The sequence below is a fragment of the Ceratotherium simum genome, chromosome Y, assembly GCF_057802395.1.
Source record: "Ceratotherium simum simum isolate JZ-2026a chromosome Y, ASM5780239v1, whole genome shotgun sequence".
NCBI classification, from domain to species: domain Eukaryota; kingdom Metazoa; phylum Chordata; class Mammalia; order Perissodactyla; family Rhinocerotidae; genus Ceratotherium; species Ceratotherium simum.
In genome coordinates, this window is record NC_141941.1 from 6,072,213 (window position 1) to 6,144,301 (window position 72,089).

A 72,089-nucleotide genomic window follows, 5' to 3' on the forward strand; every position below is an offset into this window, starting at 1 on the left:
CGCACATGCCCTGTAAATTCTCCTCATCTTGAATTGAGGCATGGCTTGTGAAAATGATGGGATGACACCCTTCCGATGCCCAAACTCCTGACCCATGGAAACTGGGAGATAATAAATGTATGTTCTTATAAGCCACTAAGTGGTCATTACTGCCCGTGAGCCTCAGTGCCCCAGTCTCTTAACTGGTGCCTACCTCCAGGGATTGCTGTGAGCATTAAATGAGATGGTGCATATTTAAAAGCTCAGCATAGAATCGGCACTCAGCAAATGCTAGATCCTCGCCCCGCCCCCCAATTCCCTTGAATTCTGTGTCCCTCAGAAGGAGGAGGAGAGATACCAGTAACAATAAAGCAGTGAAATTTCATTCCAAAGTTTTAAATTGCAACACTGTGCATTCGGGTATAATAAAATTGTTCCTGCATGCTAAAGTACATTATCGCCCAGATGGATCACTCATGTATATTTTATTCATATGTTTATTAAATTTATTGATTGATTACTTCCCTGGGCTATATTTATAGTGAGGTCTAAAAATTGAATAGTAATCAAGTGACTAGTATGCTCTCATGGAGCTTAGAATTGGGCGGGGAATGGATTAGTGAGCAGGCGGTGGAGGTGGGTGGAATGGGGTGGGTACCAGACACCTGGTGCACAGGAAAGCCTTTCACTAGGTCTACGGGGGTTGGGACAGATTCCTAGATGAGCTGAGGTTTGGAGGAAGAGAAAGTTGAGCAGGAGAAAGGAGTGGAGAGATAGGATGACAGGAAGGGCATTCAGGCAGAAGGAACAGCCAGTGCAGAGCCTCAGAGGGGACACAGAATGGCTCTTTCTTGCAACAGTAAGTAAATCAATGGCAAGGCGATGAGATGTTAGGAAAGGGGTGGGGATGATGTAAACAATTAGGGACCAGAATTGAGCAGGCGCCATGTCTTAGGGTGCCTTGCACACCATGCTATGGAGTTTGCACTTTATCCCAAGAACATTGAAATGTATTGAGGGCCGGCCCCGTGGCTTAGTGGTTAAGTGCGCACGCTCCGCTGCTGGCGGCCCGGGTTCGGATCCCGGGCGCGCACCGACGCACCGCTTGTCCGGCCATGCTGAGGCCGTGTCCCACATACAGCAACTAGAAGGATGTGCAGCTGTGACATACAACTATCTACTGGGGCTTTGGGGGACAAATAAATAAATAAATAAAATTTAAAAAAAAAAAAAAAAAAGAAATGTATTGAGATATGAAGGTATTTGCAAGGCGGGGACAGGCTTGAACTTTAACTTGATCAGTCTGGTTGCATTTGGACCAATGAATGTTTAAAACAAATGGTTGAAATCAGGATATACTTTGGGAAGCTCTGATGCTCAATGGAGGAGAGACAATGGAGATTAAGGGAAAGGTAGAGGCGGTAGGGAAAGAGAGAAGAGGCTGCATATTAATGAAGGAGAATCTAGCAGACCTGGTGCTAGATTGGATGTATGGTAAGAGAGGCCCTGAGGTTCTGGCTTAGGGAGTTGAATGGATGGTGGTGCCATCTGCTGAGGTTGGGAATCTCAGAGAAGCCCCAACAGACAAGACAGGGATTCAGTGTGGGAAATGTTGAACCTACATTTCTGTGTTTTGGGGATATCCAAGTGGAAGAATCTGGTGCTCAGGAGAAAGGTCTAGGTTGAAAATATAAATGTGAAAATGTTTAGTTATGGATTATAACAGATACTAACTTAAGGGATGGAGAGTGTGTGAAATGATGGAGCTCAGCCAGGGGTGATTTTAGTCCCAGGGGACACTTGGCAATGTCTGGAGACATCTTAAGTCTTACAGTCAGAGGAAGGGGTGCTACCAGCATCTGGCGGGTAGAGGCCAGGGATGCTGCTAAACATCGTACACTGCACAGGACGGCCCCCTGACCTCCACGACAGAGAATGACCCAGCCCCAAAAGGTCAATCAATGGTACCGAGGCTGAGAAACCCTAATGCAGAGCCACAGGCGTGGAGGGCCCATGTTTGAGCACAGCATCCTGCTATGCTCTAATGTTGAAAGGAAAAGTAGTAGGAAATGATCCCACAAAAGGGATGGTAAAGAAACATCCAGACGCGCAGAAAATCAAGACATTGTGATGTCATAGAAACTAAAGGGAGAGGCCTAGACAACATGGTCAAGTGCTACAAGGGATCAAGTACAAAAAGACCAAGAAGTGTTCAGTGGGTCACACAATTGGAAGGTCAGTGCGGACCTGAATGGGAAGAATTGTACTGGCATAATGGTGGCATGCCCATGTGGCAGTAGGTTTAGAGTTGAATATATTGTGAAGAAAGAGAGATGGAAAATGGAGACAAGTCTTTTGAGAAACTTGACCCTAAAAGGGAGAAGAGACATTGTTTGGTGGATCTAAGAGAAGGCAGGGTTGAGGGAAGATTTTTTTTATGGAAAATACTTTATGTGTGGATACTCATGGAAAAGGATCAGAGAGAGGGAGAGATTGAAGATACAGGAGAAAGAAGCAACTGAGTGCCTAAGCGAGGTTAGGCAGGATAGGATCCCGAGCCGTGGTGGAAGAATTAGTCTTAGATTAGAAATGAAACATCTTCTCCATTGAGGCAAGAGGGAAGTTAGGAAGAGAATGTGCTAACAACATTAGTTACTTAGAGGAGAAGGAGTTCAGGAAGTTCTGAGTGTTTCAATTCCCAACTCCACTCCTTCATAGTTCATCCTTCGTATCTATTCATCTGTTAACCTCTCTCTATCTCCCTTTCTTTAGCCAGAAAATGGAATAATAAGAGTAACAAACTCATATGGTTATTCATAATATATGAATATATTAAAAGTGCTTAGAATGGATCTTGGTATTTAGTAAGAACTCAATACGTGTTTGCTAATTCTTTTCATCAGGTGAGCCTGAGACAGACATAGTGATGGAAAGTTTAAAGAGAGTAGAACAGTTTTAAAATAGCCTCTAGAGTAAATGGAGCAGGTAATTACACAACGAACAGCAAAGTAAGTAATAGGGTGGCTCCGGGTCCAGCTTCGTCTGTGTCCCACACGGACTGCCAGCCAGACGCTAGACCCTTTGCACTGGTTCCATTAGTCGAGTGCTCTGCCTTGCTCCCTCTTTTCAAGTTCCTTCCTGGTATTCATCTTCCTCTGCTTCTGGAGTCAAGCAGATGGATCCTAGGTCCTAATCATTCACTTTAAAAAAAAAAAAAGACATGATGGGAAGTTCCAGACTTAGCTTTGCCATGTTGTGTAAATGACTTACTGAAGGGGCGCATTCCTTCTTTTAATAAGTAGGTTTGTAGCACTGAGTATGTTCCTGGCAAAGGCAGAAGAGCAGTGATCAATACAATTTTCCTGATATCACACATTTACCACTGAGTGGGGGTGAGACAGAGATGGAGAGTGGACACAAGGAGAAAGGAAGCTACGGTTTGTAACGATGGGTGATTTGTATCGAGTCTCAGGGAAGTGGTTCCAGCTCTACCCACTATGCAAAGATTTGATGAGAATCCAATCAGATGATGGATGTGTGAATGCTTTGCAAAGGCTAAAGCTTTATAAGAATGCCAGTTTTCACGATTCCTGGGAAATGGAATGACTTCCAGCTGTCCTCCCCATCATTTCATGCTCAGGCCCCCTTTGGATGACGTCGCTTTGGTGGCCACAGCAGGACCTCCCAGACATTACTGTCTCAAGGGCTCATCCTGATTTTTGCTCTCTGACTGCGCCCAATACTGCTTCCCCCAGCACCCCCACATACACTTCCTTGCCTCTCAAACACGCTCAAGTTCACTGATCCTGCCCGTTGGCTAATCTCCAACTCTTGGCCGATCACAGTAGTATCCAACTCCTCTAGATGTTTATTTAGACTCAGGTAAAGACGGATCGTGGAGGGTCTGAATTTGGATTTGGAGCTTCAGGCTGGAGGAACCAGGGGTATAAAATGTGAATTCATAGGGCCATTTGAGAAACAGGACAACACTGATGCTTTTTAGAACTTAGACTCTGGCCCAATTTATTTCCTAACCTTGGTTCAGGGAATCAGGTCATCGCTCTCTGATTTTATGCTATTTGAATACATTCATTCATTTATATTTACCACTTACTGACAGATTTAAAATACAGAAATTTGTGCCTGCTAGAAAGAAAAATACTAGAGATGTGAGGTCACATTCAAAAAGAAATAAAGGAAGGTCATGAAATTGCCTATTGTTTTGTCTCCAACATGAGCAGATAGATAACTATTGAATTTTTCTATCCAGTGACCCAATGGACAGTCAGTAAATACTGTTTTCCTGCCAGCTGTCAGATTTTTTACCATTGAAATAACAAGTACAGATCTGCACCATGAGCTCTGCTTTCACTATGAACATATTTTCTCTTTAGCAACAAATGACGGTATTTTGTTGGCAAATTGGGATGATATATTGACCCTGACGTCATGGGCTGGAAGTTGAATCCAGACACAATATATAAAGTAATAGTATACACTCATGGGTGGAGGGAGAGGATTTTTAACAATTATTTATTATTATTATGTTTATGACTGTTAGAATAGTCCAAGCCTCCAGATTTTGCTGACAATAATCACAAAAAAAATCAAGTTTCATACTGTCTCAGCTGTTTATTTAGCTTGTATATTAGCTCTCAATTATATTCAAAGTCTTTCCCTTCTGCCAGTTGATCTCCACAGATGTTGGGTTCACTGCTACGGAGGAAGCGTTCTTTCAGCCGTCCGTGCTTTCTGTGGGAGGGAACAATTAAATTTCTCCAGGGTCCAATTTAATGAAAGCTTGCTCATAGCAATTTATGGAAGGTGGGACAGACATACACTGAACTCCACTTAATCTGGATGTGGTGAGCTGCAACATTTGCCACCATGCTCTGTGGCCCTTCACATCAAGAGAGGGCACCTGTTTCCCCAGCTCTTCAAAAAAGGCAACGTAGATTTATATATATATTTTGTTGTTGTTGAGAACTCCCCCTTTTTTTTATCTTGAGCATACATGTTGAGCCACATGTTGAGAGATATAAAAGTTCTGTAAAATTTTCCTTGTCTCTTCAGCGTTTAGTATTTAGTGATGAGATAAGAATTAATCAGTACAGAGGGAATAAAGGAAAAGGAACAAATGAGCATAGCAGGATTTTTCATTAATTATTTTAAAACATAGTTTACTTGTACCTAGAAGCATAATTTTCCTCACTGCACAGCCTCTCCAGGGTTTGTGTAGAATCTTTTGCTTGTTAATTAATTGTCTTTCAAAGTAAACATTTTTCACCACTAGAAATTTTTTTCTCAAAAAAAGTTATCACGTAAGAGATGTCCTCAATCCACCCACTCCAGCTGACACCATGTGGAGCAGAGACAATTCTTCTGCATCTAGCCCTGCCTAAATTGCACTGTCAAGGAAACTAAAGCCACTCTAGGTTTTAGGGTAGACAGAGTTCTCATGCAGGGATTAGAGAGGCATTCACAATGCTGGGGGCCTTGGGGAACCTAAGTCAGGCAGGCAGCTTTGTGGAAGAACAGAGATCACAGAGAAGCCACCATTGATGTTCGCAGCCTCCTGCAGCACTCTGTTCAAGCTTGGAGGGATTCTCAGAAGGTCACCTAAAAGCCATGGGAAAAAAATCACATCTATTGTCAGCCAACACCAGAAGCCGCTGCAGAGAGAGCCAGAGAGTAACATGTCTTCTTTCTCTTCTACCTTTCAAATTTTGTACAAGTACCCCTCATTATCAGAATCTAAACAGAACCCTCGTGGTAAGAAAGGCTAAAGAAAGTAATTTTCAGACTTTATGCCTTGCAGTACAGAAGAGAGGTTTTAAGGGCAGTGTGATGCTGAATATTAACAAACAGCAAGTGGTATAGCTAGACTAGTAAGTTGTCCTTCCGTTCTGAGGAAACAGAATAACAAGAGTAGCATGAGTTCTGCTCTGTACTTGTTAATGTTAAATTGCATATTGATTGCTACTGCAGAAGATTGTACTTTCCCAAAGTGCCCCAACTATATGTCTAATCCCAGATATTCTTCCAGAACTTTCATCTTTCCCCACCAAGAGGGGGAACCCATGTCTATTTTGGCTATTAAAGGACAATGGAAGCGACACTGTGTGACCTCTGAGTCTAAGGCATAAAAAATGATACAGCTCCGGCCTGGTTCTCTCTCAGGGCACTCAACCTGGGAACCAAGCCACCATATTGTGAGGAAGTGCAGGTCACATGGAGACGTGTGTGAAGAGGAATAGAGGCTCCCCAGCGACTAGATGTTCACTAGCATCATCTTTCCAGCCATGGAAATGAGAATAAAATCACCATGGGTTGATGGGGGATGCTCCAGCCCTCAGTCAAGCTATTCTGGTTGACGCAACAACAAGCAGAGCCAAGCCTTCCACAGTGAGCCATACTTGATTTGCACATATGTGAGCAAAACAAATGTCTGTTGTTTTAAGTCACTAAGTTTTAACATGAGTTAGTGCCGTAATGAAACCGAAAATATGGCTTTAGGATTGGGGGTGGGTGAAGTTAGAAGGTCGTTGAAGAGATTACTAGTGAAACCTGATAATCCTTGAAGAAGCTATTGGCAAGAGCTCAAAGGAAATTGAGAAAAAATGTTGTTTTAAACTCAAAGAAAGGGATCCATTGTTATGTAGAGACAGATAATTTAGCAACACTGTCACCTCAAGTAAATGGTAAACAGAAAGTATCCCTAATGAGCTGGATAATCTAGCTAAAGAGATTTCCAGTCAGAGTGTGGAAGGTGCATTCTTCTATCTGTCTATAATAAAATTAAAGAGGAGAGACAGACGAGTTAAGGAATGAACCACTGAATATAAAAAGAGCCAGGCATTGCTGGATTAAAGATGCAACCCTCATTCCCAGGATTTCCAGACGGCAAATGATTCTCAAGTTAAGCAACATCTTCTGGGCAAAGGTAAAATATGGTGTACTGTCAGGAAAACGTAGTCTAAAGATGGAAGCAAGGGTGAGGGTAAAACCTTTTGTGAAGATCTCAGAAAGATTTATATGGTTCTTCATAGAATTTATAAAATCTTTCTGACAATCCTAAGGGCATGCCCTGCAGATCTTCACCATTAGAAATACAGCTGCTAAGAATCTTTAGGATGTTGATCCGTGATAATTCCACAGGGAACCCAAGAAAGAAAAGGGCTTGTATCAATGAGATTTGGGAGTGAGGCTTTGGTTTAAAAGAGTGAACTCCAATCAGATTCATCGAAATCCTGTGAAGTTTTAAAGGACTTGTATTGATGGAAGTGTCACCAGCTCAGAATAAAAAAGAGACAGTACGGAATGAAAAGTATTTGGATCCTGGGCAACCAGGCTGAGAAAAAATATTCAGTTTGGAACCTGGGCTACGTTTATGAAGAGAAGGACTGACAGAGGAAAAAACAAAAGCCCAGAAGGCAGAGCCCTGATCCATAGTGAACCATTCCCAGACCTTAAGCCTTAGTCAACTGGCAACATGTGCCCAGTTGGATTTCAGAAATGCTGTGGACCAGTGAGAGTTATGTGCTTCCAATTTCCCTCTGTTTTGAATGGAATTGTCTGTAGTGGTTATCCTATGACTATCCCCACTGTATGTTGGGTGTGTGTATTTGGGGAGGAGGTAGCTAATTTGTCTATAGGTCTTCAGATCAGAAGGAGCTGTCTCTGCACCTGAAGCATATTTAGATGCCAGGAGCCCGGAGGTTGAGCTAAAACTTGACACCATTGGGGCATTTTGAGAAGGGTTAAGTCTATATAGAATAGTGTATAGTATGTGAGAAGAATGTAAATAATTTATCACCAAAGAGTAGAGGACAGTGGTTTTAAAATTCTTGACACTCCTCCCATCCAGAAGGTGGGGTGGGGGTGTGTGTCTCTCCTATGGAGACTTGGTGGGCCTTTGTTACATCCTCAATCAATAGAATGCAGCAGAATTTTCGCTGCTTTGCTTCTGAGACCAAGTTAGAAGAATCCATGAAGTTGCTGCTGCTTTCTCCTGGGAAAATGGTGCTTGGAGCTCTGAGTCATCCTGTAAAAAGTTTGGCTACCCTAAAGCCACTGTGTAGAGAAACCACATGGAGAGATCACAGAGAGAGAGAGAGAGAGATGGTAGAGGAGTCCCAGCTGTTCTAGGCTCCCGCTATTCGAGCCATCCCAGACCAGATACCAGACACATGAGTGGAGAGACGGTGGAGATGATCCTTGTCCCAGCCACCGTCTGACTGCAGCTGTAGGACAGAGCCAGTGGGACAGCTGTCTAGCTGAGTCCGGCTAACTGCATCAGCTTGGTCAACCTATGTTCATGGGCAAAGTAAATGTTATTGTTCTAAGCCACTGTTTGGGGGACGCTATCTGTTGTTATGCAACAAGGGATAACTAGACAGCTATGTTCTTTGGTGTGAAATTTTGGCAAAATGCCATATTTTCTACTGAAGTTCCCCTCCACTTAAATTAGTAGACCAGTTAGTATTTTTTAGTGTCTGCAACGTATCATTCAGGTTAGAGTAATTTGGAAGCCTTCATATAGACAACTTTATAGTTCATTTTTTATTTAAACTCACTTTGCTTTAGTTCACCCATAAGAATGGAATATTTATTTAAAAATCACCCCGTATGACTTCTTAGAAACACCATACTGGGAATGATCCTCTTGAAGGGCTCCCATACAAATGCACTCATTTTCATACGACTTTCTGTGAAGGTGTCCCTGGTCCCAGTGAATTACGTTTATGAGGTCCCGCTGAAGCTGGTTGCAAATAAAAGGATGCCTCTGATAGCATAACTATTGGTTCAAGTACAGCAAACCTGCTGTGAGAATGTCTGGCTTCCACCCTGATCGTGTGTGGAGGCTGGCGTGTCTGCCTGGGAGAACAGAACGGCCTTCAACTCTGCCTTTTCCTCTCTTCCATTGTGAAAAGACCTCACTGGGGGTGAAGCAAGCGATTCCCAAGGGCCAGCTTCCAGCACAGTTGCGGGCGGCAGTGGTTTCCCAGCTGTCTGCCTTGCCGCAGGCTCCCGCCACAGGACTTGCAGGAGCTGCAAATCGGCCTCTGAGCTTCCTTCAGTGCCTGGGGCAGGGGAAATGGCTTGACTGGGCTGATGACAGCGTTTCTCCCAGGTTCAGCTCAACGCTGTCCTTTCTCCTTGCTGGTTACAACACAGGCTGACACTTTTTTTTTTAATGTTCCTACCTCCACCAAATTTTTGTGATCTGAGCCTGAATACCAGTCATTGAAAAACATGATCCGGGCTCACTATGGACAGCAAGAGTTAATCTCTTTGTTGATCCCTAAAATAGAGCTTTGCCCTAACATGGTCATGTCCAATTAAATGTCATTTCTGTTATTTCTGGTGCAGTGAAGATTAAGGGCCATCAGGATGACTTTACAGAGAGGCCAAAATTGCCCTTACTTAATTTTGTCAGAATAGAGAGCATGGGTCAGGGGGGAAAACAAATAATAAAACTATCATAAAGTTATGGAAAATACACAAGGAAAAAATTAAAGGATTATATCTTAGAGCCTCAGGACATAGTCTATTATTCCTTATAAAACACATTCCATGGTATTATTTCCTGGAATGCTCAGAAGATTTTTTTAAACTATCTAATGACTAAACCACAAACATGCAGATAATATAAGCTTCAGAGTCAAGACGGTATTTTTCCTTAATCGGGTTTGCTTGTAGCCTCTCGAATTATTAGCGTGAACTGTTGCATTTGAACAATTAGTTCTGAAATAAAGGTGTCATTCACGATTTGTAAAATACTGTGTCATCCCCACAGCACTTACACTCCTCGCTGCAACCCTGTGAAATGGGTCCATAACAAGCCCACCACTTGAAATGCAAGTAACACTCAAATATCAAACCAAGGAGGTTCCTACAGGAACCAGAAGTGGGTTCCAAAGTATCTTCTCATGTAATTTCCCTCCTAAAGATGCTCTTTCAAAACTAAAACTTCAATGGTGCTTCCATGCCACTGAAGATATAAGGAAAATTTAAGTTCTCAAGCTGTTACTGACCTTCCAATAATGCAGACTTGTCATATCCATGACCAGGCTTGGCTAGGGGCTGTCGTTACCAGGGTATCTGACTTTTATCTCTGATCTACACCACATGATGGACAGACAGCCAGGCCGCTGGGTTTTGTGGTGTGCAGTACATTTCCCTGGGCCAGGCATTGCATCATCTCTCAGCATCTCCTTTGTAAAGAGTTTGGACTACCTGCAGCAGCAATGATGCTCTAAATTCCAGAGTGAGCCAAAGAGATGGGGGATGGAGTGGACAGAACTGACATCCTGTCCTTCATAAAAAGGGGCCAAGTGAGTGATACGATTCTGACTCTAGGGGAAAAGAAAAACTTTTCTTGAAAACATCAAGCCTTCGACATGCAGTGTGATGTGTAGGGATAGTCGGCCCCCAAACAAGAAAAGTGTTCTTTTATTTTAAATTTGCCTCAGGCCATTTAGTAGTGAGTCCCTCTACAACCTGAGAAGCAAATGCAGTTACGTAATTACAAGTTGCATGTTTAGTTTCTATTTACTATGGTGGAGAAGAAGCAAATGCACGCTAGGAAGGGAACTGGCATTCTGGGACCTCTCCGCTGGACACTCATAGGGCAAAAGGCAGAGGCTGTGTTCCCCTTCACTGCTTGAAATGCATTGACCTGTCTCATCTTTGATTTTCTTTCATTGAAAGAGCTTGTTTATTTGTTTGCTTTGGAAGTTTGATTCCTTCCTTAAGAAAAGGCAGCTTTCTCAAACCATTCTATGTTCCTTAGTGTAACAGAATGTTAGACTTGCTCTTTTACATTTACACACAATTCCGGAATATATGATGCTATAGAACTGGAAGAAGAGTTGTAGATATAGGTGTAGATGTAAGTGTAGGTGCCGGTATAGACATAGTTATGTCAAAACATTCACATTTGATTGCTTAACTTTTAAGAAAGGAAGAAAATGTCCACATATTTACCTTAACTCTCAAAATTTCCTTACCTGTTTTAGCCCTCAAACAACTCTGTCCTGGGTTTAAGGACATAGGTGCACCTGTTGGGAGCACAAACTATGGGACAAGATTGTATTTGCATTTTATTTGCTGTGTAACCTCAGGCAAGTTTCTTAACCTCTCTCTGCCTCAGTTTTCTCATTTGCAAAATGGAGATAATGACAGTACACCTACATATGGGATTATTGTGAGAATTCAACACATACAATGAAGGGTGAAGGAAATTGTTCATGGCGTGGAGTAAGTGCCATAGGCGTGTTAGCTACTGCTAGTGTTACAGGTGTAGAAAACAATATTCTCAGATGTTAATTAGTGTTCCCCACTCCACAACAGCAGATTCATGGTTTACATGCAGGTCTAGTTCCAGGTTCCTCTCCTAAGGACAGCTTTGCATGTTGGAGTCTGATGCTATGGATTCTCATCCTAACTTTTTTGAGCTCGAAATCCATGAAGTAGGGTGTGTTCCTCTTAGGTCTAATTCCCTCGTTTGTGGATAATAGGGGCCTCAATGGAATTCCCATGCTCCTCTTAATGGAATTCCTACACCATAATGGAGTTAGGGCAAGAATCAAATATTTTATAAGCAGTTAAAAATTATAGAGGGCTGAAAAGGGTTCAAAAATTATAGAGGGCTGAAAAGGGTTCAGTGGTATTATGATTTCCCAGTTTTAAGTCAAAATTCTTCATCACGTAGATGCAAATATGTGATGGAAATATTGTGCACCTTTATAGGTCTGTAAGACAAGGAAATTAGACACCCGTGGAGATCCCTCAGAGTGGGTCTAAAAGATACTGAATATGTTTTGGTGTTTTTATTCCTTACATTTTCTTTTTACAGGAATTTATGTTTCTGGATTGATTTGGGTATGCTGCTTGTGTTTTTATTTTGCTTGTGTTTTTCACTTAAGTTATAGATAACAAGAACAGACATCTAGATATCTGGAAAGGGTTTTTGAAGAGAAGCAGAATTGGTAAAGACATAATGTAGGGCCAACGTCAAATTTTCCAGGCAGGTAGAAAATATAAACCAAACCAAAAATTCTGGGTGTATAATTTGATATATTCCTGGTGAACTTGCCCTTTTGTCATAATAAATCAGACATGAACAATTTTTGGACATGAAGTAGCTTATAAAGGAAAATATCTGATGAGTTGAGTAAAGGAATGAACAACAGCCATACTATTTAAATTTCCTGAAAATTCTCTAGAGTTTAAAGTAAAAAGAATTTTGACTTTGGCACAATACATCTCAGACTTGAAAATTCTCTAGAGTTTAAAGTAAAAAGAATTTTGACTTTGGCACAATACATCTCAGACTTGGCTGAACCAAATGTGTTTCAAAGACAATCTAAACTCTCAGTTGAGCCTAAAATATGATTTTTTCCATAAGTCTTAAAGCAATGTCTTAGTTTATCCAGAAATTTTAGTTCTTTACACCACAAGGGAAGATGTAAATTTGGGCACATAACAAAATAAATGGGAGTTTTTAAGCTCAGATGAATGGTCTGCAAACTGGGGCAGCCAGTCTTCAAGATGGCCCCGAGGAATCTTGTCTCCGGGTGTTCCCACTCTCGTGTGGGTCTGTCCCTCATCACACCATGGTTGGTCTGGGTGCCTGAGAGAAGTTACAGTAAGTCTCTTTTTCCATGGGTCCATGTTTTGTATTAGAGAGGAGCCTCTTTCCATACAATGGGGACACGTTTGCAGATCCGTGGTCAAATTCTGAAAATTGGGTTCCTACTCTACATTTTAAACATCAGTGACTGCATGTGGACAAGCAAGGCAAAGAGAAACCAGATTTTTGACCAAAAAAATATATTAGTTTGGCAACCTTGTCCTTGCATAGATTCAACACGTGAAATTTCAATATTTAAAAAATTCAGTCTACCTATACCTTTGGCTTCTGCTTTGCAAATATTAGAGAACATTGTCTCTCAAAATGGGTATTCCATTTTGTATCTTTGATGTTTATTAAGCCGGGAAAGATGTAAAAGACACATATGTAGCAAAATAATGTTTCATCAGGAGAAACAATCAGGAGAAAAGCCCTAGATTTCCGCCTATAAATATTGCCCAAATATCTCATAATTCCCCAGTTTGAAACAACCTCCTACAGAAATCTTTCATTCACTAGAACTTGCATAAACAAAGCATAAAAGTCCTAATCCACTTCTATATAATCAGGATCATATTTTTTTGCTATGACCTTGAACATTTTGAAGTTCCAGGATGGCAGCAAGATGAAAAAGTAGCATTTTTCCTTAAATGACTACTTTGTAGAAATGAATATACCCATTCTCTTCTGGACTTCAAACACACGGCAGAGTTCTTACGTACCTTTGAAGTCAGACTAATCTTGGGCACCGTCTACAATGTAGCCACTGGAAAAGTTTTCGTGGTCCTGTAGACACTACTATAATATTTGCCATCGTGGTTTTCAGCAGACCTGGTTTCCTGGGTAATATGCACGTCCCTACCACTTCAAGGAAGGATTGTGAATACCTGTGTCTTTCTTTCCTACCCAATATTTTCTCCATGTGTCTTAGCTTCTGCTTCCTCTCTGGCAAGGATGTGCTGTTGCTGTCTTTCACTTCATCTGATAGACCATTTTGTTGATGCTGTTCATTAATGAAACCGGTGCTTTTCTCTTTTGCTGTGGCTAATTACATTCAGACAACTTGGTCATCATAAAACCTACGTTAAAGAAAATCTCATTTGTTTAAGACTGTAAAAGATTATATACCTTTTAGGGGGGTGGCGGGAAGAAGTAAACACAGAACTCAGTCTCAGAATTACAAGGATACTAAATTTTAATTGCCTGCTTTATTTGCTTTTTAGGTGAATAATTGAAACTCTCTCACTCAATTTGATTCTCTTTAGGATAGAGGAAGTCTTCTGGGCTCCACATGATATCAAATTTCCAATACTAGTAATATCCTTCTCAGCAGGTGAAAGCTACTCAACTTTACATGTTCGGATACTTTATTTTCATCATCAAGCAGATAGCTTAGATCCCATCAGTATAAAATATGTATATGAGGTAATTTAACTAATATGTTTTGGCATCATTTTTACGTAAAGATCCCAGTGAAGATTTTAAAACTTACCCTGCTGAAAATGAAACCTACCAACGCGATAATATGGAAATAAATTATGTTGCTCTTTAGACAACATTATCCTAATTTGTCAACTTTATAATGACACTATTCTTAACATCTGTTGGTTTCCAGGCAGAGAAATTACTCCTGAAAACACAGAAAAGGCCTGGCAAGGTAGATATTGAAGTTTCTTTCAATGGTTATTTCCAAATTGGTATATTGGAGAAATATTTTTAAAGGTTTTTTTTTTTCCCCCAGATGCACAATGTACATTGTGAATATATATTTGCTCTCAGAAATCAGTCTTTTTTACGTCATTGGAAATACTTCTCTACTACCTTCTTGCTGCCTGGCTTATTCACAGATACGTGGAAGGTTCTGTTTGTTCCTCTGTTGACTATACCCAGCTTCTCCAGCTCCAGAATAGAGCAGAACAAAGTATCATAGAATCTATTTCACTCTGGTGAAATGGTACGTTGCCAATTAGACATATCTGGCTAAGAGTGTTTGACTCTTGCATTTGGGGGCATGACTGTTTATGACATTCTAATCAGAGCTAGACGGATATTTACACCTTTTCATCAAGAAAGCATTCTGCTGTACAACTGCCCCCATTCATTAGACTGCTTACTGGAGCATCTCCTACATGCACTGTAATTCTGGCTTCGTGCACTTAGTATAAATCCACACGCTTGGTCATTTCATCATAAAGGTTTAGGTCTTGTATTTCAGGAAGTAGGAACGGCAGTAATTTGAATGTGTTGCTTCACCTAGCACATGCTTTGCCTCAGTGTATGATCAATGGAATTATGTGTAACAAATGAATCATTTTGATGCTTGTAGCATCTTTTAGAAAGCCATTGATTGTGCTCTTCAAAGCACTCTTTTGGCACAAAACTTTGTCAGTAAATTTAATTACGTTAAACTAATGTTTCATATCACCCATATAAAGTGTTGGATGACACGTCCAGGCACCGATGTTCCTGTTGAAAACCTGTTTTGAGTATGACCCATGTACTATTTCACTTGTGACCAGGATTCACCACCCAACACTACGTTACCTCAGTTTCCGTGGCAAAACCAGTTTTAGAAAATAAAAGGTCAGTTGATAAAGAGAAATAGATTCTTTAAACTGGTCTTGTGAAAAAGATTGCTCCTTCAGAACCTCGCATTCTATTTTGCACAAAGCATGAATCTGGACCAACCGAAAACTCTGAAGTTTATACAGATGTATTGCACTTTTTAATTTTCATTTGTCTTTGTCCTCTTTGTGGCAGAACCAGAAAGGCCAAGGAAGAATGGAAGTGCCAAAATACACACAGCGTTTGGCCTGCCAAAGTTGGAATGACTAGAAACATTGTGATGGGGTAGTTGTGGGGAGATTCGCAGCATGGTTTTATAGATGCCAATGAGCTGTGTATCCACCATTTCAGGAAACCTCTCTGAAATCATGTTATATTTTAGAGCTTTCCAGATTAAAAGTATAAGATTGAAGTATGATGGGAAACTTGTAATTAAAAAGCTAGTAAATAGAAGAAAGGACTAGCAAAAATTAAATGAGATAAATATCAAGGTTATCTTTTTCCTTTCTCTTTCTAAAGTGCTGCATTACTTTTATAGTAAAGAAAAAACATGAATCCCATTTAGGAGACCAGTTCATATTTTTTTTAACTCATGGAGTTTGGACTGATTTAAGATTTTTTTAAAAATAGTAAATATCTTGTTGATCTTTTTTTTAAATTGAGATATACTACGCATACCATAAAATTCACCCTGTTAAAGTCTACAAAGTCTTTTAAATTCACCTTTTAAAGTCTACATGTTTTTTAGTCTATTCACAAAGTTGGGCAACCATCACTACTATATAATTCCAGAACATTTTCATTATCCTAAAAAGGACACATGTGCCTTTTCTCTGTTATCCCCATGGCTCCTGCCCACCACCACTAGGCAGTCACTAATCTCCTTTCTGTCTCTATGGGTTTGTCTATTCCAGACATTTCGTATAAATGGGATCATACAACATGTGGCCTTCTGTGTCTAGCTTTTAGAGAAAAGGGAGTCTGTATCTAAAATGAGGTCAAAAGGTCATTTGGAAAACTTTAAGCCAAGGCAAGAAATAAAATTTCTGCCATCGATTTTGAAAGCCATCTTCCTCTTGGCTTCCAGTGAGGTGAATATTCAGTGTGACTTTAATCACGGACACTCACTGTCATTCTCCCCCAGGATCTCATTATTTCCATTATGAGTAAAAGAGTTAATGAAGCATCAATGAGTATACCTGCTTATTGCTAATATTGCGCTGAAAGAAAAGTTGTTAGACTCACTAGATTCTTATGTCAGGTTGGCCATGTACAAATACAGTCACAGAACACAGCAAGCTGAGAGGAAATGGCAAGATGGTGGTTGACATTTACTGAGGGCATGTGATGTGGCTGATAATCCATATGCTCACTCAGGTGTCACCCAGAGAGAGACAGACCCAAGGAACAGAATGGAGAGTCAAGAAATGGTACCACGCAAATAGAGTCAATTGATCTTTGATAAGGAAGCAGAGGCAATTCAATGAAGAATGTACAATCTCTTGGTGCTGGAACAATTAGACAACATTATTAAAAAAAAAAAACTTAGACACAGACTTTCAAAAAAGTGACTCCTTTCAAAAACCACCTCAAAATGGGGCATAGACCTAAATGTAAAGTGCAAAACTGTAAAACTTCTAGAAAATAACATAGGAGAAAATCTTGGTGACGTCGGGTTTGGCAATGACTTTTTAGATGTAACACTAAAAGCATGATCCATTAAAGAAAAACACTGATAAAAGTTGGACTTGGTTAAAATTAAAAACTGCTCTGTAGGGCCGGCCCCGTGGCTTAGCGGTTAAGTGCGCGGGCTCTGCTGCTGGCAGCCGGGGTTCGGATCCCAGGCGCGCATGGACGCACCGCTTCTCTGGCCATGCTGAGGCCACGTCCCACATACAGCAACTAGAAGGATGTGCAACTATGACATACAACTATCTACTGGGGCTCCGGGGGAAAAGAAAAAAAGGAGGAGTATTGGCAATAGATGTTAGCTCAGAGCCGGTCTTCCTCAGCAAAAAGAGGAGGATTCCCCATGGATTTTAGCTCAGGGCTGATCTTCCTCACAAAAAAAAAAAACAAACTGCTCTGTAGAGACACTGTTAAAAGAATGAAAATCTAAGACACAGACTGGAAGAAAATATTTGCAAAACACATATCTGATGAAGGACTTGTGTCCCAAATATACAAAGAACTTTTCAAACTCAACAATAACAATATAAACAACTCAATTATAAATTGGGAAAACAAATCTGAACAGACGCCTCACTGAAAAGATATCCAGATGGCAAATTAGCATAAAAAGAATGTTCAACATCATTATTCAGTAAATTAAAAATTAAAGCAACAGTAAGGTGTTTTACACAACTATAAAAATAGATTAATAATAATAAAAAAAAAAACTGACAATACCCATTGCTGCAGAGGATGTGGATAGCAGTGCTGGTGGGAATGCAAAATGGTACACTTTGGAAGACATTTGGCATTGTATAACAAATCTAAACACAGGCTTACTGTACAATCCAGCAATTGTGCTCCTGAATATTCACCCAACTGATTTGAAAACTTATGTCTGCATAAAAACTGCACATATATGTTTATAACAGCTTTGCTCATAATCACCAAAAACTGAAAACAATCAAGATGTCCTTCAACAGGTGAATGGTAAACAGACAGTGGTACATACATACAACGGAATGTTATTCAGCGATTGAAAAAACAAAGTGAGCTGTCAAGCCAAAAAAGATATGGATGAATCTTAAATGAATATTGCTAAGTGAAGAAGTCAGTCTTCCAAGGATGTATTCTTTATTATTCCATTTATATAGCATTCTGTAAAAGGCAAAATTATAGAGATGGTAAAATGTCAGTGCTTTCCAGGGGTTGGGGCGGGGGAGGTAGATGGAACAGGTGAAGCACAGGGACTTTTTAGTGTCGTGAGAGTATTCTGTATGATAGTGTAAATAATGGCAGATACATGACGTTTTGCATTTGACAAAACCCATAGAAGTTTACAGCACAACGAGTGAACTTTAATATCCACGAGATTTTCCAAAATCACATAAGAAGTTGGAAGACACAGGAGAGAATGCAGACTGTGACAAAATAATCTAAGTGGGTTACAAATATCTGACACAGCCTGTCTGAGGGGAGTGGAGGAAATGTGCTGACCTAAGTAACTTTGGAAATGAGTGGGGGCTCTAAGACTAAAGGAAAAAGAAAATGTATGAGCACTATACTCTAGTTGATAAAGTTGTATCTCACAAAGACGTGGGTTAACCGTTGTGATAGCGCCATATATGTATACTGGAACAATTAAGTAAGTGGATAGTGGATGTGATGGTGGGAGTCAGGTTTCTCCCAGTTGGAGTGGAAGGTTGCAGACCACCAAGGGAGGATGCTGTAAGGATCCCTGTGGTAGAAGATTAGAGTTGGAGACATCAGCATAAGTTCATGGAAAGCTTAATATAGATATAGATGTTGCATATAGGAATATTTCTAGATATCCATCGATATACATGGGTTACTATATTTTGGAAACATTTATATGAAATTTAAAATCAGTCTAAACTAATCCATGATGGAAGAAGTCAGAATAGAGGCTATCTTTGGTGCAGTAAGTGTAGAGAAGAAGGGAATTTGTTGAAGTGAAGAAAAGGTACTGTATTGTAACCTAGGTAGTGTTTGCACAGGTGTATACATAGCTAAAGATCATTGAGCTGTACACTTAAGAGTTGTGCAATTTACTGTAAGTTAAATTATGCCTAAATTTTTAAAAAAATGAATACATCATTTCAAATTGCAGTAAGAGTATTTGATTTCATAGCATCTGGAACATTCACCCTACAAAGAGCACAAGTTACTGAGAGAAAGCGTAGAGTTCTTAACAGATCTTAAAAGTCAGGCTCATTGCATCCTTGATTGTTGATGATACGAGGCAAGGATTGAGACAAATCCTCAATCTTCTCCCGGGCCCTCCTGACACTACGTAGAATATTTGTAATTTTGAGAATATTTTCCATTACTGTGTGGTATTTTAGTTAACCATCAACGTGTCTAGGCATATACAAATGTAAAAAATTGCACTTTTCCCATTCCCTGGTGGGCGTTTGGGCTCCGTTTGCTTCTAATCATGTGCTAGGGTTGGATTATACATTTCCTGCCATGCTTCCATTCAGCATTAGCAACTGGTGAAGAAGAAATCCAAATGGAACTGTGCCTTCCCGTTGTGTTCACAAAGCTACAATCAGTAAAAGTTCTTCTCTATTCATTGAGATAGTTTGTTATTGAATTGGCTGCATTCAAATTCAAAATAAGCTTTATAACTAGTAACCCTGAGTGTAAACTGCCTGTACTTAGGAGGACAGGAAGTTGAATGCATTTCAAGTTGCACACCTGTCTTTTCCTCACTAATAGCATACAGGTCAGTCTGCCGTCACTTCAACCTCAGCTTATGCATGGATGATGGTGTTCTCTGAATGTTCACTCTCTGGGCTCAATGCCTTGGTTTGAAACTGAAATGTCCTTGTAAAAAACAAAACAAAACAGTCAGGTCCTCACTTATGAAGTTAAAAAGTACTAACTTCCTTTAAAAAGTTTCAGATTTCATCCCAAAATTCTTCAAACATAGATCATAAGCCAAGGCCAGAGAGAAGGGACTAAAGATTGGGGGACCTGAATGTTGGGTTTGAAAGACTCTCTTGAACATCTGGAAGAGACGATTGGAGTGTGGATCTCAGTACAGGACAGCCTTGCACGGTGACCCAAAAGTGCAAGCTTCTAAAACCTCGGGGTGGGAATGCCTGGTGGTGTTATTGAAGGTGGGGGAAAACTGAAAAGGATATGGCAGGGTGTGGGCTCTGTCATTTTTCTTTACTTGTACTAATTTGGCCCTTATTTTAAAACCGCTTTGTTAACCAATGAAAGTCCAGACAATACATTTTTATAACTAGATGGACTTTTATGATATGCAGAATTCAGATTTAAATATTGTTCTTCTACCGTTGAGCCAAGTGTTGTGGTCTCTACAGAGAAAGTTTTGAATTGATTATTTTTGAGTGATAGAAGTCTCTGATCATTCACATTCCTTCAGAGAAGAATGCAAAAGAAGCCAAAATACTAACTGGCACTTGGTTATTATTTCTGCCTTTTAGCTGTCAAACCTGTGCTGTAAATCTCATACCAATAGAAGACAGAAATGACTGTTATGAATTCATAGAATAACCTAGCAAGTTAGCCAGTAGATTCTAACAAAAGTCAAGCACTATATAGAAGCTTGATAGAGGAAGATGAGGTGTGCCATACGAGAGGTATTTTTAAATTATATCCTAGCATCAGCAAATCCTGTGAATTTTAACTCTAGAATATCTTTCAAATCCTTCCCCTTCTATCCAACTTCATCTCTACCACCCACCCCAAGGGCACACTGCAGTAGACACCTGAATCATTTCTCTGATTCCACTCCACTCAACCACTATTTAGCAGCCCTAGTGATTTTTTAAAAAACATTTAATATTTTCAGAGTGGTTTTATGTTTACAATAAAATTGAGAGGAAGATACAGAGATTTCCCATATACTCCCTGCCCCACTCATGCACAGCCTCCCCCATTATCAAAATCAGGCACCAAGTGGTACATTTTTTGCCAAGGATGAACCTCCATTGACACATCATAATCACCCAAAGTCCATAGTTTGCCTTAGTGTTCACTCTTGGTGTGGTACATTCTATAGGTTTGGACAAATGTATAATGATGTATGTCCATCATTATAATATCATACTAAGTCATTTCACTGCCCTAAAAATCCTCTGTGCTCCACCTATTCATCTCTCTCGCCCTCTGGCCACCACTGATCTTTTTACTGTCTCCATCGTTTTGCCTTTTCCAGAATGTCATAGAGTTGGAATCATACAGTAGGTAGCCTTTTTGGATTGACTTCTTTCACTTAGTAATATGCATTTAAGGTTACTCTATGTCCCTGGTGATCTTATCAAAACATAAATTAGATTATATAAGCCCTTTCAGCCTTAAATTATTCATTGACTCCCACTGACAACTTAGTATGTCCTCAGAAACCTGCCGCTTGTCTCTGGACAATCTTGTCCTGTCAGACCAGACCCTGACATTATTGGCCACCACAACGTATCCCACACTACAAAGATGTGCGATTTAAATAAGTTACTTGGAACTCGACCACTTGTAAGATTCTAACCCAAACACTTGAGAGCTTGTTTTTGTAAGTAGAATTTGTTATGTAATGTTTTATGTATTCAAACAACATCTGTGTTGTATATGTATAAATTATGAAACACAAGAATAAAATTAACACCTCTGTACCCTCCAAATGCCTATGAAGTTAAATTTATCTCTGTATTCCTTTTTTATCACATCATATTTTCCCTTCCCAGCAATAGACACTATGTTGAATTTTTGGGCTTTCTATTATCTTGGTTTTCTTTAAATAGAATTTTATTGCATGTGTATTTGTCCTTAAATAGATTTCGTTTTGTGGGGTTTTCAAATCAATTTCACATATTTGTATTGGTTTTATTGAGGTTATTTCATGTACAATGAAATGCATCTATATTAGGTTTAATGGGTATACACTCATGTAGCAACCACCATAATGAGATGGAGTAGATTTCCATTACCCCAAAATGTTATTTCATCCCTCTTTGGATTTAGTAGCTGCCATTCTCCCCCTCATCTCCAGAAAACTGTTGATTGATAATTCTCATTATCATTAGTCATTGGAAAATGCAAATTAAAACCATAGCGAGGTATAAGTACACACTGACCAAAATGATCAAAATTAAAAAGACTGATCATAGCAAGTGTTAGTGAAGCTGTGACACAACTAGGCCACTCACACGTGGCTGATGGGGGTGTAAAATCTCACACTGCAGAAAATTTTGTCATTTTCTTAAAAAGTTACACGTATCACCGACTGTACAGTCCAACATTCCACTCGTAGGATTTACCAGAAGAAATGATAATGTCTGTGTCCATACAAAGATGGATGCACAAAGGTCATAGCAGCTTCATTCGTAATAGACCCAATCTGGAAGCAACAACAATGTCTGTCAACAGGAGAAAAGACAAACGAATTGTGTTACATTGATAGATACTCAACAATGAAAATGAAGAAACGATTGTCACATGCAACAATGTGGATGAATCTCAAAATTAGTATGCAGAGGGAAAGAAACCGGATAAAAAAAGAGCACCTACTGCATGATTCCATTTGTGTTAAATTCTGCAACAGTGACACTAATGTATAGTAACACCAAAGCAGATCAGTTTTATTTGCTTCTGTGCTTTCTAAAAAACGATGCTCAGTATTCAGTGTTTAATGACTTGACTTTTTAATTTAGTATCAGGTTTCTAAGATATTGTTACATGTTGCTATAGTTCGCTACATTTATTTCACTCATTGTGGAACATTTCACTGGATAAACTGGTGAGATTTGGCTGGCCCACCGGCCATAGTTTGTCAACCCCTGCTTTAAGGTGTTATCCCAATGCTCAGGACCCTAGACTCAACATACCTGGACAACATCAGCTTCTGGGGCAGGGTCAACAATCTACAGTCTGTGGGCCAAATCTGGCCCACCACTTGTTTTACTAAATAAAGTTTTATTGCGACACAGTCACATTCATTTGTGTACTATTTATGGCTGTTTGCATGCTACAATGGCAGAATCCAGTAGTTGCAACAGAGATCTGTTGCAAAGCCTAAGCTGTTACTAGCTAGCACTTTACAGAAAAATTCTGCAGAAAAACCCCTGACCAGGGTATAAACAAAGACGTTACACTAAAATTGTGAGCTAAACAGGGCTGGCCCTGTGGCTTAGCGGTTAAGTGCGAGCACTCCGCTGCTGGCGGCCCGGGTTCGGATCCCGGGCGCGCACCGACGCACCACTTCTCCAGCCACGCTGAGGCCGCGTCCTACATACAGCAACTAGAAGGATGTGCAACTATGACATACAACTATCTACTGGGGCTTTGGGGGGAAAATAAATAAATTAAATATAAATAAATAAATTAAAATAAATAATTAAATTAATTAAATAATTAAATAATTAAATAAATAAATTAAAATAAATAAATTAAATTAAAAAATAAATTAAAAATAAATAAATAAATAAAATAAAATTGTGAGCTAAACAAACGCAAGCAAAGACATCCTTCAGGATGTTAGCTGGGAAAAGCAAAGGAAAAATAAATTACTTTAAAATATCCAAAATTGAAGTTATTGAAAATATCCAAATCTGGGGCTACTGGCCACACTGAAAAACGTTCCACTGCATTTAAAATAATTAGATCTTTTTAGCCTGTACAGCGCTTGTGTTGGTGGCTTTGTGACAGTCACAGCTTTTATGGGCCAGGCAGTAGTGTTGGCGTCAGCTAAAACTTGTGATGGTTTTGCTTGTCAGCTCAGGGTTGCCCAAGGCTTGGATGAAGTTAGAAGACCCCAAATCGACCCTTGTCAGTCTTGAGATTGGCATCCCAGGGTAGAAGAAGAGACTGTGTCCTGGGTAGAAAGATACATCCCCTAGTCATGATGTGGTTCTGTTCCAACAGTTAAGTTCATTTGCAGAAGAGTAACCTGTCCAGACCATGTTTTTTTCTTCCTTTTCCCCTTAACTTTAATTTTACACAAACAAACTCTTATTCATACCAGTGAGTATTTCTATATTCTGGGGCATCTTCTTGGAATGGGAAACTGTATTTGTTAAAGTGTAAGAGTGATTTACTTTCAGCTCAGCAAACAGACCTCTTTTATTTCCTTAAACCTTTTAAAGAAGCTATTAGCTAAAGTTATCCTTAACACATCCTTTTTTTCCGACTTAATAACGACTGCCTTCTACCCACTCTCTTTCCGGGGCCCCAAGAGAGGCCCTTTTCTCTAAGAAAGTAGGTGGCTGGTATTTTGCCAGAAAAGTTCCAAAATGAGAAGCAATACTCCCCAAGATATTTTCAAAATCCCAAATCCATGGTCCAGTCTCTCCTGGGAAATTTTAAGAGGAGCATCCCTCCATTCAGAAATCCTTTCCTTAAATATAACCTAAAAAGGTAGCATCTGAAATAAATTATTTTCTGAGAAAAAATAAAAGGACCAAGCGTCTTGTTTTAAAACTCTCTCCTGCTCACTCTGCCAAGCCCACAGCGACAATAGTGTGTATCTTGATTTAACTTTATCTCTACCCTGTGATTCACGTCTGCCCAGCGTGACCTGCAAAGTCTTAGAATCAGGCAAAATCCCTATTGAAGGAGCTGACTGTGTTTGCTGAACTGAAAGGGAATCCAGACTAAGAGGCAAAACTATTCCAGGCCCCCACGCCAAGAAGACATCAAAGAATGTGTCCGAGTTTCTTGAGTCTCCTGATAATGTGGGGCAGAGGCTGGCACCGCCATGCTGTAAACTGAGAATGTAAGCACCGACACAGGAGGAAACCGGTTCATTGTTCCTCGATGCCACTTGGAGCACTAGAACAAAAATGCTGGCGGTTGTTGACATTCTCAAATTACGAGCCACAGCTTCATGAGCTTTTATTAACCGTTACCTTCTACAAGTTCCAAGGATCGTGCCAATGAAAAGAAGAATCATCCTTTTCCGTTTGGATGGAGCTTTCCAGGTTGGCATTCTGGCACTTCGGTCCCCGTTATGTGATTCAAAACTCACAGTTCAGCTGTGAGGTAGGTAGGAGATTTATCTCTGCTCACAGCGGGGAGAAACCAGACATGAAGAAAAGGGGAGCTTTGCTCTGTGTCAAGAGCTTCAGAAGAAAGATTATCTACCTCCCAGCTCAGAATGCAACTGGCCAAGCGAATCCAGGCCTTGTCTTTGGTGGGAAGTTTTTGCTTCTTGTGTGTGCAAAGAAAAGCTTCTGACATGCTAGTTTGGCTGCTGGAAGAAAGGGAAATCCAGAAAGATCTTTCCCTTCCTTAAAGCTGAGATACAGGATGTCTGAACTGTTATTTCTCCAAAGAGCCTCAGGGAGGGAGGCTGTAATCTTGATGGAACAAGGAAGATATATTTACACGGTGGATTCAGGAGTCAAGGGGACATATAATTAAAAGACCATTTGAGTCCTATATATGTTATACGCCTAGAGACTATTATTGATTCTGTCAACCTCTTTTTTGTCCATTAGAGGAATTGTTCCCAGAAATTTGGACTGCTTGATCCATACAGTTCCATTTCAATCATTAAAGCATAACCCTGTATAGCTGCTATTCTTGATGTAATAATTATTTTATGACTGTGGAAAGTTTTCCTATACATAGAGTATTTTCTCTTCCTAAACTCCACCTATGCCCAACAGACAAACACACACACCTGGGCAGACACAATGGCTTGGTTTCCCTGTACCTTAAGACAGCACACTGATTTCGGAGTGCTGGGTCAGGTGGGCAGTAACAGACTTGCCAAAATTGTTTGGCTCCCCACTTGGCTCCATTGGAACGCAATCTGAGCTGTTTCACCAGGAAGTGGTTAAAATGACTCATCTGGAACAAGAAACAATCAGAGAAGTGGTATTAATGTGGATCATTATGTACAACTTCCTCCTAGCATTCTACTCCTGTGAGGATGTGGTTCTCTTTCCAGGCTCCCACGTCTGTGGTTGGGATTTTGCCTCTCACCTCTCCTGAGCAAAGGAAATTATTAGAGTCACTCTCTGTCCGTAGGAGGACTCTAATCTCTCAACTTTGGCTAAAGCCATCACTTACTCCCCACAGATGTCTCCCCACCTTTTACACACAATTTATTACAACTTAAGACTGCCTTAACTTGGGAGGTGTTTCTCACATACTACATTTTATCCCTCTGGCATGTTCAGGAAATTTCCTGCTGGGCTGGCAAAGAAAGTCCTACATATATGTTCAGATATTGTCTCTTTAAAATGTTTTGTTTTTTTTTTTTTTAAGATTTTATTTATTTTTTTATTTTTTCCCCCCAAAGCCCCAGTAGATAGTTGCATGCCATAGCTGCACATCCCTCTAGTTGCTGTATGTGGGACTCGGCCTCAGGATGGACAGAGAAGTGGTGCCTCGGTGCGCGCCCGGGATCTGAACCCGGGCCACCAGCATCGGAGCACGCTCACTTAACCACCAAGCCACGGGGCCGGCCCATAAAATGTTTTTTATTATAGAGCCTGTCCCTTTTATAATTTGGGGCTTTGACATAGAATGAAATCAAATGGTGAGGAATCTCCTCCACCACTTCCTAAATGTTTGTCCTCAGTTATCAACAGATTTATTTACATTTATATTTTTGTTATTTCAAAGCCCAAAATCAGACTGTGGCATAATTCAAAAATAGGATAATGTGGATCACAGTGAAAGATGGTTGGGAAATTTATGTGTGAGGGTTCACTATTAAGATATTTGACTCCAAATTCCAGTAACTCTCTGCACCTTCTCAGAATCCTTCTCAAGAAAGTGCTGACTACTGGTTCATTGAAAGGATTTCAGAACCCCAAAATATTCACATCTATCCAAAAAACTGAATGGAAACAGGAATTAGGCTCCCTGAGAGTCTGGGCAAATTTTGACACATTGATTGAACTTACAGAGACTTACAGTGGTAAGTGAACTAAAGTCAAAATTTGATTGATGAATGACTATACAAGTGATTAAATTGCATTGATCTATACACAAACACTCAAATGAGTGCGTGTAGAACTGGGGAAATATGATGGTGGATGTCAGTTTCCTGGTGGTGCCATTGGACTGCAGTTCTGCAAGATGTGACCCTGGGGGGAAATGGGTGAAGGAGACTTGGGATCTCCCTGCATTATTTCTTACACTTGCATTGCATCTATGAATACCTCAAAATAAAAAAATGTAATTAAAGGAACTGTATGGAGGAAGGCAGAAAGATAGCAGGAAGATGCATGGCCCGAAAAGCAGTCGTAATTTTCCGTAAAGGGCAGGCAGGCGGAGAAGGTGGGTGTCATCTTTAGGGTCCAAGGAACAAATACTAGAGGGCTGAAGAAAGGTTGAAAAATTCTATGTATTACTGGAGAGAGAGATCAAATAAGAAGGACGTGATTATGACAACTGAAAGGAATGTCTCCAGGGTTTCCGCCCTTGACACAAATACACACAGTGTTGGCGCCTGCATTGAATAGAAACCACCAGCAGTTGTCCTGGCTGTTAGCACAGCACCAAAGTGGAATCATAAACCTCCCATGTTGCTTTCTTTTACCACTGTGAAAGCTGAAATCTGGCTTGTGAACTGATCAAAAGTAAAGTTGAAGGTTGCGGTTTGTCGTCTCTTTGGAAAAACCAACCCATGGGTCGAAATGCTAATCAGGCTTTATTTTAAATCATGAAAAGCAGGAGGGGAAAAAAAAGACAGTCACCATCGACAAGCTGACTTGTTTATGTTCAGCAACATTTCACAGCCTGGCTGCACTGTTTTGCTCTCGCCTTGGGGAGTCTGGCATCTTTGATCTCCTTTTCCTGAAGAGCTTTCCTTTGTGGATGACACCTGAGTGCCGGAGAACTTCCATCTGCCCTCTGCATTGACTCGCTACCTGTTGTCTTCCAGCAGATGGGCTGCAAGAACAGGCTCTCTTTCGCAACCGGTCGCTTTCAAGATTCAGTTGTGGTATTGCTTATATCCATCGTTCATCCTTGTTGTCGCCAACATTCACGCGCTCATTGGATGAGCACACCACGTCTTCTCTAGCCATTTTCCTTTGGATGGATATTTACATTGCAATTCAACCACTAGCTATATACACCCAAGAGAAATGAGAGCATGGGTACACAAAAGACTTGTATAAGAATGTCCACAGAAGCTTTATTCATATGTATAATAAGATAAATAAGAGGCTGCACTACAGTTAGTAAAGGAAGCATCTTTGGGGAAGAAAGAGGTAAGAAGTGTGGGAGGACGAGGCAGACATTTTGGAGCAGAGGTCCAAGAGGCGACCTCAATGTCAGGAAGCATTCTATGCCATGCAGTCTCCGTTCTGATGCTATATCATTTCATTTCCCCCTCCCTTAGTTCACACAGCTAAGATAACTCATAAAACACCAATATTCCTTGTATTAAGAGTGCCTAGTTTTGTCAATGCAAGAGGCTGGGTTAAGGAGGATTAAAATACGTTGACTCTGGTTTCTATAGTTAAATTGCAGCCCATTCTAAAGTATTTGGCTTTAAAGAACAAGTTCTCCGCCTCCACTTCCAAAGTACTGATACCATGAATACCAAATAATAGACAAATTACTAGAAGCAATGCAGTTTAATAGAGATGGTGTTGGGTGGACATCATAATACCTAAATTTTTTACTGCGGTACAGCTACCAGAGCCAGCTCTGGTGAGCTAGTGGTCAAGATCCCGCACTCTCACTCCCACAGCCCAGGTTCCTTTTCCTGTCAAGGAACCACACCACCCATTTGTCGGTTGTCATACTGTGGTGGCTGTGTGTTGCTGTGATGCTCAAAGCTCTGCCGCCAGGATTTCAAACACTAGCAGGTCACCCACGGTGGACAAGTTTCAGCGGAGCTTCCAGACTCAGACAGACTAGGAAGAAGGACCTGTCCACCCACTTCCGAAAACAGTGGCCATGAAAACCCTATGAACAGCAGCAGAGCATTGTCTGATAGAGCGCCAGAAGGTGAGAGGATGGCGCAAAAAGACCGGGCAGGGTTCTGCTCTGCTGTCCACGGGCGCGCTGGGAGTCAGAAGCCACTCAACGGTGCTAACAACAAAAACTGCTGTTAGCCAGGTGCATCAACTTGAAAAAATCCCTTGACCTTGTTACAGCCCTTTGACTATAAAATAATTGCATTTTATTATATGTCACTAAGATTCTCTCAGCTCCAAAAACCTACAAAGTATTTGAAGCTCTCTTATTTCATAAATCAGTAGTTTCGTATCTTTTTATTTCACTGTTTGTCCTGATGTCTCTGGAAGACCGTCCTCAAGGCTAATTTATTCTCCTTTTCAGGAGGACACACCACGCTGAGCCAAGTGGTTGGTTTCACCACACATGAACCAACTTTTCTCTATGTCAGTTTCTAAGGAAACACCCCAAGAAGGCAGTCATATGCAATTTCCATGAATCAAAACAAAAAGGGGACTGCCAACATCTGATCTCATGGGATACCTACCAGCTGCAACGACGGACAAAGAGGAAATTCAGTGAGTCACCTGCTTGGGATGACTTGCTCATTGTTTAGGGTGAATTTTCAATGATTCAGTCATAAAATGGTCATTTCCCCGAACTCATTTTATGCACATTTACAGCTTCTGTATTGCTTAGCTCACCTGGACAATATCATATGTGTATAAATGAGGATTCAAGTAGAGAAGCAGAAATCCTAGGACAGATAGATAGATAGAGAGAGGTATAGATTTATAGATATATATATATATCATACATGTATCTTCTCTATGTAGAGACAGATATCTATAATATCTCATATATCTATAGATTATATTTATATTAATTATAAATTATTTAATATATATCAATATTTATAGATATTAATTATCTACAGATTATAAACCGATTGATAGATGATAGATGTCAACCTATAGATTTATATCTATATATATCAACATATCAATCTATAGGTTGATATCTATCTTTATCTATCATCTATCTATCTATCTATCTATCTGTCTATCTATCTATCTCTGTCTCTCTCTCTCTCTATCTCTCTATCTAGATAGCTAAGATGGTTTGGGCACCAACACTGAGATCAATCTGAAAAGTCTTTGGTCCTCAAGAAAGAAATGACCGTAAAAGTGTTGGCTTCTCTCTCTACACCTAGACAGGCCCAGTAGGAATCACGAAGAGGGCTCTTCTAAGGAGTACCTGTTTATAGAGCTTGCATTTGGATTCCTAAATTTGATCTCAAGAAATCCCTGGCATATTTCTTCTCAGTTTGGGATGTTCCCACAAGGTAGAATGGAATGCCTGGAGTATGCTCCCCGTTCCTGTGGGCCCCATCCCCAGCTTGCCAGCAGCTGCATCTGGGTGCCCCACTGTGTCTCTCTCTACAGTCCAGGCCTGAAGGACAGGCAGCATCTGGGTGCCCCACTGTGTCTCTCTCTACAGTCCAGGCCTCACGGACAGGCAGCATCTGGGTGCCCCACTGTGTCTCTCTCTACAGTCCAGGCCTGACGGACAGGCAGTATCTGCTACGGCAACGAGGGACCACGAGACCTTTCACGTGTTCAAAACCTCGTCACTCCCTCAGTGTCCCCAGAGCTTACCTTTTCCTCTCACTGGAATTGAAATTTACGATCAATTTATACTTCAAAAATGTGTATGTTGGAGAGGAGAGGACCATGACTGCATCTTCAATCTTCTCTGAATGTCTGAACAGCGTATTATCTGAAACACTGCTTTTTTTTGTCTTGTTGTTAGGTTTGATGAAATGATCTCATTGGAAGGTACAAGAGTGAGAAGAAGAGCTGGGAATTTTAAGCAAGAGAATGAAGGTAGACATCACTGAGTTATTCTGAGTTGGGCACAGCACAGCACCAGGGCCACAACGGGGTGCCCTCTAAGGAGCCCTGGTCTTGATGTGGAAGAAAGTCAGTGTGTAACACTTGTTGGGGCAGACAGGTCCCAAGAGCAGGGCTGGGGAGACAGGCTCCCTGAGCAGTGAATGGTGCCAGGGGCCCACACAGACCTGCAGGGATCAGGAACAAGGAGACATTGACCAACATTGTTGAGTGCCTACTGTCTACCAAACACTGTACACACACTTGCAGTAGAGAAAAACAGAAAAAAACAACATCTAGATGATCAGACCCAGACCCTGTTCCCTAATTGCTGATGCAATTAGGAGCAGCAGGGGGAAAAATACTGAGAATTATCACCACAATGCAATGAGAAGCATTCAGCAGCTGGACTGAAATATACGCAAAGGGCTGACCCATTATGGAGGAAGTCACGGTTGATACGGATGTGGAGTAACGGCAGGCTCCGGGGAACTGATGGAGCCCAAAACAGGGAGAAACGCAAACTTCGGATTCAAGATTGAAAGGCTCTGACCTCTGACCTTCGTTTTCCAAGGATCGTTTTCTTTCAGTCTCCTGTAAAAGACCATATAACTAGCTCTTTAGTCTTTCTCAAAAGGCATTTATTTTACCAGTGCAAATCTCCCAAGGTCGGAAAAATTACCTGAAATGTTAAAAATGCTGTCTTTCCTCTCAAATAACTTCCTGCTGACTTTAAAATATCCACGAAAGAACAGACTCATATTAGTTACAAGGTCCCAATGTGCTGAATATCCAAAATAATCAAGAGGGCGCATCTTTCTTTAACTGCATGAAGCAGCAACATATAGGTTCTTCCTGTTGACTGAGGAAGCAAAAATTAGATAGTTTGGTCATGCCAATGAATAATATATGTTCTCTTGACTTTTCTCCTACCACTGTATTTTGCTTCAAAATGTGTATATACATGCAGCAATATTTTCTTCTGCTGCTTGCAAAATTAAAAAAATGACCATTAAAGGTTTTAAATTTTTTCTTTCTAAAGAGACATATGAACATACATTTAGGATTTTAAAATTATTTTTTTCCGTGCTCATTGAAAACCCATGGATGCCTGATTCTTTGTAGATGAGACTTTGCAACCACTGATTCTCAAACCTTCCAAGTTGTTTCTGAACTCAGTTTTACTTCTCATATGTTAGTTTAATAATTCTACTCCTAAAGTTTCCTTTTAGAATGATGTCTTATTTTCCTACTGCTGCTTTAGCAGCTTGCATAAATTTAGTTGTTTAAAACAACACACATTTATTATCATCTTATAGTTCCGTAGGTTAAAAGTCCAAAATCAGTCTCATTAGGCTAAAATCAGGATGCTGGCAAGGTTGTGCTGCCTCTGGAGGCTCGAGGGGAAAATCCAGTTTCTTGTTTTTTCAGCTTGTAGAGGCCACCTGCATTCCCTGGCTTATGGCCCCTTCCTCCCATCACTCAACCTCTATTCCTGCTGTCATGTCTCCTCTGATTCTGACCCTCATGCCTCTCTCTTATCAGGACCCCTGTGAGGATATTGGACCAGCCCAGATCACCCAGAAGAATCTCCCCAGCTCAAGGTTGTTAACTTTCTTTTCTTCTCCCCAAAGCCCCAAGCATGGTTGTATATCGTAGTTATAAGTCTTTCTAGTTCTTCTATGTGAGCTGCTGCCACAGGCACGGCAACTGACAGACAGCTGGTGTGGTTCTGCAACTGGGAATTGAACCCGGGCCGCTGAAATGGAGAGCTTAGAACTTGAACCATTAGGCCATCAGGGCTGGCTGTCAAGTTGGTTGCAAATTCCCTTTTGCCGCATAAGGTGACATTCTCACAAGTTTCAGGGATTAGGATATGGATGTATTTGAGGGCCATTATTCTATCTAGCACAACTGAAAACACTTTCTATATACACTTTACATATATATAAATGTATGACTTTTGTATATGAGATTAAAAAAAGGGTTGACAACTTTTGAAATTGTACTATTGTGTTTGTATTAGTATACTTGGGCTGCTGTAACAAAATCCCACAGACTGCACGACTTAAACAACACAAATTTATTTTCTCACAGTTCTACGGGCTGGAAGGTCCAAGATCAAGATCAGCATGGTTTGGTGTCTGATGCGAGCTCTCTTCCTGGCTTCCAAACAGCTGTCTCCTCACTGCATCCTCACATGGAGAGAGATGCTGGTGACTCTTGTTCTTCTTGTAAGGGCTCCAGTCCTGTCAGATTAGAACCCACCCAAATGACCTCATTTAACCCTTATGACCTCCTCACAGGCCCTATCTCCAAACAGGGACATACTGGGTGTTCGAGCTTCTGCATATGAACTTGGGGGCCATAACTCAGCCCATAGAAGTGTTTATATCTGCTTAGGTTGGTGGGTGCAGGAGTAACTTAACCAAAGCTTGAAAGCGATAGATCTTGAAACTGTAGAACAAAGTAAAGAAATGAATTTGTGATTTGAATACGTAGTATTAGGAAACTTTCCAAATGAGGCATCCAAAGACCAAATCTACCAGATCCTTCACCCCACTGATAGATGTACGGACTTTGGACTTTGCCTAACTGTATAGTCTCTCTGCCCATATTTTATTTTGGAATATAGAGATCATAACACCCGTTCTCTCTTTCGTAAAAGGTCGTTTCAAGGATAAAGTAGGACAACCATTATCAAGAACTCTGAGGTGCTTTATGAGTGTCACTGCTTTTTCCAAATGGTTTCAGTCAATGAAGAGCTGAGAGAGTGCTGGGAAATGCTTTTCCATTTTGGAAAGCCACATCCTATTGAGGATGTGGGCCCAGCATCTTAGAGGTTTGCAAAAACATTGGTGTTTTTCTTGCTCCACTATTCTGCAAAGGAAAGGGAAAGAAAGAAGAGAAAAAATAGCTACTTAGTACAAAGAAATGGCTTTCCCTTACAGAGACATCAAGGACAGCTCTGGGCAGGTGCCACCTCTGGTGTAAGTTAATGGTTAATCAGAAGGAGAAAAGAAACCCAGACTGAAGTTAAGAAATAGTTGATAAAAATTTAGGTTCATTAGGTTAACTATTTACCCAGTACTTAGGTTCTTACAGGCTTTTATTTCTTAACTTTGCTTAAAGCCAGCAAATCTAGTGTTTCAGTAAATTTTATCCTGTTTTTATAATAAAAAAGAAATGCTTGGTCTTTTTTTTAAATAGAGAGTGCATGATTATCTGCATCTGGTGCTAAATGTCCAGCAACCTCATTAAGGATGCAAACAATCCCCATGGCCAGCCCTGCTACCAGTGACAGCTGTTGAGAGAGCTGAAAGGGTTCTAGGGGAGGCCCCAGTTCCCTGAAGGATAGTCTTTACAGTCTAAACCTAAGAAATGTGAGTTAATGGCACAGAACATATTTTATTAAAAAGTTGGGCATGTGAACCATCTTCTGAACCATTGTACTGTGAGTGATGCTTTTTGAAATGTGTATGTACATTGTCTTACAAAATCCAGATTTAGATGAGAAAATAATCTCAAAATGTCGTTGTAATCTTTGTGAAGAGGGATCATGATTTAGTGTGACTTCGAACAAGCCCAAGCTCTGTTTCGTTATTGTCTACAATTCTAGTAGCTTAGCCTTTCCCAGTGTGTGTCAAAACATACAGCTTTTAATCAGCTTAATCAGAGTAACATTATATTACTTCAGCAGGCTGCCATCTCAGCAGGCAATTTGCTCTACAAGAAACATTTTGCAAACACGATGAAAACCAGAATTTCCGTTAAGTCTCTAGAACATAATCAGGGTTGCTAATAGGCTATGTCAGCAAGAGCAGAGAAAATCTTGGAACTGTAATGAATAAGCTGATTTTCTCCCCCAAAAGAATTCTGCAGAAAAATCTTACAAAAGAATCGGGTTACACTGCACATTTGTTGTGGTGGCTATGTTGACCCTTGATTTATTGTCTCTTCTCCTAGATCTCACTTATTCTCATTGCTTGAAACAACTTAGCCCAATCCCCACTAATTTGAGGACTATGGTAAAGCAAGCCTTACTAACTTTAGGGATGTGCAGATGAACTGGCTACCACACTACCGTAAGAAAAGGAAATAATGAACCTCAATGGCAAAACCATCCAGTCAGCTTCATGGAACATGCTATTGATTCAAGTAAAATATAGCTGTCTATAAAGTATCTGGTATATAGCCAATCACTCTAATTTTTTGGAAAAAACATTACTTAACTTGATATTTATCGAGTTTCCGATAATGCAATCCTATAATTCAAATCTCTTCTAAACAGCATAGAGCCGTAACAATTTATGGCATGAAAATTTAGGAATTGTCTTGCAAATTATGGATAAATTTTACCCTTGCTGGGCTGTGAGAAGGCCATGCTTTCTGCATTTGTCAACCATAATGTGGTGATTAGCTTACAAGATCCATATATTGGAAAATATTTCCACATATTGGAAAATAGAGTAGTGGGAAGGTTATTGGAAGATCCAATAACTTGTCTGGTAAAAGCAAGCAAATCTATAGAGAAGATAGAAAGAACATAAGATGGTGTCCTCAAGTAAAAGGCTTTGTTTCCCCTACATATTTTGGACATCAGAGCCATCCCTCCAACCATCCTCCTCCTGACACCTAGAGGCCAATGAGCACCCACCTGGTTGATGTCTCCACCACACTCTGAAGCCATGAGGGAGGCATCGCCATTCACTGCACTGAGAGGGGGTAGTTCCACTCGAGTGAGCTGAAGTAGACTTTCTCTCAACTCCTGAGAGGCTTGGCTCTACTTTGAAAATATACCCTCAATCTGACCTTTTCCTCTACCTCCCCTCCTTCACATCTTCCCTTTTACTCAAGTGGCTCCGTAACTGGTTCCTGATTCTGTCCCACCCTGTTTATTCTTCACACAGCATTCAGAGATGCTTCACAAAGCACTAATTGATTTAAGATCAAGTCAGAGCACGACTCTCTTCCATTCAAAGCCTACCAGTGGCTTCCTGTCTCTCCCAGAACAAAAGTCAAGGCTTTACAATGGGCAATGAGCCTCTAGGCGATGGGTCTATGCCCCACCACTGTCTCCAACCTCATCTCCTAGGACGTGCACCCTCGTTCACTCAGTTCAGCTACCCCCTTACTATTTCTTGAATCAGCCAAGCTTCCTCCTACCTACGAGACTTTCCTTTTAGACTCCTCTGCCCATAGCTCTCTCTCCAGATACGCACTTGACTCACTCTTTAACTTTCCTCAGGTCTGGGCTCCAATGTCATTTTATCAGAAAGGACTTGTCTGGCCACACTCTATAAAACAGACCATCATCTTCTCCACTAAGCTTCCTGTCCTCATACACTCCATAAATTTTCTCCTTGGTCCTTCTCACCACGTGTGTGTATGTGTGTGTTCACCTGCGCACACATGTGTGTTTTGCTCACTGCTGCAAGCCCCTGAGTTTAGAGCAGGACCACTCCGGACACAGAGTCCAATAAACATTTTTGTATGAATGAATACATGATTGAGTTAATGCGTACAAAGCATGACGCAAGGAGGTTCTAAAAGTCTGAATAAACAAGTGCCTCTCTCCTCAGGAAAATAATGCATCCATGGTGATGCAATGGAGGTGGTTGAGTTTTTCCAACTAAAGACCCACAGGAATTCCTAGGAGTCACCATCAGTTCCCTAACTTCCTATAGGGTACACTAAATAACAAATTTTGAGATAGAGTTCTTAACCTCTATTTCAGATATCCCCAGATATTCCCCTGATGGAATTAGGAAAGATTAAGGGGCTGCATTTAAAACTTGGCAGCCTGAAAAAAACATCTTGCATTGATGGTCCTAAGATAGACACACACATACTGTGATGGGCTTAATTGTGTCCCTAAAATTCATATTTTGAAGCTGTAACCTCCAGTATCTCAGACTATGACTGTATTTGGAGATGGGGGCTTTAAAGAGGTAATTAAGGTAAAATGACATCATTAGGGTGGGCCCTAATCCAATATTAGTGTCTTTACAAGAAGAGATTAGGGCACAGAGAAAGACACCACGGATGCATGCCCACAGAGAAAGACCACGTGAGGATACAGCAGGAAACCCTGCCCCCACCAAAATGTAATGGGGTAGTAAATATGGCTTGCATTTATGGGAAGTTCACCATATGCAGGGCACTGTGCAGCCAATTTGCCATGCTTTATGCCATCTGATTCTCATGATAACTTAATGATGTTGGCACTCAGAAAAGTTGGCCCTTTTTCTGTGAGGAACCCAGGTTTAGGTCTGCCCAAGGTCCCAGAGATGGTGAGTGGCACTGCTGGGAAGGAAACCCACATTACTTTAATTCCACAGCCTTTGGTCTTGACTGCCATGTCATGCTGCCTCTTGATATTATTTGATGAAAAACAAAAAATGGTCACAGGTTTTGGTGCCAGAGAGACAAGTGTTGGAATCTTGTCTCTGCTTCTAATGCAAATTTCGACCCACACTCCTCTAGTCTTCAGTGCCTGCACACGGGAAGCACTCCATTACCATCTGCTTCCCTTAATATCAAATTATTTTTGTTAAAATATTATGAGATGATGTTTCTATATGGCAAGAGCTTTATGGAATATGCTTATTCAAAGTCATTTGGAACCAAAAACTACTTACCAACGGGGTTTTCCAATGACGGAATTGCTTTTCACATCATTACTTATATGCTTTAAATTATTTAAACTTGAATCACTTTAGAATACGAGCATTTAGATCAGCCAGTGAAACTTTCCATAAATGTCATTAGATGCCAAAGAGTGGAGAAAAGGTATAGATATCAAAGCAAGTATCAGCCCATCTATTTGAAACTTATTATGCTATTATGAATTTATTCTGGTCAAAATCACCCATCTCTGCAAATTCAGCACTTGATCTCATGTATATTTCCAAAAGACCATTTTCTTCCAGAGATAACTATAAGATATATCAGAAATGAAATGAGAGCTGTGAACAGTCAGGTAAAATATAATTCTATTGGGTAACATTTCTTTTGAAATACCAATATATAACATGATCAGGACAATCATTTTTATAAAAGAGGATAGTTTCATTTTTATGTTTCCAGTCATTGCTATCCTTCTTAATAGCCTCCAGGTTTCTTTTTTTTCCCCCTCAAAAAAGTGAAGAAAATATATTTCTTCTCCATTGTTTTGCTGAAATGCATAATAGGTGAAATGTATTTGTGAATAAGATTCTGGGAAAAAAATGAAACAGAAATCGATCTTTGCCTCCTTTCTAAAAAAATGCCTTTACAATCATTTTTTGTTAAAATGGAATATCTTACTACATTGTTGGTGAGGGGAGAAAAATCAGAGTTTTTCATCCTCAATGGTGAAAAACTGAAAGCTATCCCTCTAAGAACAGGAACCAGACAAGGATGCCCACTGTCACCACTCCTATTTAACATAGTATTGGAAGTCCTAGCCAGAGCAATCAGGCAAGAGAAAGAAATAAAAGGGATCCAAATTGGAAAGGAAGAAGTGAAACTGTCACTATTTGCAGATGACATGATTTTATATATAGAAAACCCTAAAGAATCCACCAGAAAACTTTTAGAAGTAATAAACGAATATGGTAAAGTTGCAGGATACAAAATCAACATACAAAAATCAGTTGCATTTCTGTACACTAACAACGAAGTAGCAGAAAGAGAAATTAAGAATACCATCCCATTTACAATTGCAACAAAAAGAATAAAATACCTAGGAATAAATTTAACCAAAGAGGTGAAAGATCTGTACACCGAAAACTATAAAACATTTCTGAAAGAAATTGAAGAAGACACAAAGAAATGGAAAGATATTCCGTGCTCTTGGATTGGAAGAATTAACATAGTTAAGATGTCCATACTTCCTAAAGCCATCTATAGATTCAATGCAATCCCTATCAAAGTTCCAACAACATTTTTCACAGAAATAGAACAAAGAATCCTAAAATTCATATGGAACAACAAAAGACCGGAATAGCTAAAGGAATCCTGAGAAAAAAGAACAAAGCTGGAGGTATCACACTTCCTGATATCAAAATATACTACAAAGCTATAGTAACCAAAACAGCATGGTACTGGCACAAAAACAGACACACAGATCAATGGAATAGAATCGAAAGCCCAGAAATAAACCCACACATCTATGGACAGCTAATCTTTGATAAAGGAGCCAAGAACATACAATGGGGAAAAGAAAGTCTCTTCAACAAATGGTGTTGGGAAAACTGGATAGCCATATGCAAAAATGAAAGTAGATCCTTACCTTACACCATACACAAAAAATAACTCCAAATGGATTAAAGACTTGAATGTAAGACCTGAAACTGTGAAAGTTCTAGAAGAAAACATAGGCAGTACGCTCTTCGACATCGGTCTTAGCAACATCTTTTCTAACACCACATCTGACCGGGCAAGAGAAACAATAGAAAAATAAACAAATGGGACTACATCAAACTAAAAAGCTTCTGCACAGCAAAGGAAACCATCAACAAAACGAAAAGACAACCTAACAATTGGGAGAAGATATTTGCAAACCATACATCTGATAAGGGCTTAATCTCCAAAATATATAAAGAACTCATGCATCTCAACAACAAAAACTACCAACCCAATTAAAAAATGGGCAAAGGACCTGAACAGACATTTCTCCAAAGAAGATATACAGATGGCCAACAGACACATGAAAAGATGTTCAAAATCACTAACTATCAGGGAAATGCAAATCAAAACTACAATGAGATATCACCTCACGCCCGTCAGAATGGCTATAATTAACAAGACAGGAAACAACATGTGTTGGAGAGGATGTGGAGAGAAGGGAACTCTCATACACTGCTGGTGGGAGTGCAAACTGGTGCAGCCACTATGGAAAACAGTATGGAGATTCCTCAAAAACTCAACGATAGAACTACCATATGATCCAGCTATTCCACTGTTGGGTATTTATCCAAAGAACTTGAAAACACCAATTTGCAAAGGTACATGCACCCCTGTGTTCATTGCAGCCTTATTCACGATAGCCAAGACTTGGAAGCAACCTAAGTGCCCATCAAGGGACGAATGGATAAAGAAGCTGTGGTATATATACACAATGGAATACTACTCAGCCATAAGAAATGACGAAATCCAGCCATTTGTGACAACATGGATGGACATTGAGGGTATAATGCAAAGTGAAATAAGTCAGAGGGAGAAGGCCAAATACCGTATGATTTCCTTCATTAAGTAGTAGATAATAACAACAATAAACAAACACATAGGGACAGAGATTGGATTGGTGGTTACCAGAGGGGAAGGGGGGAGGGTGGAGGGTGAAAGGGATAATTCGGTACATGTGTGTGGTGATGGGTTGTAATTAGTATTTTGGTGGTGAACATGATGTAGTCCATGCAGAAATAGAAGTACAATGATGTACACCTGAAATTTTTGCAATGTTATAAACCAATGTTACTACAATAAAAATAAATAAATAAATAAATAAATAAAATAAATTAAAAAATAAATAAATAAATAAATAAAATTATCATCATGTTTTAGGCATAATGTACATAAACTGTACAAATCTAAGTGTGATATCCAATGAGATTTTACATACAGATATACCTGTATTACTATCCCTCTGGTCAAAAATATCAATGTTTCCAGGACTCTGGCAGGCTCCCTTGTGCTGCTTCTCAGTCAGTGTCATCCTCTTACCTAGAATTTGTCATCATTCACATCTGTGATCACAGATTAGTTCGGCCTTTCTTAATCTGTACATAAATGAAGTCATACTGTACACATTTCTTTGTTTCTGGTTTTCTTTGCTCATCACGATGTCTGTGAGATTCCTTCATGTTGATCCATGCAGCAGTAATTCATTCTATTTTTGTTATTACTTGGTAATATTTTTTGTAAACATGCACTAAATTTCTTTTATCCACTGTATTGCTGATGGATATTTGAGTTGTTCCGATTTTTGGCTATCGTGATTGAAGCCAGGATGACACTGTTGTACTCTTGTTGGGCATATGTGTTCCATTTTCTTAGATATACACCTAGGAATGAAATATATACTTGTCTGTGGTGTGGGTACGTGTTTGGCTTTAGTTGACACTGCCAAACAGTTCTCCAAAGTGGTTGTTCCAATTCACATGCCCACTAGCCATACAGTTAGTTTCAGTTGCTTCACAGCCATGTGAATACTTGGGATTGTCACTTTTTTTTTAATAATCTCATCCATTCTAGTAGCTGAGTGGTTATATGCATTCTGGCTTTCATTTATATTTTCCTGATGAGTAATGATGTTGAGTAACTTTTCATAAGCTTATTGATCATTTGGAAATCCTCATTTAGAAAGTGTCCGCTCAAGTCTTTTGAAAATGTTTAATTCAGTTGTCTTTTTTGTATGGATTTGTAGGAGTTCTTTATATATTCTGGATACTGGTTCTTTTGAGATGATCACATCCTGTTCTCTGTTATCTTTTAACTTTCTTGCTGCTGTCTGCTGATGAACAAAAGTTCTTAATTTTAATGAAAAACAATTTATCAGTTTCTTTCTTTTATGTCTCGTGATTTCTCTGTCCTGTTTAAAAATTGTTGTATACCCCAAGTTCATAAACATATTCTCCTCGGGTTTTTTCTACAAGTTGTACTATTTACATTTTACAGATGGTCTATGAACTATTTCATATTAATTTATTTGAGGTAGAGGTAAAGATTCCTTTCTTAAATATTGATATCCAATTGAACCAATATCACTTATTTAATTGGCTATCTATCCTTTCCCCTGATGAATTGCTGTGGCACCTTTTCATAAATAAGCTAACTGTATAAATGGATCATCCTCCAAATTATAGGCTGTTTGCCACAGATCTTTTTGTCTACTTTTGTGCTACTGTCTTGATTACTATAGGTTCATTGTATGTCTGGATATCTGGTAAATTAAGCCCTTGACATTTGGTCTTCTTCAAGATTACCCTGGCTAATCTAGGCCCTTTGACTTTCCATATAAATTTTACAAGTCAGTTTCTCAATTTCCACCAAAAAACCTGGTGAAATATTGGTGGGGATTGCATTGAATCTATAAATCAAGCTGGGAAGAATGATACCTTAAAAATATTGAGTCCTCCAATCTACAAACATGATATATTTCTCCCTTTATGTCTTCTTTAAATTTTCTCAGCATTTTTTGGTTGCTTCCTGTGTAAAAGTTTTCACACAGTTAGATTTATTTCTTGTTATTTGGTATCTTTGATGCTATTGCATATTATGTGTGTGTTCATTTATTTCTTTGTTTCCTCACATCCAAATTTCTAATTCATTGTTGTCTGTATCGTTTTCAGGTTTTACTGTATCACGAAAGAACTATTTGACCTTAACCCTTGGGCATGCCAATAATAACTGAAGTAATTTTTAAACTCTTCCTTCACTGCACAAACATTTATCAAGATATACAGACAGCATTCTACACCCATTTTCTTTTCCATTCTCACTTGTTTTTCAAAGCTGTTACAGAGAAAACCATTTCTCAGGAAATTTTATGACAGTCTCCTAACTGTTCTTCTGTCATATCCCGCAGCAATCCAACCAGAACCCACTCTAGGATTAGTCATTATTAACATAGCTCCAATCACAACATTCTCTTATCAAATCTTCATAGCGTCCTAATTTTTTTTTTTTTTGAGGAAGATTGGCCCTGCACTAACATCTGTTGCCAATCTTCCTCTTTTTCCTTTTTCTCCCCAAAGCCCCGGTACATAGTTGTGTATCAGAGTAGTAGAGTTGTAGCTCTTCTGTGTGGGACGCCACCTCAGCATGGCTTGAGGAGCGGTAAGTAGGTCCTCGCCCAGTATCCGAATTGGTGAACCCTGGGCCACTGAAGTGGAATGTGCGAACTTAACCGCTACACCAGCGGGCCAGCCCCGAGTCCTAATATTTTTAATTAAGTGTCAGTGCTCCCTTATTCCAGCTTTATATCTGTTCTTTCTCTATATGTACTTCAGATACCAAATCAAACCTTCCACTTTGACACATCTTAGATGTGACCTTGTCTTGGGCTGTTTTATGCTTATGGAATCTCCCTCTGCGTTTGTCTTTTCTGTATCCCTCCCTCAAGAGATGTGTAGATCACAATTTGGTTTCAAGTAAGTATTTCACCCTTTCCTCTTGGGAAGGATGTCTTATGAACCCTCGACCAAATATAATCAAGAGCGTCTTTGAAATTATGTGATACTGTTTGAAATTATGCAGTACACATTTTTCATTGTACCCCCATAGACTACTCACTTGAGGAAATATTTTCCCCAAAACTTCTGACATTGTTCAGTCCATCTTTGTATCCCTAATAGTATTCAGCCCAGTCTTTGGCTTGTGGTTGATAATTAATTAATATATGTTGACTTAAATTTAATTTTAATAAATGCAAATAGAAAACCATAATGTACCGTGCTATCTTTTCTGAGTTTTGTCAGCCATGAGATCCTGAGAAAACCTTTTGAAGTGCTAAAACAAAAAATAGGCAAAACTCCATTCTGCTCTGGCTAGAGTATCATTAACAAATTCTGAACCTTCACATTTTTAAAGCATATAATTTATGTGCATTATAAAACAACCGTTTGTTTTCACAAGTCAACATTCTTAATGTAGTCTGTCAAAGTGCATTCTCAGTAAATTGCTTTGAAGAACATGCCAGCCCAGTCAGTTTCTTTTAAGGGGAAGAAAAGAAAGAAAGAAAGAAAAAAAAACTTTCACAGCAGCAAAAAAGAAAGTAAATAGAACAGGTCTAGACTTTGCTGCATATTTTTACATCCCAGGTTGCAAATAATTTGGCTTAACACTCTCATGAGCCGGGATTCTGCCTCAAAATTTGCAATTCAAAAGTGCTGTTGTTGTTTTATAACAGATATAACAGCTTCTGCCCCACATACTCACACTAACAGGTCCTGAGCATGCACAGACTTGATATGATTTTAAATGTATGGCTAAGGAAGCAGTCCTCGGCTTGACAAACCTGAGCTCCAGTATGTGGTGGTTCTCTGCAAGTCTCTTGTTCCTAGAGAGCCCCCAACAAGGTCTCACTCTAAGATCCCAAGTACTGGGTCTTGGTTAGATTTGAAATGGCTTTTCTGTATGCAGGAGCTGGTATAGTTAATAAAACCTGGTAAAACTTCCTGCATATGTTCTCCTAGAATATTTAAAACAAAGTTCTTAGTTTCCCTTTCCCACCAGGGATGGTGGTGTTTTCTGTAAAAATGTTGGAAAATAGAAGAGCAGAGAGATCCATTTGCTGTCTCTGTCCTAAATGGAGCCCACATTGTCTCATCATGAATCTTTATAAGTACCTTGGTGTGTGTGTGTGAACAAATATTCACTCTCACACACATACACACACTTAGAGAAAATGACATACACCTGACTTTGGTACTAACCAACTACAGAAAGGCTATCACTTCATTCAATTAGCTCCAATCTCCCCACAAAGAATTTTCTATACTTCAATTGAGTCATACTGGTGTTTTCTTGGGCAGAAAGATGCAAATAAGGTTTACTAAAGAAAACTACAAAATGCTTATATAACACAATGTCAAATAAAGAGTAAGGGAAGATCATCAGTAAGTATTTTGTTATGTGTACACAGTTTGTGACCGTGATTTTTTCTAGTTTCTGGCTGGATAGCAATGTCAACCAGATGTTCTTTTTTTTTTTTCCTCAAGGCTTCACCAGGGTAAAAAAATGTCCTTCCAATGAAGCAGTTGTCACGATGTCCTTGCTCTGGTTCTGAAAGACACTTCTCAGGATTTCTTTCCAAAGTTTAGGAAGTGGCAGCAGATTGATGCCCCTGATGCTACATGTCAATAGGAAAAATGGTAGGGAAAGAGTAATAGCCTGGGCCCCAGGCTAGTGGGAGGAATGAGTGGCCCTGGGTATAAGGAATGGGAGGCTTTTGGAAACCCCACAGGTGACAAACCACACAGGCACATCCCTCCCATGGTGAGGCTGTGATCACGTCTGCATTGTCTTTAATGCCTCCCCAGTATCACCAGAAGAAATTCACACGCCTCCAGTTGAGATTCAGGGCTTTCCAGAATGAGGGGAGACAAAGGAGAAGTAGATAAAGAGAGTCTGATTTTCAGGACTGACACCGATTGGTCAAACCCAGCATCCACCCTCCTCTCCTCCTGCTCTTCCGTGTGAACTGACTGTTCCTCCAACCTGGTCCATTCACTGGAGCAGCCTTTCTGGCCTCTAGGGTACTCAGCATGACCCTCCCCACCCCTACACCACACCCGAGCCCCTAGATTCCTCATCACACAGAAGAGAGCCTCCTCTTCAAAGCTCAGGTCCCTCCATCCCATGGTGGTCCCACTCTGATCTGAAGCCATGCAAGCATTTCCCAACTATGTCCTCACTTGACCTCCCGCCTTTTCTATAAAGCTGTTCTATGAACATTTCCAGGCTGACCCTCAGTCCTGGAGGCACAGAAGCCCAGAAGATAGGATTCAGTCTGGTGTAGTAAATTGCCATAATTGGTTGAGTCACAGCTACGTCTCTCTGGAACGTGATTTTTTTTTTTTCAGGAGGATGTTGCTTTTCTCGGTATGAATATAAAATACATGGTGATTAAAGACGTTCCATTGTCCAGTGTTTGCGTTAGTCCAGCTGTGTCTGTCTATGTGTGAGAGTTGTTTCCAGAAGACCTGAGAAGGGCATGCAGGACCATAGAGCTCTGGCCTGGACCCTATGCAGTTATTTAAGACTGAACAGCCCATCCTTTTACACCTTGGAAAGCCCACTGATGTCAATCCACAATCCCTTAAGGCAGGAGCCAGGTCTACGTTGTGCTTATAGACTCTGGTGTTGGAAATGAGCTTTTCACTCAAATATTTAGTAAACACTCATTGAATGAATGAACACAGGTGAATAAATAGAGGAGCAAACTCTGGTGTTGTGATGAAATTAATCTGTTGGGACCAGAAGCAAAGGCAACCCACTGCTACATGTAATGGGAGGCATTTCTCCTAAGGAGAGAGGGATTTCCCATTCCCACCTGACCTTGAGAGGTGCAGATCTTGGGCAGAAAAGAGAAGGTCGAGGAGAAGTGTTTGACTCAGTTGAGCAGAGGATTCCTTCCCTCTTCTGGCTTGATGGGATTCAGTTCTGGGGACGGAGACATGTTCCAAGACATATTGTTTTGTTTTCATTTCCAGCTTGTTATGTTAAGCCTTTTTGGTCATATGAGGCCTATCCTTCCTACTTAGGTGCAGGTCCCCAGAGGACAGCAGCCAAGGTTTATCCTTTATGGCCTACAATGCCTGGTCCAGGTAGACCTTGCCCTCATGCATATTCATATATGTTCATTTTGTTTTCTTTATTTAGGCTTAGTAGTTTGCTTGCAATGGGCGCTTTATTCAAGGAAATTAAGCAAACTCAAGACTTTCTGCATCTATATTTATGTCACAACCAATATGTCAGCACGTAGACGGGTAGGTCCCTATTATTCATTTCTGAACATATGCGTGTGTTACTTAGGCATAACTTTACTTAGACCAGACGTAGGATCTAACTGGTTATGTGATATCTCAATTCTAAGTCACTTTTCACAGTAATGCTAACTCTGGATACAGTGCTCCAGCACAGCTCCGTCGTAATTCCTTCAACAAGACTAAGAGGAAAACCAGGAAGAGTGGGTTCTAGTTAGTGAAGGAATCTGTGGACCATCTTCCAATTCCACAGTCCTGGTATGAGTTTGGGCGACTTCTATACCTTACTTGACATCATGGTCAAGTGGGGCTAATATTTATCTTCGTCAAGTTATGCTCTCTTACGTGCTTCACATACTCACATGTAGTCAGTATTTGTGACATGCTTTAAGTTCCTGAGATTCTTGTACCAACCAGGGGGTGGCAGAGGACAGTTTGAATGTAGGAAACTTGAAGGGCTTTGCAAATTCGCAGCCTGGGAACACTTCAGAGGCATAGCTAACAGTGGCACATGTCTAAGGTGGTTTGAACGTTTCTCTGTGTTTACGTCCATTTGGTGAGGATTCAGTTCACATATCATGACTCAATTAAATTTGAGGGCTCTCCCATCCTGAAAATTAAAAGGATTGAATAAGATTATCTTTAATATTTCTCCCAGTTTGTCGATTCATGACTTATCTGTGAACAGTTAAAAATCCTAAACCTTATCTGCTTTGGAATATAAAGCCTTCATTCTTATCAGACAATACAGCTCTCCTTCTAAACCCCATGGGTTCAGGAAATAAGCTGAATTTTTCTCATTTCACAGAATATTTGAAAACGATATATGACCTTAGCAAATTCAATATGGTCATTGTTTGACTCTATTATAATACTGAGACCTAAAAACACATTATTTTCATTGTTCCATTTAAAAATATTATTTTCCCAGGTGTTTAGATGTAAGCAGTACTATTATGTAAGTAAACAAAGGTTCCCAAACATTATCTTATCTTGAGTACTTTGCCACCTCACGAGATGACTCATGTGAGATTAGCTATGGGCTTAAGTATTCATAATAAACAATATATTATTTTGCAGATTTCTATTGAATGCCCAAATCATTTTACTGTAGTTACTAATAAAGCAAACACTAAACACATATTTATCCCATGGAAAAATGTCTCTGTTAGACTCTGCCAAGTGAATTGCTGGGATGTTTCAGAGCATTCTAGGGGACCACGGACAAAATGATTTCATTTGAATGTGGTTTTGTGTGTTGCTCCAAAATGTTACAAGTCAAGAGCCAAGCCAAATACAAGAAACAAGATTTGGACAACGTTTGTATTCTTTCATGAATAATGTTAGACACAAAAAGATGCCTATAAAAGTGGATTACAGGCAAATATATATATATAATTTTATTGACATATGTGTTTTATCTATATATAACATATACATGATGATATGTAATCTCATCTACATATATAATTTTATTTCTGGTGACCAGAAAAATAGACAAAACAGAAGAGAAATGTTTATTAAAAGGCAAGCCAGTGATTACTAAAAGCCAACTGTATTTTTATCTCCAACGCCTTGCTGAAAGGTCAATAAGCCCCCTGTTTGTAACTGACATCAGCCCACCTGCGAGGTCACATGTTCTATAATTCTGGATTCCTTGCTACAGGCTCAGTTCTCAAATTCTAGGCCACGTCACTTGCATGGAACACAATGATGAATTGTTTTATAGAGTGTGGTTCAGCCTGTCACATCCTCTCACTTCCAATATGAGTTAACACGGAATAAAAAGATGAAAGATTCATAGAAAGCAGGTTCTTGTTCCAAATCAATGACAGGACTTTGTGTAAAGCTAGAGAAAGAAGCCTTCTAACAGTAAACGTTAAAATTCTGACCTCCAAAGATGAATATCCAAAAACTAAATGAAAGCTTCAAAGACTTGATCAGTTCAGTCACTAGAAAGACTGAAATGGCCATTGACCATTGAGAACTGATTAATCCAGTTCTTTTAAAGGCTGGGGATAAAATACTATTTGACATTTTAAATTATGATTCAGGAAAGTAGCTGTAAAGAATTGCCTAGTGATTTGTTGTTTATAGAGTAATCTCATCTTAAAATTTTAGAATGCCATCGGTGAGAAACAGTTTTTTAGAGGAAATAAAGTTTGACTAATGACCAAGATAAGAACAAATAATCTTCTATCAATGTTTTCGCTTTGTCCCGAAGCCCCATAATATTCTACATTTTGGAGGTTATTCATCGTATTTTGCATCTTCCAAAGAATATATGCAGGGGCTACTCTGAAGGATAATATGTGATTGTCTTAGTCCATTCAGGCTGCTATAACAAAATACCATAGACTGGGTGGTTTATGAACAACAGACATTTATTTCTGACAGTTCTGGAGGCTGGGAAGTCCAAGATCAAGGCTCCAGCAGATTCTGCATCTGAATCTAACTTCCTGGTTCCTAGACAGCCATCTTCTCATTGTGTCCTCACATGGTGGAAGGTATAAGGAAGCTCTCTGGGGTCTCTTTTATAAGGGCATTAATCCCATTCGTGATGGTGAATCACCTCCCAAAGGACTCCATCTCCTTATACCATCACATTAGTGTTTAGGATTTCAACATATGAATGGAGTGTAGACAAACATTCAGTCAATAACAGTTATATATGGTGCTTTGAAAAAATTGTTCCTATATGTTATCACATTATCATTCTGACAAGCATAGACACCCTGTGAGATAGACAGCATAGACAATGTAAATATTACCGATTGGGAAAATGAGAAAATTAGTGTAACTTATATTAATCCTCCCACCAGGTACAGTCCAGTAGCGTTTGAAGGCCAGGGCAAAATCAAGTCTGAGATAAAAGAGACTTGCTGCCTCCCTTTTGGTATTTCAAATTATAAATAATACGATGGCAAGCTGTTGATTTTTAAAAAGTATATGAATGTCCACACTTAAAAAGCTGAATTTTGGGGATTATTTGCTCCTCAAAATAGCAGATACAGAGGTAGCCACATAAAAAAGGATTAAAAAAAATGTGTGTTCAATTGTCTGGGAAAATGTTGTTTAAGCTATTTCCTCAACATGAAAAAAGAATGGCTGTTTTAAGCAGTTGGTATTCATTAATTCACTTATCCATTTTACAATGAATATTTGTTAAGCTATGTGCCAAGGATTGGGTTAAGCATTGTGGAAAAAATAGCGAACAAAACAAAAATCCAAACAAACTTCATATTTCCTGCCTCATGGAATGTATAGTCTCTTGGTAAAGACAAATGTTAAGCAAATGATTTTAAAAATGTGAATTATCTATTATCTGATACGAAGGAGAAACCCATGTGACATACACTTAGGAATCAATGAGTCATTTTCTATGGGAATAACATTTGAATGGAGATGAGAAGTTAAGTGAAGATTTCTACATCAAGACAGAGTCATCTAAGCCGATTCTTTAACCACACAGATGAAGAAACCAAAGTTCTGAGGTGTTAACCTAAGGACTAAGATCTCAGTCTTCCAGCTCCAACTTTCTTCCCATCACATCACATTTTCTTTTCCAACCTACTTGATTGTTAACTTAAGAAAAAAGTTTAAAAGGTTTTATTAAATTGCAATTTCTTTGACTTGTTTTGGGAATTTTCATTTGGTTTTCTTCGGGTTGATTTAATTTATGTAAGTGTATTTATCACTTGATTGAAGTTTATTCTATAATCAAAGTCAATTAACCAATTTCTTTAAATAACTCTCTACATCATTTTATATTATTTAAATCTATCCTGTTAAAATAGTAAAGGAAAACTTTTACCATCTAAGAAAAACCACAGCTCAGAATGAATTTGACCTCCCAAAACACATTTTAGAATGTTAAATGTGTGTGATAGTTATATTTTTTCCTGACAAGAACAAAGACAGATTTATCTAGAGATTTACTAGCACAACATGCTTTTGTGGCAAAATTAGCACGAGTTCAACCTTCAAGATTTACAAAAAACAAAACAAAACAAAAATAAAATTTCCAGTTAACCTATCATTCACAAGATAGAGCATTTTTAAAACATAATATGCAACACTAGAGACTTAGGCATCTATTTAAACGTTAGATGATTGAGGGTTCTTCAGCAAAAGAATTTTTAGGTCCACTTCAGAAATGAAAGCAAATTTGAATTGTAAAAACTGGAATTCTTAAAAACAAAATTTATAATTCTGCTTTTGCTCCTCTTAGCCCTATATATGGTAAGCTTAGTTGAATTTTAAAAGTGAAAAAAAAAAATTGATATGTTAATCTCGTATACACTTTTCAGCCACAGTGAATTGTTTAAGACTAGAGAATGAAGAGTAAGCAAGGTCCTAGTTTTCCTGCTTCTGGACTGACTTTTTTAGTGTATGTAATGATTTTTTGCTCCTCTAGAATTTTATTGCCAACTAATGCTGACATGATCGTGCATACAGAGTGGGCAAAACCAGGAAGGCAGACCTCTCATCAGTGTTTGTTCTTAGCAAGACTGTATGTTTGTCCAAATGTGCTACAATAGTGCCAAAAATATAGTAGTCTAAGGCTATTGTGTGAGTGTTAGAGTCCTTCTAGATCAAGCAGGGTTTATTTTGACTCCACGAGGAATTTATCTAGAGTACTCTTCCAGAAGGCCAGTTTATTTCCGCTGGAGGGAAGATAAAGCGTACTTGGGCAAGTCCAGTAAAAGAATGAACTATAGGCGCAGCAGACTTCTGTGTCCTCTGACCTGACCCGCTTCTGATCCTCGACAACTCACTCTTAGGAGGACGCTCAACCTCCCCTGGTACCTGAGCCAACCCTGATCATGCCTAGTGGCATTTTAGAAGCCCAGTGCTATCTGTAGTTGGGATTTGGAACTGATCTTGCTAACGGTACCCTAAGGGTCTGCAGTATTCCATCAACCGGGCTCCTCTCCCAGGTCTCATAAGCCAACTAGGTTCCCTGCTCCGAATGGGGATTCTGATGGGAACCTGAGAGCAATGGGTTGGAGCACAGTCCTGCCTCTCTCCATGCACTGCAATGTCTAACACTCCCGACCTTACTCCATCCCTATGCTTGGTCTTCCTTCATTCTGAACAGTTTCCTTAGGAACATCTCACTAATACTGTGCCCACAGACAGTTTCGGGGGAGCCCTAGGATCTATGGGAACACTTTTGAACACAGCCCACATAAGCAAAGAAAAGCAGAGCTGGCAGACGTGTAAACTTTTGGCTACACCACCCTGATTCTCTGCCAGAACCACGGACAAAGTATGTTGAAAACTTCACTGAGTTGGTGTTGACACAGATTAAGGCCCAATTTTGCTTCGTTTCACATTATCAAACCTCAAGTGTTTAAGCACCGTCCTCCTATAACTTCACACAGGAGTGACTTATAAGACAAAAATGTGTTGAAAGCGCTCCAAAAGACCTCCTACATAGATGGCTATGTTTGTGGCAGATTTTTGTGCAGGTCTCTTTAAATCATGCATCTTAACTGATCTCAGAGTCTCACATCTCCCTAACAAGACTCCACATACAGCAGAGATTAATTACTTCCGGGAGCCAATCTTACCAAATAATTCCCAATGGGACAGGGGCATTTGAAATACCAACTAGACAATTTACAATTTTGCAGTGAAATGTTCATTTCAGTACCAGCTGTTCTATGTTAGAGATTTCCACACTGCAAACAGCTTGGGAATGACACGTAACTAGGAATTGTACTTGGTGGTTTATCACTCATTTTATAGGACAGGAAATACTTTTACTGGACGAGCACCTGGAGTCAGCTTTGGGTAAGGAAAAACGCCCTGAACTAAGATTCTGGAATCTGAAAAGCATGATTTCTAGAGAGTTGGTGCTTGCTTGTAATAACGTTTTGTACAATTCATGTTGCCTTCCCAAAACACAGGAGGAAGGACAAAAATTGAGCAGAGAAGACCCACTTTTATCAAGTTCATCTATTTTATTTGGGTTTCAGGTTTATAGAAAAGAACTCTATAATTTTAAAAAGTTTGAAAATAATTTAGCCTGTGGATTAGCCAGGCTTAGGCACTGTTTTCATTGGAACTAGAATGAGTAATGTACGTGTCCTCCCCTCAGAAAGCACATAGTCTATTGCAGAAGATGTACACAATTGATCCTCATTCTTTGCAGATTCTGTATTTGCAAGTTCGTCTACTTGTAAAATTTATTCGTAACCTCCAAATCAATACTTGCAGTGCTTTCCTAGTCATCCGTGGACATGCACAGAGTGGGGAAAATTTCTAGTCGACCAACACCCACGTTCCTAGCTGAGGTTGAACAAGTGTATGCTCTGCCTTCCTTTTTCAGCTCTCATACTGTAAACAGGTGTTCTTTACGCAGTCTAAAAGATTTTTTGCATATTTGTGCTTTTTTGTTGCTGCTTAAAATGATGCCTTTTCTCCATAGGGCACATCGCTGCCCTTTGATGCCCTTTTCTCCATAGGGCACATCGCTTAAAATGATGCCCTTTTCTCCATAGGGCACATCGCTGCCTTCTTACACTTAGGAAAACTAAAACTTAGTTTTAGTTAGGAAACTTAGGAAAACTAAAACTTAGTTTTAGCTAGGAAACTTAGTTTTCCTAAGTGTAAGAAGGCAGCGATGTGCCCTATGGAGAAAATACGTATTAGGTGATAAACTTCGTTCAGGTGTGAGTTATAGTGCTGATGGATGTGTGTCCAACGTTAACGTATCAACAATATATATTCAATAAGTTGTCTTTAAACAGAAACACACATGAAACAAAGTTGCGTATTGATCAGTTGAAGAAAATGTTGTGACCCGAGGCTTGCAGGGAAATATAGGGTTAGATATGGTTCAGTATCTGCTAATTCAGTGTTCATGGTGATTTACAGAACATCACTACTGTGAATAACAGAATCAAGTGCGTCTGTGTGTGTGTGTGTGTGTGTGTGTGTAAAAGTATGTTTGTATATATCTGTGTCTGTAAGTATATGTGTATGTGTATGTATGTGTATATATGTATGTTATTATGCTGCAGGAAGGATACATAGGTGTCATGGGAACACAAAATAGCCACTCACAGAAAAGGAAGGACACTGCAAGGCTCCAAGATAATTCTACATCACTCCCATAAGAACAGAGCTGTAGATCGTCTGCTTTCTTTGGTGACCCTGGCCAACCTCTAGCGTGGTTATTCCACCTGCTGAGAAGCTACATAAGCAGGAATCATTGTCTAGTTTAGGTCCGCCGACAGCTAAATGGTGGAAAGGAAATTGCAAACATTCTCTTGGATGCTGTAATACCAAAGATTTTACATGAATGTAGCCTTGTTTTGGACAAAGGGCTTAAAATTTCAACTTTTGAAAGACATATTAAGCCAAATCTGACAAAAGTTAGATTAGTCTCATTTTTTAAATATGAATACAAGAAACAACACAAAATATCGGCTCATAGAAACATGTTTCCTTCTCCCAATGTTCCCTTCACAAAATAAATTACCTGGACAAGAGCTAGAATGATCTTTTTAAAACATAAATTAGGAGGAGAGAGAGATGAATAGGTGGAGCACAGAGGACTTCTAGGGCAGTGAAACCGCTCTATATGATACTATAATGATTTACCCAAACCCATAGAGTATGCAACACCAAGAGCAAATCCTAATGTAAACTATGGACTTGGGGTGATAATGATGTGTCAATGTAGGTTTATCAATTGTCACAAATGTACCTCTCTGGTGAGGGATGTTGATAATGGGGGAGGCTGTGCATGGGTGGGGGCAGGGGGTATATGGGAAATCTCTGTACCTTCCTCTCAATTTTGCTGTGAACCTATAACTGCTCTAAATATAGGTATAGTCCAGCCACTCCCTTGTTTATAAAAGTTCCATTAACTTTAAAGGAAAGTCTAGACTCTGAACATAGCCTGGCCAATGCCTCATCAGATCTCATCTTTGATCACTATCCTTCCATCATTAGTAGAGGCAGATACAGATTTTGCAAGATCTAAAGTTTAAAGAATTATTTTTGAAGAGAATATAAAGCTGAAAAATCTGAATTTAGGTGCAGGGTCTTAGAATAGAAGGAACCTTGCATGTTAGTTTTATAATAAATCCAACACTGGTCATTAATCCACCGCCCAACTGGCATTCTTTTTGTTTGTTAGAGAGACCAAACCCATTCTCAACTCACAGTGCTCATATTAGCTCAAAGGTGAATCCTTCTCATCATTCATTCGCTGAAATTGTCAACTTTCAGAGAGATGAGGCCCTGGGTGCCATATCTAAAGTAGTCACACACCACCCCACTCCCAAGTCAATAGGTGCTGTTGTTTGTTTTCTTTATTCATTGCACACTCTGGAATTACATTATGTTACATTTCATTACATATAATGGTATGGAACAGACAATCAAATATAGGTTGAATGAATGAATGCAAGAACGAACCTATCTGTGCTTTTTTAAAAAGAGCATATCATAACAGTGTTACATTCCAGAAATCTAAGGATTGGTTCATGTTAACATTAGTAAACACGTTGATGAGACTGGTCATAATGACAGTCAAAGCAGTGAGATTCTCTAGCTACTGCACAAAAACAGACATCTGAAAAGGGTTAGCACTAATTTTAATAAAATTCCTTAGTTAAATCAAGAGGGCTTACTACTTTCTTAATCTGAGAGATGACACAATACTAATCTCAACATCATACCTAATGGTGAAAAACTGAAAGCCATTCTTCTGAGAACAGGAACAAGACAATGATGCCCACTCTTGCCACTCTTATTTAACATAGTACTGTAAGTTTTGGCCAAAGCAATTAGGCAAGAAAAAGAAATAAAAGGAATCCAAATTGGAAAGGAAAAAGTAAAACTCTCACTGTTTGAGGATGACATGATTCTATATCTAGAAAACCCTAAAGAATCCGCTAGAAAACTATTGGAAATAATCAACAACTACAGGAAATTTGCAGGGTACAAAATCAACGTACAAAAATCAATTGCATTTCTATACACTAATAGTGAACCAGCAGAAAAAGAAGTCAAGAATATAATCCCACTTACAATCACAACAAAAAGAATGAAATATCTAGGAATAAATTTAACCGAGGAGGTGAAAGACCTATACCCTGAAAACTATAAGACATTATTGAAAGAAATCCAAGAAGACATAAAGAAATGGAAAGATATTCCATGCTCATGGATTGGAAGAATAAACATAATTAAAATGTCTATATTACCTAAAGCAGTCTACAGATTCATTGCAATCCCAATCAGAATCCCAATGACATTCTTCATGGAAATAGAAAAACGAACGCTAAAATTTACTTGGAATGACAAAAGACCCCAAGGAGCCAAAGCAATCCTGAAAAAAAGAACAAAGCTGGAGTTATCACAATCTCTGACTTCAAAACATACTACAAAACTGCAGTAATCGAAACAGTGGGGTACTGGCACAGAAATACACAGATCCATGGAACAGAATTGAGAGCCCAGAAATAAAACCACACATCTATGGACAGCTAGTCTTCGACAAAGGAGCCAAGGAATGTAATGGAGAAAGGAAAGTCTCTTCAATAAATGGTGTTGGGAAAACTGGACAGCCACATGCAAACGAATGAAAGTAGACCATTATCTTACATCATACACAAAAATTAACTCAAAATGGATCAAAGACTTGAAGGTAAGATGTGAAACCATAAAACTCCTAGAAGAAAATATAGGCAGTTCACTCTTTGACACTGATTTTAACAGTATCTTTTTGAATAGTGTGTCTACTCAGGCAAAGGAAACAAAAGAAAAAATAAACAAATGGGGCCATATCAGACGAAAAACCTTCTGCGAGGCAAAGGAAACCATGAGAAAAATGAAAAGACAGCCCACTATCCAGGAGAAAATATTTGTAGGTCATATATCCAACAAAGGGTTAATATCCAAATTATTTCTAGAACTCATACAACTCTACAACAAAAAAACAAACAACCTGATCAAAAAATGGACAGATGATCTGAACAGGCATTTTCCCAAAGAAGATATACAGATGGCCGACAGGCACAGGAAAAGATGTTTAACATCACTAATTATTAGGAAAATGCAAATCAAAACTACAATGAGATATCACCTTACACCCATCAGAATGGCTATAATTAACAAGACAAGAAATAACAAATGTTGGAGAGGATATGGAGAAAAGAGACCCCTCATATACTGCTGGTGGGAATGCAAACTGGTGCAGCCACTATGGAAAACAGGATGGAGATTTCTCAAAAAATTAAAAATAGAAATACCATATGATCCAGCTATCCCTCTACTGGGTATTTATGCAAAGAACATGAAATCAACAATTCAAAGAAATTTATGCATCCCTATATTCATTGCAGCATTATTCACAATAGTCAAGATGTGGAAGCAACCCAAGTGCCCACCAATGGATGAAAGGATAAAGAAGATATGGTATATATATACAAAGGAATACTACTTACCCATAAAAAATAAAAAATTGTACCATTTGTGACAATGTGGATGGACTTTCAGGGCATTATTCTAAGTGAAATAAGCCAGATAGAGAAAGACAAATACTGTATGATTTCACTCATGTGTGGAAGATAAACAGACCTATATTGAAACGAAACAGATTAGCGGTTACCAGAGGGGAAGGGGCTAGGAGGAGGGCTAAAGGGGCACATATGTATGGTGATGGATAAAAACTAGACTACTGGTGGGGAACACAATGCAGTCTATACAGAAGCTGAAATACAGTAATGTTCACCTGAAATTACACAATGTTATAAACCAATGTGACCTCAATAAAATAATTTTTTTAAAAAACTAATCTCAGCTTCATGCTAGGCAGTGAAATTATAGAAGCCTTTTAAAGCACAATCAGAATAAAAAGAAATGTTCTGTTATCACCAAAATGTTTAAACAGTCCCATGAATGTGCTAGTCACTAAAAAACCTTATAGAAGAGTTTGAAAAGCATTAGAAAAAAATGCAAGAATGCACTTATGAAAGATACTGATATAAAAAGGTCTCTATAACCAAATAACACTCAGAAAATAGTATGTAAGAAATACTGCATTCACAGTAGCAAACAAAATAATTACATTCCCAGGAGTACACTTAGCAAGAACTCTGAATGAAAAATATGAAGAAAGCCATAAAGCTAAAGAAAATTAAGGTACTTCAGAAACTGGAGGCATAAATTGTCACTGAGAAGGCTCAATATTGTAGAAAGGTTGATACTCCCTAAATTAATTTATAAAAACCCAAAACAACCCCAGCCCACTTCCCCTTGTTGACTTTTAAAATTCATCTGGAGTGAACAAACAGCCAGAAAAATATGAACAGAGAAATTATGGAGCATGGGAACATATAGGACTTTAAAACTGAAACAATAATAAGCATGCACTAGAACAGACAGATTACAAAAACAGGAATATAGTAATAGAGAGATGCCATGTCTCATAAAGCTAGCAGTCCAAATCTGTCATGAAAAGATGGATTATTCTAATGAAAACTGGTTTCCTATCTTACTCCACACAACAAAATGCACTATAAATAGATTTTAAAAGTTATGTGTAGTAAACAAAACTATAACAATACAAAATAGAAAACATGGATGACTCTTTTGCAATGTTGTACAGAGGAAGATGTCTTCAGGTATGGCAATTAGAAAATGTGAAGAAAAACCTTCATATTTTATTTATTCTGTAAGCAAAATGCACTACCTAAAAATTCAAATAACAATTATTTGGAAACAAATGGTCATATATCAATAAGCAAAAGTTGATATCTGTTATTTAACCCTCAAAATAGTCTTCACAATCAACAAAACAAAATTAAGTAAAGATGTGAACAGGCAATTTCCAGAAAAAGAGAAAAAAATAGTCAATAAACAGAGTAAAAAAATCAAAATTCACAACTATCCATCCTGCCTAAAAATAATTTTGCAAGATTTTACTTTTGGCAATGATTTAACAAGGCAGTCGTACCATGTTTTTCTTAAAAAGGGCTGAAAAATGGAAACCTTTATACAATCTTGGTGGTATTATAAATATAAATATACTCAAATTTACATTATATGTATTTACTATATGTTCAATTTTAAAATGTGTATACATCTTGATAATGTGATTTACTTCAAATGAGCTAGTTTATGGACATATTTGGAAAAGTGCACAAAGACATAGCTATCTAGAAAATATGAATAGATATAAATATATAGATAGACAAATCCAGGGTATTTTGTGTGTGTGTGAGGAAGACTGGCCCTGAGCTAACATCTGTTGCCAATCTTCCTTTCTTTTGTGCTGAGGAAGATTAGCCCTGAGCTAACATCCTCCTCCATTTTGTATGTGGGTCACCGCCACTGCATGGCTTGATGAGTGGTATGCAGTTCCATGTCCGGGATCCAAACCCTCGAACCCCAGGCCACCGAAGCAGAGCACGTGAACCCAACCACTATGCCACCAAGCCAGTCCTTCCAGGTGTTTATTTTTATAGAGCAAAAAATGAAAACATAATTGTTCACAATAGAAAATCATTTAATAACTTATCTTACATTCATCCGATGGATTAGCATCCTGCACTTTGAGGTACTGCTGTGGAAATGAAAGATGCTACGGAAAGATGTGAATAATGTATTTTTAGGTGGGTATATAGTAAGATCCAATGTTTGCAGATATGTATCTCTATTAGGTTCTGTGGCTTATTCTGGGAGATGGAATTATAAGGGACTCGAGTGGGTGTTTAGAATTTTTAAAACTTTTCTTTATATACAAATCTATTACTTTGAGAACAAGAAAAATAAGTAATAATATGTACAGTTCAAGCCAAAATATCTCAACGATAAGAAAATCATCTATTCTAGAAGTAGCCTGGAGGAGGCAAGATTTGTGTGAGCAAAATAGACCACTAATACTTTGCATATGTGTTTTAACTTGAGTGCAGAAGAGTAAGAAACACATGCTCTCTAGTTGAAACATAAGAGATGCCTCCTTCATGGAGAGAGAATCAACGTCAATTTGCTAGCATCTTGCAACTATATTTCTTCCAATATGTTAAGATGAACGGGCTTGTGTGTCTGGAGAATGAAGTAATGGTGCCTTCAAGCAAGTCCTTTTTCCCTATTCAAATCAAGAAAAGGAAGAATTCACATTGTAAGCCTCAATTAATTGCCTTATGGGATAAGGAGACTGACATTTATTTTCCTCGAATAAATGCTGTTTAATATTAATATTCTTGCCAAAAACATAATCACATGGTCTCAAGAAAGTCTTTGAGAATTGCCGTAATTTTTCTATCATGTGGAAAAACAAGTCTCTAAGACTTGACATCCGACTTGAAGGTTGGAACATGGTAAGGACTGAGTAGAGTCTTCCCAGGGACCAGGAACAGGTTGACTTTGTGAAGTTTTCTAATCTGGAAGAAATGTAGCAGTTCTCTCCGAAAGCTAAGGTGTGAATGATGGAGACAGATGGGTGAGTGTACGTTTCATTAGGTGCCTAAGTTTCCCAAGTACTGGGTGTTCAGTTTTTCCTGGATTCCCATAACATTTATTAATACATTGAAATACCTTTTTGTGTGTGTGTGTGGGAGCTAGACTGATGTAGTTTCCATTCCTTGCAATAGAAAGAATTCTCACCTTCCATTTTCACACGTTTATAGCAAGGCAGAAATAGCTCCTTTCTAGGACAGATGGAAAACACACAGCAGTAAATGACCTGGGCAAAAATCAAACTATTCCCTTGGCCTTGGTCAGTTCTATCACATACCAAGTGTTCTAGGCCCCATGAGAGGGAGCAAAGCATTGCAAGTAAGTTATAATGGCACATTGGGAAATGGTTGACACACGCTAGCACAAGGATGTAGGCTTTTTGGTTTGTAACTAAATGACACATTTAATATAATATGTGATTTGCAATGGTTGAGAACATTTTTCAAGGAATGACTGATTCCACCCAAAAGTGTTTATTTGGGGAAATTCTGCAATACATTCAGAGCAAGCCAAATGATTAAAAGTCAATGTCCGTAACTCCAATTTGACTGGTTTTATTATTTTCCTGCATGATGTTGTATGGCAAAGCATGGAGCTAATGTGGTGCATTGTATTGCTGCTCTAAATTTGTTTGCTTGGAGTTTTCTGTTGTTCAATTAAAATAAATTGGAAAAATGGAAAGGCTTTCAGATTTTTTTCCTGTTTAACTCAATTCAGTTTGGATCAATCAAGCCAGACCTTGAAACTATGTTGGATGCTGTTGTAGGTCTCAAACTTCTGTGGATGGTTCCATGTCTCTATAATGCATTCAGATATATGTCTGGGAATATGAACCTAACACTATGCAGGGAAAATAATAGGCAGAGTTATAAGCAGTGAATTCTATCATACAGCAAAATATATTTTCTTCCTTTTCCATGAAAAATATATTTACAAGGGAGAGACAACATAAATGCCAGATGACATTAAAAAAATTTCTTGACATAGGAAATATTTCCTCTTGATTAATATTAGAAGGTGAGAGCAAGTCAGATTTTTTTAGATGCCATGCAAGTTGAGGAAGTATTAAAGCATTTCACGAACTCTGTCATTGAAAGGTTAGATATTACTCATGTAACCATGCATTTGAGACGTAAGCATTAATTTCATCACTTACATATCTTTTGGTCAGATTTATTTTCAAAATTTTATTCTCAACTATAACTACTTCTTATAATACCACAAGAGTTAGTTTAAAAAGTGGGAAAAGGTGGTTAACTAATGGTTTTGTTTATCTAAAAATAGTTTGGCTACTTCTTTTTTATTAGTTAACAAATCTGTCTTATTGAACTTGTTTAGCATTATGAATTGCTGATTATCCGTTGGTTAGACAGGACACTAAGCAAAGCTTACTTCTCCCACTAACTGGATGTCTCCATCTGAGATTTTGAGAATCATATTTTGATAAGAGTCTCTGGAATTCTCTCTAATCACTCTATTAATTCAAATTATTGTATTTCAGCAGAATATAAATATGTAAAAATTCAGCACTTTCCCTACTCCTTACAATGACATGACCGTAAGGGACATAAGGTAGATAATTATCAGTATAAAATTTTGAATTTTATTCCGGCCCACACAATTATATAGAAGATTTTACAGATCTATAGTAAAAAGGTAAATTCAGTGGGAAAAAAACAAGAAATGGATATAACAAACCATTTTCAGAATTATGAATTGCATATAGATGCTTAGTGAAGAAATGCTTAAACTCAAAAAAAAAAAAGAGTGGAATTAAAAATACATCAACAGAAGAGATACCATTTTAATCCATCAGATTGAAAAAAAATCAGCAAAGAAAGGTAATACATGATATTGGAAATGGTGATGAAACTGGTATTTTTATACACTATTAGTGAAAGTGCAAAGTGACACAGCAATTGTGGAGAGCCATTAGGGAGAATATTAATTTTAAATTTGCATACCTGGGATTAAACAATTCCATTACTATTTTTCAAACATTTTACAACAATCACACAGGATAAATATACAAGAAATGCTTTTCAGCACTGTTTTGTAAAAGTATTAAAGTAAACTTCCTAAGAGACCAAAATTATAGCACTAGAAATCATGTTTCAGCATAAAGAGATACAAAGAGTTGCTAAGAAGGTGGTATATCGCCATTGCTTACATTCTGCTTTCTGCTTCCATGAGTTTGACTATTTTAGATTCCACGTATAAGTGAGATCATGCAACATTTTTAAACCATATCTGCTTCTCAGTTTTGTGACAGATTTATTATAACAAAAAAATCAGTTGTCTTTTTCATAGTTGTCTCTTTGAAGATAAACTTAAGTATTTGCTATTCTGTGCTAGACATTTTGCAAAACGCTGTTACTTAAGAATAAGAAAATTGATCACAATGAGACATGACTATATGAGTATACTCCAGTGTAATAAATGAAAAGCCAACAAAACATAAAGTTGAGTACATTGTACGTACAAGAAAATGACAATTAATTGGACTTGGGCAGTGGATAGCAGTGTGTTTGGTTTAAGTTACGTAATTATTTCAATGATGCTCAAGTGATCCAAAATGTCTTGGAAATCTTGTCTTAGAATTTTCCCCAAGAATGAGGACATAGTCCTTTAAAGAAACATTTTAAACAGAAGTCTTCTTATTAAGATGGGTTTGGAATTCTGAAAAATGTCATAAGTTATCTGGAGCCTATTCCATTGGGGGAAAAGTGTAGGAAATAATATCCATCAAAAATAGGTTTTTAATAATAAGAAATAGATCTGTTTTTACATAACATCATAAGTAGTAAAATCTTAGGTGTATATTAATCATGCTAATGGCCAGTCAGCAAAGCTGAACTATGGGGATAATGGCTAAGTGTTAGGAGCCCACCTAGAATCACAGAATCCTAGAAAGCTAGAACAAGAAGGAACCATACAGATTGTCTTGATTGAGCTCCTTATTATAGATGAGGAAACTGAGACCCAAGGAGGCAAGATGGCTTTACAGAGGCCTGAATTAATCATGTTGCAGTTCTAAGGAGGAAATAAAATCACCAATCTCCCAATTCAGTCCTTCAGGGAAATATGGAGAAGTCAAAGGATAATTTGGTACCTTTATCTCCTATGTGGGATGATCAACGAAGGAGAAAATCATAGTTAAGAAATGGGTGTGGACAATAATGAACCAAATTTAGAAACACTCTAAAAAGTCTGAGTCCTACATATCAACTTAAACTGTGCCATAAAAGCCACTTCTATTCAACATTTTATAACTTCTAACTGGGAAAATCACCTTTGATCAAAATAAGTTGAGAGAAATTTCTGGATTCATACGTAGGCCTGAAACATTTGGAATCCTTTTTGTTCATGTCGTCTGTATTAAGTACAGCTCCCACTTAAATCTGAACTTGTTAGTTCTCCTGGAAGCTCACGGTCAATAGCTCAGGATGCACTGAAGTGTCTGTCTGTTGTTGGTCCCAATGGCAGCATCGCTGTAATCAGCTGGTTACTTTGCACAAGTCTGATATATCCCAGGATCTCCTTCGGGTTTCTGCAATGGTTCACTTTCAGAAACCAGAGAGTTGAATTTCCTTGCCCTAGCAACAGCTTTCACGTGTTTCCAATAAGAGAAAACAGATGCAGGTGCTGTTATCTTTTGCAGTCCATAAATTTCACGGAGAACGCATTCCATTTTTTTTTTTTTTTTTGCCTTCCCCACGAAAGGCTGCCAAGGTTTGCCAGGCTTCTAAGACCTTGCTCCTGAGGCATAACCTCTGAGCCCTGTGCAATCCACAGCAAGAGACCCGAGCCCACCCCCCAAACCATGCACCTGTTTAAACCCTCTGCAGAGCCCAAACAGAATAAATTTCCCTTGCACTTCATTTATACTAACAGAGTTCACTTGGTTGGAGTCAAATTCTGCAATCAAGGCATCTATGGGGACATAGCTGGGTCTACCCAGAGTAATCTGCACTGTTAGTGCTAACAAACATTTATATGCACAAGTCCTTTAGAAATCTTCTATTGATTAGCTCATTTCAGAAATGAAGAAACCAAAGCATCTGATCAGATAAAGTGCCCTATCCCTTATAAGATAACTGAAGTACTGGGGGACGCAAATCTAAGACTTTTTGACAACATTCAAGTATGATTGCAGCTCAACTCAATTTTCGTCTGTTAAATATGTCCCTTTGGAGAAGGACCTATTAGCTATATCCTAAATAGACAACTTGTTTTAAGGATCTTTTTAACCCTAGAGAAAAATGATCATGCGTCAGAGTTGAAAATACTCTGGCGATGATATGCCATCGTGTAACTGTTTTTTAAGAATAAGCCAACCTTCCTCACTGTTATTCAGTTATAAAGTCAGATACTTCTAACTTGGACAAGTTAGCTACTGGGATTACTCTGTTGTCCATACTCAACATTTTGGATATATTTATATGATTATCTTTGTTCTGAAGGAAAGAATAAAGCCTTGGTAACATCCTAAATCTTTAGCAAACTCTTCCTCTATTTCATTACCTTTTCCCTCTCATCTAATTTTATTAATACCTATTATTCACATTTTACTGCCATTCTACTGGTTTTCATCCTGAAGAAGATTGAAAGGGTGCTTGAGATCTCAAACACTATGAGCAGAACTAATCACTCATGACTAAATTCCGTAAGGTCAAAAATATGACTTTGTTAAAACTAAAAATTATGCCATTATGGGAAACAAGGCTAACAAATGAAGCATATTGACATGATGATCATGACTGTGTCAAGTCTGAGCTATTAGTCCAGCTTCTGCTGTAATCTTGCCTTGATTTCTTTGATATTTTGAAGACATTTCTATGATCACAGAAGCCAACATGTACTTTTTAAAAATGTCATTGTTTTATTTAATAATATTGTTTCCTAAGTAATAATCTATGTAAGAATCTGCTTATTAAAGAATGAAAAGTTATTATTAATAAATTTCCCAAGATTTAATCTATCATGTTAGTTATATGGCTACTTAGGAATATAGACAATCCCAAAAGGTATAGCATACATTCTGTAGGTGCCCAGTCTAGTCTGGAAAAGAAGACATTTTAAGCTACATTTACATTACTACTAAATTTTGGTAGTTGTTAAGGACGGATATGAAAATGAGTAAAAATAGATTCTCTCTTCTCATTTAAAGTACTATTTCTTTAGGTAATTATGTATAACATATAATATACTTAAATAATTGCTACAACTCTAATCAAAATATCTGGAAGGAAGTGGGGGCCGTGGAGCGCAGAAATGATGAAGTAACATAAAACCCCAGAATAAGTATAGGAGAAAGTTGAAATATTTTTGAAAAGTAACAATGAATGAAGATTAACAGATATTGACAAGAATTGCAAAGTGGCAATCATAAAGTGGGGGGTAATGGTCCAGGAATTGATAAACATACAAATGTAAATTTCTGGAATCCATCTAGAGATTAGTACAAAATCATGATATGATAAAGGGGGCATTCTCATCAATGAGATGGGTCACATTGACCAATAAATGGGGTGAGACCACCAGCTATTGTGAAAACAAAGTTGTCTTACCTCACAATATACAAAAACATAATATCAAGATGGAGTAAAGATTTACATATAAAAATAAAAGAAATGCTAGTAACAGAAATATGAATAGCTAAAAATTGAGGGGTTAAGATAATTTTTCTAAAAATTGCACAATGATCAGAACAATAAATATTTAAAAAAACAACTGATAGTGTATATTAGGGGTTGGAAAACTATAGCAAGTGGGCCAATTCTAACCTGGGAGTGGACTTTGTATGGCCTAATCTAAGAGTGGTTTCTACATATTTAAAGGGTTGTAAAAAAGAAGAGAAAATAGGAAAGGAAGACAGGAGGAAAAATAGAAGAAAAGAGAAAAACGAAAGGAAAAGAAGAGTCTGTGACAGAGATTGTACGTGGCCCACAAACCCTAAAATAGTCGCTGTCTGCCCCTTTATAAAGTCTCTGCAGCCTGATTTTCACTATACACCAAATAAAAATAGAAACGTCAAAAACACCCTACACAGCAAGAGCCAAAGGAAAATTTGGCGAGAGAAGGATTTGAAACATATGAGTCAAAAACTTATCCTCTTTAATATGAGAATAAACAACAAAAAAAACCTGTTACTTACAGGTTAGCTTCAGTATTACATATTGGGAGTCTTTGAGAATGTTTCAATTTTTAATGTAACTCTTGATAATAATGCCTTTTTTCTGAATGTGATTTTACCAATCTTCACTTAATTTACCACATTTTCTCTTTTTTTTTAATTTTTATTTTGTGATGAGGAAGATGAGCCTTGAGCTAACATCTGTTGCCAATCCTCCTCTTTTTGTTGAGGAAGATTGGCCCTAGGCTAACACCCGTGCCCATCTTCCTTTCCTTTATATGGGACGCCACCACAGCATGGCTTGACAAGTGGTGCGTAGGTGCACGCCAGGGAGCCAAACTTGGAAACCTCGGGCCGCAGAAGCGGAGCACGCGCACTTTAACCGCTGCACCACCGGGCGGCCCCACCACATTTTCTCTTATGAGGAAAAAAAGATTTTTCTACAGATAATCAATAGCCACAATATGGTCACTTAAAAATCCATTTGCCAGAACTGAAAAAAAGGTCTCAACATTATGGCTCATGAAGATCAAAAATAGCTTGTCTAGTTCAATTTTTAACTAGCATTAGTCAGTGGTTTTTCTGTTCTGGAGGCAGCAAGGTGGAGGCACATTTAAGACAGCACCAAGATCGTGAGACGGCCTGAGGAGAGTAACTCTTCCCTCTTGTCCCACTGAGGGACGACGGAGTGGACTCTCAGTGGTAAAAGTGCACATGGGAGATGCATGGGATGGGGCGCATGCTGGAGACCACTGTAAAGTAGGTGCTGTCCCTGTTGTTGAGACTGGTAACCAATGAATTTGTGGTATTTTTCAAAATATTCATTCATTCATACATTCACATCTACTGTGCACCTACCAAATTGCAAGATATTTTCTATCTACAACTAAAAATATAAGCTACAACCCAATTCCTCCCATGAGCAGTAGGCATATTTGTGTCTTCATCAAAGCACACCACATCTCATTGTGTGGCTCTCTCCCTCCTCCTCATGTCGGAGGCAATTATACCAATTTGCCCCTTGCCTCAAGCCAGGCAGGCATCCTCAAACTTTTTTTTTTTTTGGGGGGAAGAAATAAATGAATTTACTTTTAAAAGTATTAATAATTGGTTATTTCTCTTTCTTTACTGAATTTTATTTTTCTTACCTCAGTTTGTGTATGGGTTTCACATCCTACAAGCAAAAAACCTAAATTATGTCCCATCTTGCTTTATAAGTTGAAGCAATATATGATACTGTCTAATCTCTCTATTAGTAATTAACTAACGTGTATTAATAATGAAAATACATCTGCACCCGTCAATATACACACTACTTTAAAAGAGTCATCCAGAAAATATACATTTAACCCTTCTTCAAAGGACAGATCATTTAATTTCATTTATTAACTGATTGTATGGATTTTTCTTTTGTTTCTCTCTCTTTTTAAAAAAATTAGCTTCTGAAGTATACAGAGATGGTCTGAAAGAGTACTCTTGAAATTCAGCTATCTTTCAATGCTTATTTCATTGCACTTCCGTGATGCACTTTGGCGTGGACGACGCAAATGCAGACCTTTCGTTTGATTATGGACTCGTTAATTTGACATTGATTTCTAGGCACAGAAGGACTGTCTCCTGCTTTAGTTTTGAAAATAAAGATACCAGCACTCTGGCTTATTTATTGACAAGCAGGCCACCGATGGGAATTTCTGACCCGGTCATACCAGCTAGCTGAAGTCCGGAGGGCAATTAGGTCGAGCCCTGTTTTAATTAACCTGAAATCATTTGAGCATCACTCCCGATTTTTAGTAATGGCTGTCTTCCTAAATTGACTCGTGGGCTCTCCTGCTTTTCCAAGATTCAACACAATCACGTCATTGGTATTTCTCAATTGTATTTCAGAAATGCAAATTTTCTATTTTAAAATTAAATGCCATTCTTTTGAGACATGTAAGTTTGCATGTATGCACACATACATACACACAAATTAATGGTTAATCTGAACATTTTCATGCATTCTAGTTGATGAGAAATAAAGTCCTATAAAATAGCATAAGAAGGCATGCTGTTCATGATGGTTCAAAAAGACAAACTTAAATGGAAATACTTTCTAAAAGAGCCAGGCAAATACGTGTTATTAGAATAGAGCCTCGATTTTTGCAAAGGATATATTCTGAGATCTTTGCAAATTTCCAAATTAATGAGTACCACTAGAATGCATACTTTAACCCATAAAGACAGTGAAGATTCTGTCAGTGTCCTTTGTCAGTCTCTGCTCAGAAAAGATGGAGTAAACTAAAGAGGCTCCCTCAGAAAAAGAGCGTTTACAATGTCGAGAACCAAAAAAAAGCCATGCCGAATTGACAAAGGAGACCGGGAGTTCTGCTAGCATGCTTGTGAAGCTGCAGACCAGATTTACCCAGAATTTGAATCGATGTCTCAGCAAAACTCATACTCATTACCGGTTGTGGAATTTTAAGGTCACTGATGAATAGCCCAATGTGAGCATTGGTGTCTGGCAGGGCTGTGAGGCCACTGTGGTGTTTCTGCATCCTGGAAGGGAGTCTAGCTCCTCCCGCACAGCACAGGTCCAATTACCCAGACTCTTCCTAGGTCCAATATAAGAACTGTAAACTTAAAGAGTTAATAAAGAGTGGAATTCATGGACACAGCAAGTCTTTAGGGAATTACAATAGCCTTCCTCCCTGTTTTGAATACAGCTTCATTTCTGGTCTCCTCGTACGGGAGAACGTGCGTAAACACCATATCTTCCATTTGAAAGATGGTACTGTACCACCAATCATGTCAAATATGGGAGGATTAGCTGGTTGATGTCTTAATGTCCTTCTTGGCTTTAAAATCCTTTGATTTTGACATGGATCATGAAACATTTGATCGTTTGTCAAGTAGATACATGTTGGGGATCTTCATCATATTGTTGTAAACACCATCATATAAACAAGCCCTCCATAAATATGTTTGTTTACCCCGATGTTTTATTGAAAGTATGTGAAGCACGTAAACTAAAGTGGGGAAAAATGTTTTCAGATGACAAAAGGAAATGAGCTACTCTTTTCCTTATATATTTTGACTATGTGCATTTTTCAAATATTAGATTCTACTTTTAATTTAAATACAGGACATTATGGGGAATATCTTTTCAGTCAGTGGTTTAGAGGATTAGTAATGTACTTAAAGTAATAAAATGTATATTATCTCTGAAATGAATCCACTTCTGAAAATTTATTTGGTTTTGATCAATGCAGTAAGCTCAAGAATTTTTGTGTCTGAAAATTTAATTAAGCAATAATGTTGCTACTGTATGATTCATATTCAGATTGTATACAAAATTTTTGCTGTCTTTATATCATGTCTTGGTTTCTTTGTATTTAAAATAGGAAAATTAAGTAATAACATTTTAAATACATGAATAATTATATTTTAATAGTCTAATTTACCACTTATCTCTGCCCATTTAAAATATTAAAATCTCTTTGATTTCTTTTTTAAGACCTTCACTGACAGAGCTGATAGGATTAGGATTTTTTGAGTGATGTGAACAGTTGTCTCAATTCTCCGTTTATTGTTCATAGACAGCTGAACGTGAGAAACGCACAAATTTCAACAATTAGAATCAGAGCCCTCGGCTGTAGATGTTTCCTACCGATGGATGGGTTTTGACAGGGCGTTCATACATGTGCCATCACAGAGAGTCAGCTCCAAATCACAAGAGAACAATGACAGTCGCAGGACTTGTTCCTCTGACAGGAAGCCGTGTGACAACTCCAAAGATTCAGCATCGTTTCATATTCTGAGTGGGACAGAATTTTTCTCCCAAAGCTCACAATGTGAATTTAGGCAGGGGCTGCTATCTGATTTTAGATACGTCTGTGTTATCCTAAACTCTTTAGTCAACACGGGCATATTGAGGATTTATTGTAGATGTAGACGAAGCCTGGAAAAGCGTGAGGTAAAAAGTGGAAGACTCACTCAAAATGGATTCGATATTTAACATGTGTAGTCTTTTAAATAATGAAATCATTTAATCATTAAGCATTGATGATCATGTTTGGAATGAAAATACACGTGGCTTCTACCTCCAGAGAGCCCATTATCTGGTTTAGGGTATAAAGAAAACATGCTTTGAACATGCACAGAATACTGTGCCTATATTTTCTATGTTTGATTATGAGAAACAGAATCAGAAATGTTTCTGGTTGTGTTAATGATTAATGGAGCTATTGCAACAAATGCAACAGTGGCAGGCTGGGAGAAGAGCAGGTTTCACAGGATGCGGATTTCTGTTGAATGTCGCTATTGTTCTTGGAAAGTCCCAAGACAGCAGGAGGGCCCTAATGGAGTGGGCGCCGGCCGTGGAGCACCACAGGGACTGCAGACACCCTGGGGAAGCTGATTAAGCCGTCAGCAAATCGATATTGACGAGCAGACTTAAGGTTAAGACTGTATCCCAAACTTAGTTAACAAAAATTATATTCTGTAGCCAGGATGACATGCCTTAGGAGAAGAAACATTTTGTATTAAGGACTCTGTATGGCTTTCATTTTGAAAAAGTAGCTTACTTTGCTTGAGCAAAAGGCCCCTGTGTGAGTTTTTCAGGTCTCTTTCCCCAGAAGAGGAGCAGCTGCTGGTATTTCTTCTTCCTAAAAATTCATGACCGGCATCTTGTGCTGATGGAAGCAAAATGAAGACATGTGACTATAAGAACTCCCAGAATCTATTGACGTAGAGTTCATTTCCTATTGATGTCATTCATACTAGAGAAAGGAAGCACATGCAGAGTGTAATTTACTGCGAGGAACGCCATTTATAGACGACAAGCAAAAGTAATCACCATGCGTATGTGCAGTGCTAAGTAACAGCACAAGTCGATACAGTAGAAGTCAAAGGGAGGATGAGGAAAGACTTCTGTAAGATTTCAGTGGAGGAAGGCATTGGTTCCCTATAGGATAGCAAGGAAAGTCTTTCTGGAAGATTCACAGCTCGGCCTGGCTCTGCAGGATGCATTTCTGAGTTCATGCCTTGTGGTCTCTAGTGTTTACTAAATCCTCATTGGTGTATATGAAATGCTCTGTATCACTCTGCTAGCTGAGGCATTCATTTTCCTGGAATTGATTTTTTTAAAGGAAAACATACCTATATATTGTGCATCTGCCACATGTTTAAAACTCTGCTGCATTTGGGAGCCCTTGCATGCTTCCAGCTTTTTAATCAGAAGTATTTCAACATTGTCTTAATTAAACCTGCATTAGTCTTGCTTGGGTGCAAGAAATATGATATTGTGAGTGAGGATATAAACATAAGCTGTCAATGAATGGCTCATTCATTTCCCTTAGCAAGTGTCTTTTGAGTGTTTCTGATGGACACAGTTTTGCACTAGACAGGACTTCTAGTACAGAAAAGCAAGAAATCCTGAAGCAGAGGCAGGGAATGATCAAAGAAATACAAGACTCTTAAGTGAAATGCAAGGCACCAAAACACATCAGAGATGTGTCTGAGATGGAGGGAAGCAAACATCCTCCAAATATGCTGGGTACAGCTATGATTCAGTTTCCAGGTTGTACTAGTCAGGGTTCTCCAGAGAAACAGAACCAATAGGAGATAGCTAGCTAGCTAGCTAGATAGATAGATAGATAGATTGATTGATTTATTATAAGGAATTGGTTCTTGTGATTATGGAGACTAAGAAACCCCAAAATCTGCCTTCTGCAAGCTGGAAACCAAGGAAAGCCAGTGGTGTAATTCAGTTTGAGTCCAAAGTCCTGAGAACCAAGAGAGCTAATGGTTTAAGTTCCAGACTGAGTCTGAAGGTCTGAGAACCAGGGGAGCTGATGGTGGAAATTCCAGTTCAAGGGTAGGAGAAGATGAGATGAGATGTCCCGGCTCAAACAGTAAGACAGAAAAAAAAGAGGTGAATTCCTCTTTCCTTCACCTTTTATTCTATTCAGGCCCTCAGTGGATTGGGTGAGGCCCACCCACGAAGGGGAAGGCCATCTACTTTACCGAGTCCACCAATTCAAATGCTAATCTCATCAGGAAACACTCCCACAGACACACCCAGAAATAGTGTTTAATCTGGGCACCCCACGGCCCGTCAAGTTGATGCATAAAATTAACCATCTCATGCGTATTGATAAATAATAAGAGAATTCCATCACAGGGGAAATCAGTGAATGCCTCAGGTACAAAGTAGCTTTTGAATTCTTCATGTAGGATTTCAGTTAGGAAAAGGGTAAATGAGCTCTAGGTGAGATAAAAAAATTGGAAATAAACTTGCAAACATAGAAAGGATATCTCTCCTCCCTAAACTATGAGTGTGGCTGGACTTAATGGATTGCTTT